The sequence below is a fragment of the Dermacentor variabilis genome, chromosome 7 (assembly GCF_050947875.1).
Source record: "Dermacentor variabilis isolate Ectoservices chromosome 7, ASM5094787v1, whole genome shotgun sequence".
NCBI classification, from domain to species: domain Eukaryota; kingdom Metazoa; phylum Arthropoda; class Arachnida; order Ixodida; family Ixodidae; genus Dermacentor; species Dermacentor variabilis.
In genome coordinates this window covers 138,732,313-138,804,401 of record NC_134574.1, presented here as the reverse complement: position 1 = coordinate 138,804,401, position 72,089 = coordinate 138,732,313, and the positions used below count along the sequence as shown (strand labels likewise).

Here is a 72,089-nt window from a genome sequence, read left to right as displayed (position 1 = left end):
CATCACAATTAATCAAATTAATCTATGACGCTGTCATTCCTCCTTTATTCTGTTGCTTCAAGATGTCAAATATTTTAGCTTTTTCGGTTAAAAAAATTTACAATACTTCTCGGTCCATGCGTTTCTTCAAAGTTTCGTTTTTGTTTTCTTCGTTCTTTCCAAACTAACCGGACAGATAACAGTAGACAGGAATTCAAGGAAGTACGCGTTTCTTTCAATGAGTATTTTTTTGCCGATTGGCCCTTCAGTTTGAGCAGACACATAAATTTCCTGGTGGCTATGTGGCAAAGAGCGCCCTCATACTCGTACTGCTAGAACGTTGACACCTCGACATTCGAGCCTTTCGCAGTCTCTCAGCTGCTTGCAGTGCTAACCAGTATTCCCTGTTCTCGACCTAAATTTATTCCGATCCAATCGTTTTTCTTTGCAGTTGAGAGTGGCAGCTTTTAAGCATCGCTCGAGCTGTGCACTGTCACACTTTCTTGGCAACGTCCAGCGTACATTTTATTGCGTGTACCACAAACACACGCGCATCCGACAGTCGTTACCCCCTCCCCCCTCGCCCCTCCCCCGCTTCGGTACTTCTAAAAACCATATCTGTGGTTTCGTTGGGCACACAGAAGCATCATTTCAAGAACGACTGAGGGAAACAAAAGGTAAATTATTGCTCAAAGTACAACTGAAAGATCCGCCAAACTACCCAGAAAGGTCGAGGTGTTAACGCAAACGTACAGTCAAAAAGTGTATCCGCGCGAATTTCTCCTAACAACTACAACAAAAAATAAAGAAGTATGCATTCCCACTAAGTAAGCCAGTTTGAAAGCTGTTGCTTCAATGACGCCAATAATCTTATTCGGTTGTTCTGTGGCCATTTTTCGTTATGGTACAGATATTTGTCTGACTGAGCTCACGTTTTGACTGTACTTAAGGTAGCGATCAGTGGTATATCTAGCGCATAGCCGCACGTGACGTGACATTCGTTTAACCACCTCCTGTCTTTTGGTGTATCTTGCACGTTAAGATTCTTTCTTGTGCTCCCTGTTGTCGAAACGCTTCGGGATCTTGTACAACTACGCGAGTTTTGCTTAGCAATGTGCCAAAACAGACTATTCGTGTGAGTCTATGTCTCTCTGCGCACGCTCTCACTCTCTCCCTATCTATCACCGCGTTTATAGTTTGATCTGTGGACGTCACGTGAGTCTGCTCATAGTCAACGCGCGCTGAGGTCGTGACGTCACACATGGAGTCATTGTAGCGACGGGCGCAGTAGGTGGCGCAGGTCACGTGTTGTTATCTGAACGTTTATGTTGTGGCCTTCGGCAATCGCGTTCGCGAAGAAACGTAAACGAAAAACAATGTCAAGTCAAGATAAGTTGATGGGTTACGCAATTATGGAATTGCGACAAAGCCATGTCCTTACCGCCAGAGGGCCGGGTATTGCTGTGGCAAAAATTGCGCGAGAGAGAAGGACTGGCGGCGACTCCACCTTCAACTTGCAGCACCACCCCTTCATGACGTCACAGATTTCGACAGCGTCCGCTTTGAGCCAGTTAACTGTGTGCGAACCAAAACATTGGGACTACATAGCATTGATTGGTGAAAGCACAGCCTGCCAACAATTATGTAGTTTTCCCAGACAAAAACGAATCAAAAACGCGAAACTAGCGCGAAGTATGTGACGTCGAAATGGCGTCACTGAAATATGTATATATGTATATATATATATATATATATATATATATATATATATATATATATATATGTATGTATATTTTATGGGAGGGGGGTTACAGCGCCGAAATTCAGCGTGCACTTTCTCTGTAAATGCTCAACCGTTAGACACTTAAATATATAGATAGGGCTTTCGAAGAAATAAACTTTATTTATTTCATTTCATTTATTGTTTTTCTTCAGTGTCCAGTTAAGTACGATTGCAACGTCGTGTAGGAACAAGTAGTAGCGACAGACGCAGAAGAAGGGAAACTGACGTGTTAATCAGATGCTGTGATGTGTCTGCTGGTCACAACGTCTTTCCTTGTGCATAAAAATTGGATGGCACGTCGGCCCACTAGTCCCTAATGAGGTTGGATAGACAATGTGCCGAAATAAAGATGTGGTATGACATTACCTGCTGTGACATCTGATGTGAACATAAATGTTTAACTCGACAATTCGCTAAAAATTGCAAACTAGAATCACACCTTGCTGAACGAGACAAAAGGATCAGTCTAAATCCGTATACCAGTTGGACATTGACTGCCCATGCCATTTTGTCCTTAACGTCAGCAATGTAATCGAATCCGAAAAAATAGCAACAAATTGCTCGGCAATTTTCTCGAGCGGAGCTTGTGTTGGCTCACTAGTTTCGGTGGCAGTCTGGTCACGCAAGAAACCCAGTTGCTGCCAGAGCAGAGCAGCTGTGGGAAAAGGCGATTTGATGAGTTGAAAACTGCGCCGGCGCCGAGCGTGAGTCATTGACAAGGATTCCAGCTGCATGGGCGCGCGCTCACACCACGCGCGCAACCAATCAGAGCCGTTTCGCTTCCGCCGCGGAGGCAAAGAGCGGGAAAGGGTGTCGCGCGCGTGGCGCCGGATTCGTTTCCGTTCTGTTCAATCTCGGAAAATTTTGGCACGTAAAACCCCATAATTTAATTTTTATTAATCTCGGAAAACGGATCCCACGGCCACGCGTTGTGCGTTCCCCCGAGGAACTGGCAGCGTTCGACGAGTGGCGGCGAGAACTCGCCCGTGAAAGCGCTCGCCGTCGGCGCACCGATCCAGCCATTAAGGCCTAAATGTAGTCGTATGCGGGCGTGAACGCCCGCACACGTTACATTACGTTGACGAGAACAACAGCGTCTGTATTTCGGTCGATGGTTCGACCCACTGGCGCCGCCGACGTAACCGGACGCGAGCAACGCGCTCTGACGCTCTGACGCTCGGCCGCGCGCCGATAATGTCGGACTATAAACGCGCCTTTAGAGTCGCCCGAGCCCAGACAATCCGACAGCAATGAGATGATCCCAAGCTGACGGAGCACGAGGCCGAAGCAGTCCGGCACCGTTACCTGTGAGTTACTTAATCGCGACGAAGGTCAGGTGCACGCAGGACAAGTCGTAGCTCACGATCGTGGATCGACAATGACGCTTGGTGTCTGTTCGTTGGCTTCTGATGATATATATCCTCTTCAGACATCTTTCAATGTATAAAACGACGTTTTATTAATTAAGGAAGTGGAACGGCAATGCATTTCACCGCAAAGTTCGGGAGTAATTGTCTCGAAACTGGTGTCATCCTGAGAATTCGTTCCAAGTGGATCCGTCTTTAGAACTGCACGGCTAGAATTTGTAAATTGCAATATGGGCCATAAGGTCGTTAGTTACTGAAATTAATTAGTGGTTTTATGTTAATTAGTCGAATGTGCATTTAATTGTTTTTTGCACGCAATGTCCGCCTCTTCGAGTAGGCCAGATCATGAACAAGAATCGTGCTATCCGCCACAGGCAAGCCATAAAAATATTTGAAAATGTTCGCTGGAACACCGTGTATATAGCAAGCAACCTAGTGGCACTTTGGGATAGATTGCTGGCGTTAAGTCTGATCAAGCGAAGCTGCATTGAAGCTTGTTTTCTTTTCTAATTTCTTTTATTTTCTTCTTTTCTTTCTTTTGTAGCCGTGCTGTCAGATCGATCTTAAGTTTGCAAATAGTGAAATTTATCCGTTACAACTTCTTGCTCGGGTAATTTTCTTTTTTTTTTTCTTTCTTTAATTTCCGTAAGGAAACAGCTCTTGTGTTCGCACACGGATCATTCTCTGTAAAGATAATACGTTGGCAGAGGCTGCGGATGCGACTGAGAATAGACGATGCCATCAATATAGTAGCAAAGAAGCTACAGATTTGTGTACGGGTTTCTTCAATTTACAACACGCTGTATAAACGAACATCTTTTTTTTCCTTCGTATGGTCAAGTAGTTTCGGCGTTATTTACGAAAATTTTGCATGATAGTTGTTTAATCGCATTGTTTGCCGCCTGTCAGTGAAAGTTTAAACCTAAGCACGCCCCAGAGCATTGGTGGTGGACTCGGAATAAGGGAAAGCAAAGGATTACCAGCAGAGCTGTCGTCGATCGCCAAGCTTAGAGTTATCGTCATCGATAACGTCTGATAGCTGGGGGGGATGACATCGCCGCCAATCACGGTCTTGTGTCCAGGAACTGCTCCAACTAGCGACCGACGATGCCCAAGACGCGAATTCAATAGTAGATAGTATTATGATACCAGTGTTTATGGAATGCCGGAATGCCGATGACGCAGGCGCGGACAACAGCACTGGTGGCGCCGTCTGACGACAACGACGTCAACTATGAAACAAACAGAACTTTAATTGCAAAGGGTCATGGTTCTATCTGTCGGCGCGAAAATGTCGGCACCGACTTTCATTGGAATACGGCGGAATTGTTTAGCTTTTATTCTTCTTTTGTTTATGCGCATGGGAACAACGATGCGACACAAGAACGTTTCTCCCGCGCCGTGTTCGAAGGAGGACTCACAAGATGGCGCCACCAGCACTGCTTTTTTACCGCCTGAAGCCTTGCGTGTCGGGTATTCTACGAACGTCCACTCGCCACGGACAGGCTGCGAGCAATATTTACCCTGCGGAATGAAAACTCGAAGTCGACGTCCAGTAATGACCGACAGCATACTAACGATCAGTGCTCCGAATTCCGTATTTGCAACCAACGTGGAGAGCACACATCTTCAGTGCGCGCGTGTGTAAACTTTGCGCTGCTATCAAAAAAAAATTATCGCACTCATCGAAGGTCGAGCCGTCATGCCACCATTGATCAGCGTCGCTCATTAACGAAGCGTTGTTTCCCCGAAAGCCTCGCGAAAATATTGGAAATCGATCGCAATCAAGCTTTCGCTGGCGCATAATTTTTTTTTATTTCTCTCTCATTAGCACGACACGTCAACATTCAAAATTTGCATTTTTTTTATTAAGTTGCCAGGTTTTGGGCCGGCTTGCGCTGAAGCTGCAGCTTGTCTGGCATGATTTCGTGACGTGGCGGGAATATCAACTGGCGTTTCTTTTTGAGCTTGCATCGCATGCAGTAAGCACAGCGAAAGTTAACTTAGTATAGCAGAACTTGCTTATATTGACAATTGGCTGTTTGCGATGGAACTACAACGTTATAGTCCTTGTCTAATGCTTGCACGTCGGTGTCAAAAATAGAGCATCTTCCGACAAAGCAATATAAGGCACGTCGTAAAACTTTTCTTCGGATCTCTTTAAGGACCGCATAAACTGGGGCATTGATATCTTTATGAGAGTGCGAAGCTGGGCTAGTTCGTTGAGGAACATTTAGAGAAAGTAGGGGAAAAAACAGTGCACTACACAAAGGGCGAGTGCATAAACAAAATGCACAGAAGTCTGAAGTCGTCCGTTGTCTAACGTGCTGTGATTTACCTATTATGCAAGACCAACCATAATCCGAATTTCTGTTTTAGTGGAGATTCCGAGAAAAAAAAGAAGAACTGTGCAAGAACAAAATCACTGAAACCCGCGACTGTGTTTGTTTCGACTTTTAGTGGTCCTGTAGTTGCGCTGTTTTTCTCGGCAAGCAATATCTTGTTAGTTTCTCTCTCTACCTGTCTCTCTCTTTAAACGTGGCTGCATTCTGTGCGACGTTACACTTTTCGTGACACTTTTCGTCGTAACACTAAATATACTCGGGTCTGCAGAAGGCAGGGCTGCAAATTTGGGTTACCGCAAAATGCGAATTATTAGATGCGAGCCTCCCCCCCCCTCCCCCCCCCCATAATTTTTTTCGCGATCACCCCCTAGTTCGCAAGTAACGTGTACCGTGAAAAAAAAAGAACAAAAGGGGCTCCATACGTCACGTTTGGCTCGAGGACACATTTGTGCTTCCGCACAGTGCACTCTATTTGAAATTTAACCTCACGCTAAGATTCAAATGACCGAATATAAGGGCGAGAGAATACCATAGAGCCGTTTACATTACGAGTTTAATAAAAAAAACAAGTTTACGGGATTCAGCGTCGATCCATGCAGTTCCACATTGTATTAAAAAAATGCATAAACAGCCGATTCATACAGGAAGACGCGCGCGGGTACTTACACAAAGATAAAAAAAAAGTTACTGTACCTTTACTTGAATTTGACTACTTATTTGTCCTTTGTGGAGCGGAGGAGCGAGATCAGGAACTAAAGGATACGTAACCTCAAAAAGAGGCCACTACTTCTATTGCAGTGTGGAAAGCAATGGAATGAACACGATTGCATAACGCAACATTGCACCTTTAAGCATTTGCAAGAAAACACGGTATCGTTGACAAAGCGCATACAAAAGAAGGACTCAGAATCAAATCGTGGTACCATAACGAACATTCAGGCAACTACGTGAAAACAGAAAAAAAAAAGGAAAGACAGACGGGTAGTAGATGAGAACTTGAATGCCCGACTGAAGATTATTGTGCTGCGAATGTTGGAAGCATGCGTTTCAATCAGAACTTTTTAAAGATACGCACACTCCCGTAAAAAAAGAACAAGAAAGAAGAAAGCTTTATTTCGAGCCTGTTCTTTCGAACCACAAGACGCAGGCTTTTTCGAGCACGCGGGCAGCCTATAATCGAAACGCAGTCTTCGCTGAATTTTGCAAGCGAGTAAATTGCATCCCTGGAACTGCCTCAGGGTTTGCGAAGGGTCGCAGCCGGTGCCCTTGCAAGAACTGGCGTGCAGGGGCCTTAAAAATATGATGACCCTCCTTAACGACGCGCACCGTTGCATATCTAACGGCACAGGAGCAACTTACTACGATGGCGGCCGGATGATTGCCGGCGCTTTCTCGGAGGCTTTGTTCGGCTTGGTCTTCGGGAACGCCAGTTACACAAGGTTCGCTTGTATGTAGAATGACGAAGGGAGCTGGGCACATCCATGCTCTATAATTCATGGCTCGAGGTCCCTACCCTCGCACGATATCTCCACCGATTCACCAATAATGCGTTGCAGTAACCCCAAAAGAGTATACCGAAATCATCGTGTATGAAGAGTGGGACTTAAACGGTGTTCACGTCGAAAGGAAATGGAAACGATGGGAGAGAGGGTTTATATACTTTGGCGCAGTTTTTACGTGTCGCGTTGAATCGAGGGAATGTGCAAAAACTGCCCCGACAAATATATATATATATATATATATATATATATATATATATATATATATATATATATATATATATATATATATATATATATATATATATATATATATATACATACATATATGCAATTTTTTTTTACCTGAAATGGACGAACACAACGTTAGGCAGCAGTACGCCCCTGCCAGTTGCACGAACGCGACGCCGTGTGGTCGTTTTTTTGTCACAAATCGCTTACTTATAGATCGCTGCGTCAGTTTTGTGTCAGCAGTGTCAGGGCACTTTGTCAGGCATTCGCTTTCGTTTATGTCAGGGCCCTCGGCAACTATGTCCTCTTGTCTTTCTTTCTTTTTCTTCCTTTTACGTCGTTCGAGTAAAACTTCAAACTTCGCGCAAAAGAGAAAGCGGCTCGGGCTTCAAGCTTGCTACGTTTGCAACCGGAACTTCCGAACTGTGGTTCGCATCTTGCCCGAATTCGGCTCGCCCGCACGCTGAGACCGACACCACTGAGATAAATTAGAGCCAGCGAACTTTGAGCTGCGACTTCACACACGGAGGAGGAGAACAGGAGAACAGGAGGAGGAGGAGCGCACGAAGTGCTGAGAAGCTTTCTTTTTTAAAGCAATAATTTCAGGCGATGCATTTCTTTAAAAAAAAACACGAGTTATCGTTATAGTATTGGCAAAACCACGAGACGTGCTGGTCTATACAAATGCACAGTGACTAGCGCTGACTGCGCCCCTTAAGGGGTGCCGTCAGAGCCCCTTAGATAATATAAGAGGCGCTTATTTATTAAAGAAAAACACCAATCCCGGTACTCTCAAACGATCCTCGACTCGAAGCTCTTCCTCCACTCCACCTCAAGACTCTCAAGAACTGCCGTGAAGAGTCTGCGAAGTGCAGCGACCACTTCAGTCGAGCGGTGGCGCTGCCGTCCGACCTCTTGAGTCAAGGTGCAGTGTCGAGTAGAGAAACGCTTATAGAATGCGGCGGTAAATCAGTCTAGAAGTATTCCTTAAAACTATAGAACTGACAACCGGAATAGTTGGTAACGCTTCGGATACGAGGACAGTATAACGCAAGTCTAAGAGGACAAGGAAGAAAACGGAAAGGATGATAACTCACAACTGCACCCAGCTATACACACAGCGCAGCTGTGTCCTTGCAACGCACATGCCCGCGCGGAGGGCGGAAATAACGCAAAGCGGGAAAGAGGCACGTGATCGAGAGTCACTCGAAGCTCATGTACTCGTCATATGCGTCATCTCGTAAACGCTAATCCACCCTGTGCACACGTACATAACTTGCGTGAACAGGCACATTCGATGCGTGCATCACATAAATGCAAATATACCCGTCATTACGCTCACTCCTGTTTTCCTCTTTCTTCTTTCTTTCTCTCTTTTCTTTCTGCTTCCCTTTCTTCTTCTGTGAGCAGAACTTGCGGCCTTCCTGTATGCCCTGGCACATACACAGAAAGAACTGAGCTGCTTTATCACTGAGGGTGAAGGAAGGTTGACTGACTCATAACTGTCCCCCTTTCTTAATATTACAGCCCTCGAGTGTGATTGTATTCTTTATGTCTGTGATCTTCTAGCACAGTAGTTCTGTCATCTCATGTACCCCAATGCACGAGGAACACGTACTGTGCCAGATAAGTAGACAGTTGTTAAAGCAGCTGATTACTTGTGGAGAACTAAACATAAACATAGAATAGTTGATTACACGGGAAGGCAACGAAGACCCAACTCGATGTGATTTCTTTAATCAGGCGCCGCAACAGATACGTCGGTACGTCGGTGTGCCGTCACTAATTTCGAAGCGCTTTCACGTAATTGGTCCGTTCTCAGCACAGAAAAAAAATATTTTGTTCCTTTAGAGCGCAATGTCATCCTTTATTACCGATAAGCGATTACCGGATTAGAGCGGACGCTGTCGAAATCTATGACGTCATTGCGAGCTGGTGCGCAAATATCCCCGGGGCGTCGCCACTGGTCTACCACGTTCGCGTCTTTTTTTCTTGCGAACCATGCCACCTTTTGAGACGAGATTGGCCTGCTTTGCTGTTGCAGAAGTGTACTTGCTGATGCAGGCCTCAGTTACCATTCCTCCTTGCGGTCCCTTTGAAGTAGTGAGCGTATATCCGTGTCCTAACAGGGCGACACCTTGTGGCGCGTAGTCGAGGCTGCATATTTCGTCGTCGGACGATGCATCTTATCGTAAACGTGCTTTGCTGTTGTCCACGCGCCTTTGTTTGCGTGTTGTCTGTGAATTTTTTTTGTAGAAACCTCTTCCGGCGAATTTTGTTTATTGTTATTTCTGTACGGCGAAGTTCTTGCGCCGTGTCTGCTGTCCATGTTCAGGTGATGAGTAGAAGTGTGTTCAAGAAAGAAAAAAAAAGAGGGGAGAGGTTGTTGTACATTACTATGTGTAACTATACGTGAGTGTTTTGTGGTTATTCATCACTTCCATGTAAAGACTGTGTTTAGGAGGATCGTTTCGACGTTGTTCTATGGCGGTTTCTGTGGCGTCGTGACATCAGCGTCTTTTTTTGTACGAGGGAGCAAGCTGTGAGCGCACGGTGACGGGCGTACATGAACATCAGGTTGACTGTTGAATAAATATTTATTTCGAGACGCGCGGAGTCTGTTCATGCCGGCAGCCTTACCCGTGCCAGTGTGGCATGGGTAAGCTTCACTGCGGAACAGCTTGGCACTGCCAAAACGCCCTCTCGGCCATGCAGAACTTCACAAGCAAGCTTCACCGCAGCGCAGCCGGGCACTGCCAAAGTGTGGGCCCGTCTCGTAAGTAGCGCACACGTAATCCCTGCTGGAATTCAGTGAACTTCACAAACTGTACAATATACGTGTACATATAACGTGCTTCGCGTGTTTTATGCCGCATGGCTCACTTTCGGACTCAAAAGAAAAAAAAGAAAAAGCTACGATAGACGTTTTTTTTTTCCCTGCAATATGCTGCGAACGCTGTGCGCACGTTGGTTTCCCCACCACCATCGTGAAGGATAGTAAAACGCCTTTATAAGGAAGTGCATCGGACCTCCTACAGTATTCGTAACGTAGAACACTTGGTCGTAAATGTCGCGCACCGCACAGCTCGCAGTAGAAGCGTCACAAAGGTATTCATTCGTTATACAGATAATTTAGTTGTAGAAGCGTTCGTTGTAGAGGGACTCAACTTATAACCCTGCAGGAGACCGCAGGGCGCCCGTATAGAGCGTTTGTGCGGCGTGCTCGCTCCACCACAGGTGTCATCCAGTTTGCCGCGGTGTTCTGAAATACACGTAGCGTGTTTGCCGCATAACACGACGCTGCGAACCAGAGGCTCCGGCCTTGAGTGCCTGGGCTTTCGTAGTTCGTCGAGTCTTGCGGCATTCCGGATGCCATCAGCGCAACAACCTACCCGAAACGGAGAAGCAAACCGAGTAACTGCGCCACGCTATACGATGTCTTGAGAGTGGCTCGTTCGGCCGAGTCGGCCTTCCCGCTTGCTGGGGTTCCATTGCGCAATACATCGTATTGCGCAATGGAACGCCAGCAAGCGGGAAGGAAACCAGCAAAAAAAGAAATATATTACAAAGAATCCAACTAAGAAAAAACGAAGCGCCCTTCTCGCTTTTTTTTTTTTTGTTTTAGAACGCGAGTTATTTGAATCGTAGTTCTATGAAAAATGCATTTTAGCCGTTATTATTTCTATTTTTTAACAAGACGCTTGTGACGGTCATTGCGTGCGATTGAATTTACCGAACAATCGGGAAACCAATGAAAGAGCAAGTGCACGAAGAAACATGCGCGCAGGAGCAGCGCCGGTTGCTTATGTCGTGGAATTCTGGGTATTCGTAGATACGCGAGGGAGAGTTATAATGCACATTCTCTCCATCACCCCCCCCCCCCACCCCCATCCCGTCAGTCATGTTTCCCCAAATCCAATACCTGGCTTCGCGTGCACAGTTCTTTACACGCTGTTTCGGCCGTCTGAAACATGCATTGGACGTCTGCCAGATGGTTCAATGGAAAAACTTTATTGAGGTGCATCTGCCTGATGGATGAATGGAAAAATTTTATTGAGGTGCGTCTGCCTGATGGATGAATTGAAAAACTTGATTTAGGTGCGTCTTCCTGATGGATTAATGGAAAAACTTTATTGAAGTGTGTCTGCCTGATGGATGAATGCAAAAACTTTATTGAGGTGCGTCTGCCTGATGCATGAATGGAAAAACTTTATTGAGGTGCGTCTGCCTGATGGATGAATGGAAAAACTTTATTGAGGTGCGTCTGCCTGATGTATGAATGGAAAAACCTCATTGAGGTGCGTCTGCCTAATGGATTAATGGACAAACTTTATTGAGGTGCGTCTGCCTGATGAATAAACGGAACAATTTTATCGAGGTGCGTCTGCCTGATGTTCAGATGAAAGTAAAGAACAGCACCTAAAACACCGCGAAGTTTCGCCCTTTTGCACCATTCTCTTGAATCACCCGTGCTTGGTACCGGAACCATATTAAAAGAAATTAAAAAAAATGATATTTGAGGAAGGGTGCTTCTACGATGCGCTGTCTATGAAACGAAAAAACAAAAAGATTTGTACATAATCACATTTTCATAAAGACCACAGAGGAAACTGTCGATATTGTTCCCATAGACTTTTGACGTCTGCATAATGTCACAGTCGCGAGATATGCTGACATTGTGATTGATCCGTGCGAACGCTGGTGTACAACTGCACCTCTGCACCAGCTTGAGTGGCAGATCTCTGAACACCACCCAGGTCTATCCGCAACGTGGGTATTCCTTCGTCAAGGATTTAGTTGGTGTTAACGACGACCGCCATCAACATCCTTTCGAGGGCTAAGGGAACGTGGCTTTAGCTGCTGCGAAATTGGAGCTTTGTATCCCTTTTCCTTCCATTCACAGGCTGCATACTGTGCGGAAGATTTAAAACCTGCGAAAAAGCAGGGACAAGTGTTTCGGATGGTTTCCGGAATTCTAAAGAAAGCATTACAGCCGCGCCCCTGGCGACGGGGTGACGCTGCACTTCCCAAATTCGAAACAGACTCGGAAAGCGATACTTCAAACCAGCAAGTGCCGAGCACCTTCGAGCCAAAAAACAGACGCTAAGCAGCAGAGAATTTTTTTAAAGAGAACCTAAGCAGTCACGCGGACATCGGAGTGATTAGATGACTCTCTGAGCCGCGTACTTCGAGACGCCGCCGCGCAGTTCTTTTTGTAACCCCTTTTTCTTTCTTTTCTCCGAGGCAAAGAACCGGTGCGAGGTGCTGAAAACAAAGCCTCCGGTATGTTTGCTTTCCCTAGGCAGCTCAACTTCCGGATTCAACACGCGTAGCTGCAGTCTGCGCCTCGCTTGCACCTCCCTGTAGCATCTCTTGCTTGTTTCCTATCTGTTTATTTCACCGCTTTTCTTTCCTGTTCTCTTTCAACGAATTCCTTCTCCACGCGATGTTTCCTTTCCTAAGCAGCTTGTGCGTTCAGGCCCGAGAGGCGCACAGGCACAGCTCGCGCAGCGCCACGCGTAACAAGCGGAAGCGTAAGAAAATGTCGACATGAGATCCGAGAGTTGCGGAGCTGCATTAACAGCAAAGCAAAAGCACTGTCTTGTTTGCAACGAAATGCGTGCGGCGCTGGATGAACTGGAGAACTGCCGACGGCGAATCAGGTGGAGGAGGGGGGGGGGAGAGGAAACGCACGGTAAGTTAGATTAGTAAACAAGCGGAACGAGGAGGATGGGCTCGGTTCATGTTTGGTGCTGGGTAACCTCCCAGGTTCTGACGCTAACCTCCCGCGTCCGATGTGAAAGAACTGGTGACAATAAGTCATGAAAGCAGACAACCATCGGCGCCGCTGCTTGATTGATTGATTGATTGATTGATTGATTGATTGATTGATTGATTGATTGATTGATTGATTGATTGATTGATTGATTGATTGATTGATTTACTTGGTCGACGCCAGCGAGCTTCACATCCACACCTCTTTTGATCTCTAAGAACTACCACATTGCTGCGATGATCCTGTGTTTTTGTATTTCCATGCGAAGCATTCTTCTCAGAGTGCAGCCATTTGGTGTGGCCTATATATCGTCGTTTTCGTGGGTCGATCCCGACGATGGTGCAGTTTAATATAATGTGCCACCGGGGAGACTGTGTGCCTCTTCGTATCTACATTGCCGCACGCGACAGTTAACTACGCAGCAGTTACCTCATTCTCACAAAACCGCTCTGTACAAACCGCGAACGATTCGCATTATGTAGACGTCAACTACCAGTTGAGTGTGCCAATGCCATTTTTTGTTATAGCTAAGCTTTGTTAGTGTCTCCCCCACACCCCCGTCTTCCGTACGCACATTATGGTTGCTGCGTGTTGCCTTGCCGCGAAGAAGCGGCGGGATATCTCACACAAGCTATTGCAGTAAAACACGTTGTGGGGCTAGTTGGTGCATGGCTTTCAATAGGTAAAGCGCCAATAGTGATGACACACAAGAAGGAATACAGGCAGGACAAAGCGCCTTGTCCTGTCTGTATTCCTTCTTGTGTGTCGTCACTATTGGTGCTTTCCCTATTGAAAGCTATCGCCCAATAACAGAAAATCACCTGTCCGATGCCGAGATTTGAACCAGGCTTCAATTAGATACTAGATAGCCAGGCACACAAGGGAGCAAAATGCAACGCATACCACTAATTTACTCAGTTAGCAGAGTTTGCATAGTTCTTTTTTCTATGGAGGTGTTACGTGCAGCGCCTGTATGGCTGTAGAAAAAGAAGGCTGCACAGAAGAAATGGTGTTCTCCTCTGTACTTTTTTTCCTAACGTCGTCGGTGCGCTGCAGTGAAACACCTTCATGGACAATTATCAACTTGTTCAAGCTTCTGCGTTTATTGCGATAGCAATTGTATGGACACTTCAAGCGAATTTCTTTCCGTCGCCGTCGCCGTCGCCGTGACGTTCCGTATATATATATATATATTTAGGTGTATGTATGCTAGATGCTGTGCTATGCTATATGACGTGTGGTATGTGCGGGTAATATTGCCACACCATTCTATCCCTAAACTTGCTCGCACCTGGTCTTAAACTCTTGACAAAAGTATGCCTCACAATTTTGAGAATGACAGCCCGCAAACGAATATCACGAAAAAAAAAGACCGACAGCGCATGCCTTTTATCTTAAATCTTCGCAGACTCACGTATAAAAATTGCTAAACGATAACAGAGCTAAAACCTGAAAATTGTGTAATTTTTTGGCGCGGCTGTGCACTGCCTCCGGGATCGGCACAGAAAAGAGTCACGGCAGCCGGTGCGTGCAAATCTCGGAGGCCATGGTCACCACGGGATGGTGCGAAAAGTTCCAAAGAGGCGGCGCCACCACCCGTTAGTTTTTGTGTCTTTTTTAGTTTGCTGAACCTCTTTTTAGGGCCTGTCTGGCTCACTGGTTTAGTGGAAGCGTAATTTACTTTAACAGCTCGAATAATGCCTATGTTTAGCTCCCTTTTATACACTGCTCGACCTAGCAAAGGAAAAAGAAAGAAAGGACAGTAACGCGAAACTATGATTTATTCAGGAAAACGTGCTAACATGTGTCTAGACGAGCTGCCATTCTGCCACTTCCCAGAAACCAACGAACAATGGAGGTGAGCGAAGCCTCCAAGATGAGCAGTTTAAAAGAACCGTGCTTCACGCCAGACTTTTTCTTATCTCAGATTATTTATATCAACAAGAATAAATGGAAATTCCCTGGAAGTTGGCGCGCGAGATCGGCATGATGTGCCATATTAGCGTGCCCCCTTTTTAGCGCGCGCTTCCGGATCAATCATATTGCTACGCGCGAAGCGTTTACTTAAAAATGCAAGGCAGATCAATTGAAACGGTTGGCGTTTTTCGGGACCGACCCAAAGGCAGCCCGCCGAACGTCGTCCTACTTCTCCATTCTGAGTGTTCTTTTTTTGTTTTATTTTTGTCTTTCGCGCTCCTTCAGCCCTTTGTTACGGCAACTCGTGACAATACTTCATTTCATTCTTTTATTTTTATTTTTATTCGTCAAGTTCTAGTGGTATACGTAACTATTCGGTGATCAATATAAACTGACAGTTGTGAGAATAGTGCATATATGTGCCCCGTGGTTCTGTCGTCGCTGTCCTCGTTTCGCCGCGCTATTCGAAATGCCAGCTACGAACCCACTCCAACTCCACCCATCTTTCTGTCCTTTAAACCCGCCTCAGTGGCGCCAAGGCTTCGGCGGGTGACTATTTGTCACCGCCCGGTGTCAAAGGGGATGCCAATAAATCATCATCATCACCACGACCACCACCACCACCATCATCATCATCATCATCATCATCATCATCATCATCATCTCCCGACCTCGTACTCAGTACGAGTTCGCGGGCTCGACTCCGGGCCGCAGCATTTCGACGGAGTAGAAATGTAAAAAAACGCTTAGATTTTGGTACACGTATATATAGAACCCAAAGGAGGACAACATTAATCCGGATCCCCCCGCCACCCATCACGGCCCGTCTCTCCCCATGCACTGTAAAAAAATGTGTGCCCTTAACGGTGTCCTGAACCATCCTTTGTTGAATTCGAGAAATGCACTTGACGCTGAAATACGCTATTTCAGAAATACGTTGCATCAAAAAAAAAAAAAAGTACTTCCATGCGTACAGCACAGGCTGAGTTATTGGCAGTCGAATATCGCCTTGGATACCCTCTGCAGTGCTCACAGTCATTCACTGCGACGGGTACGTATAAGTGGGGTCGTGCGCACAACGTTCCGCCTACTGAAAGCCACCGTGGCGCGCCGTTCAAATCTGATTTTGGGTGTTCACATAGACGCCACTACTTTCAATTTTGGCACCTAAGGCGCGCCAAACTAGGAGGCTATCCCTAAGCTTACGATTGAGTTCACGACCTCTAATTAGAGTGTACTAGACAGCGGTCTAGTACACTCTACTCTGATCTTTCTGCTGTGCTGCAGTGTATTATAGATAGCTACGCGCGGCTATTCTCGCGCGGACTGACACGGGCAGCATATCTTGTGACGCACTTACCTCTATGACAATCACACAATTTCAGAGTCGAACGAACTTCGTCTTCGTGCTCGCTCGTGCCAGTATGTACGTTGGCAGTGCTCACACCGGCTAGGTGATGAATGTCGCACTCCAAACTCGCGTCGAAAGGATTCCTTACGTAACGAGCTTCAACCATGACGGCGACACACCTCGGGGGTGCGCGAATCGGGAAGCAGACGACCTGTTCGTGTGGTTCTTGGCCCTTGAGTCACGTCACTGACACATACAAATCACGGGGTCCTCCTCAGCGAGCCACCCAACGAGCTCAGTGATCGGGCTCATCGTGGCATCCCGCGGCGGCCGCGGTATCTTTGCTACGTTGCAGACGCGGCTACACGCAACTGTAGTGACTGACTACGCGTGCTCAACAGGGCTGGCGTGCGTGCTTGCGCTCACGTGACCCAGTTTGGCCGCGCTACTTCGTGGTGCGGAGCAGCTTTGTCATGCACCAGCTTCACCGACGGTACTATGGCCGCATCCAAATTGCGCGTTTTTAAAGCAAAAGCTTTACTGGCCGCGAACTTGCGATTTCGCCGTGGCGGTGCTCCGAGGATGCACATGACGTCACACCGCGTTCCTCCTCACACCGCATTCCTCGTCGTTGCGCTCGCCTCTCCAGCTGCGTGGCATGCCTGATAACATGTCGGAGGATTGAAAAGGAGAGCTCGCATGCGCCGCAACCATAGTTGAGGCGGCAGTATGGACGGCGACAATTCTGATAAGCAGGAGGAGGCCTGAATCGACGTCGGAACGAGATGAAGAGGAAGCGAATCGCCCAGGAAACAGATGAACAGCGCGCCGAACGACTGGCTAAACGCCGTAACATAGCTAGACAACCAGACTAACCTGGACTTGCAATCAAGATTAACCAAGGCTAACCTTGCTATGCCTTAGATTTCGCTACGTATATCCTGGCATAGCCGAGCTAAGCCACTGCCATTTTTTTTTTTTTCGCTATGGCTCAACCGGAAGCGAACTCTGCCAAGGCGTCTGGCCATGGAGCGACCAGCAGTGAGAGCGCGCTGGCAAGCATACGTGTGACATGACCTTCAGTTACGCCTGGTTCGAGGCTAGTTGAGTGTCCAAAACTAATCGAAATTGGCGACATCCGAAGACTACGACACCGACAAGCAGTGTGGCCAAAGTTTCATTCCTATGCGGGCGTCCGTGGCCGAGTGTTAAAAGACGATAGTCGGCGATGGTAGGTTAGTTGTGCTTCCGGAAGTACGTGATTCTTGTCGAAATTCGAAGCGCACATTTTCGCTTCCTTCAGCCTGTTTATTAAACTGAGTCAATAAATGCACACAGTAACAGTGGGAAGAAGTGCCCTCATCCAACAGCCTTCTTGACTGGTGTGTCAGCTATTGGCCTATAGCAGCCGCGTATGGGAATCTGCTATATTACGAAATGAGGCGTTCAGAAAACAGCGAGGGGCAGGCCTGTGTTGAACAGCAAAGAGCGTTGGAGAAAAAGGTGACTTCGCGTTCCATTTGCGAGCTCCACGCATCGCACACGACGGCAAAGTTTGGCTGAGATGTCCGCAGCAGAGTATACGCTATCCGCGAACTCGGTTCTCTTATTTTTTTTTTTTTTCATTAAGCTCGAAGGGTGGTTCAGGGCCCCTTTAAACATGAGCGATCGTATAAATCGGTTTATAACTCACCCTTACGCACTTTTGGGTGTAACGGATGAGTTATCGATCGATTTACACCCTCAATCATTCCCTGTTAAGGGTGTAAAAGATTTTGCGGTGTAGACCCACTAACCCAATATGCTGCTTGTGGCGCTGAACCCAATGAATCATTCAATCCGTTCCCTTAGAACCCCCACAGGATCCAATCTGCTGACGCCAGCTGCACAGCTCGAGCGTCAATGCATCGTTGTAGCAAGAAGGAACCGTGTTCGGGGCAAGAAGCTGTTTACTCGGCAAATTCCGCGGAGCCATTTGACCGGGAAAGCTTTTGCCAAGCGCTCGAACGCCCCGCACCGCGGCTTTTGTCTCCGTCTGCGCGGCTCGGATCTGCAAGAATTCCTTTTTTTTTTTTTTCACAACTGGAACCCAGCCTTCTCCATCTCTGCTCTGCGGCTATTGCTTTTGTTCGCGTCTTTGTTGCTCTTTTATTTGCTTCCGAGATGTGACCGTTGATTCATTATCGCACCTTTTTTTTCTTTTCTTTATGCTGTAGCGTGAAAGCCGTAGGATTCGCATTCTAACAACTAGTAAAGGAGGTTCTTAAAGAGAACAGATGTGGCGGGAGTAGGTTTCTTTGTTTGTTTTTTGTTTTGCGCTTTCGTCCCATTCTTCAGCTTGTTTCTGAAAGTTATTCTTCGACTTTTCTTGGAAGTGAACAAGCTTAAAGCTCGTTGGCCACCGGAGGCGATCACTTTTGTTTTGAGTGTCGTTGACCACAGTTACACTAGAGTACCGTTTGGGATTATCAGAACACTTGAGCCGACGGAAAGGCGAACTTTAAGACAGCGAATTTCTTTTCTTTTCCATGCGCTAACCTGAACCTATAAACTACGACACGGTTTTGACGCTGTTTATAACTGTCTCTCTGTCCGTCTGTCTGTATCTGTCTGTCTGTGTGTGCGTGTATGTGCGTGTGGACAAGTTTCGAAAAACCTGCAACGATACATGTTTGAAAATGGCGCCATTATCTGGGTCGTGAAACGCTGGCGCCGCTCTCGACGATTTTGACAACTACGTTTAAATTAAAAGGGCCTTTAAGACCACCACAGCACGCTATTAATCTCTGAGGAAAGAACTAAAATGGTGCGCTAAATTCCAATGCCTGTGACGTATTTTCGTCTCTCAATATTGTTTCTACCGCATTCAGCCACGATGAACATAGCCTTGAAGATTTCCATTTTAAATTCGCAGGCGTCACCCATGTAGTGAGAAGCTCTATGCCCAAAGGCATGGAATTTGGAGACCGCTTAACAAAAGAAAACAAAAATTATCAAGGTATAAACGCACAATAAAAACGTATCAGCTGTATACAATGTAAGAAGCAGTGCTTTTTTCTTTATTTATTTTTGTATTTGCCTCTAAATCATTAAAATGCGCAATGAAGATAAATCTTGCTAGCCACAACGGCGCCCCAGCGTCGATAGCCACTGAGCCATCCGTAGACAAGTTTATTGACCGCCGCTGCCGCCGCCGCGAGAATTACGTGCGAAGTTCAGTGTGAGCGTCTCAATTCTCAACTCTATTTAATTGATTGTGCTTGCTTTGCGTCTACTGTCTCAAGGTAAGGCCAAGTTTCGCTATTTACTCGCTATCGTGTTGCAATTGCTAGCAGCATATTTCCGTCGTTTCTATTGGCAGATCGTTTCTTCAGGCACCTGTCAGCCGCCAAACGTGTGTCGCCCACGCCCAATGCGATGCGTAGTCGAGGAGAAAAGTTGAAAATTATGCCCTTATTTGTCCCGATGGTTGCGGTGCACGCGTGTATGATTGTTCGCTTGTTAATTGAGCGGTAGGTCGCAAGTCCGACCCGTGTCTGTTTACTGAAACAAGTACGGTCTCAAATATATGCGTTTTTTTTTTTTTTCCCAGTACTATTAAATATGTCCCCGTGCATCCTCGTAGACAGCGTCTCATTAATACGTTAGCTCCAGCTTCAGGTATAACTTTCATAACGGTTGCTTTGTGGTTCTGTCTGGGAACTCCTTCCAGCGTGATGTTTATAATGCAGCAAACTAAACGTGATCGAGCCCCACGGGAATGAATTTCTCAAGCGCGATTGGCCCCTTTGCGCTCGGTGAGGGAGAGAGCCAATCGTCATCGAAAAAATTGACCCGTATCGGGCTCGAACGCGATCGAAGGTGTCCCCCTGTGACACCGGTATGGGTAAAGCCGTTGCAGTGATCGCACGTCTGGCGAGCATTGCCTGTGCCAATTTCTTTCGTTGTGGTTGACATCGTCGTTGCTTTTCATGCGTCGGTAACGCCGCGCACTGCCTCAGGGGAGAGCACTCTGTCCATATCTCGCTGCTAAAAACAGAACATTTTCTAGCAGCAGTTGTGGTTATTTGTTGTTTACCTGGTCGCCGGCTGCATGCTGACATTCTTGTGTTTGCTTTGTTCGTAGTTGTGTGCAGCTAGTATCACTCCAAAGTGAGGATGGTGTGCCCTGTCAAGCGTCTGCCGTGTGACGCAAATGTTGTAATGTCTACCTCGAGATAACAGCTAAAGCAGGTCGATGTCTGATGTCTCTTTTCTTTTTCTTTCTACCTCTGTTTTGTTTGCTTACGATTATTATCGTTATTATTTAGTTTGCATTATCCTTGGCCCAGTTTCTATTGTGCCCATGTCAATCACTGAAGAATGATAACATGCGCCAATTTTGTGCACTTGATGGGGCACAGATGTGTCGGAGGAGAACTAGAAGTGTTTTGAAGTCGTGCTGTATCACTTCGGGTTCCCGCTGCGAGAACACGTGCACACCCTTGACGTTCTTGTTCCTCTTACTGTCCACAGATGGCTGTCAACATCCAGGCGGCTGTGGCCAGGAATGTCTTGGAGGTATCCAAAGTGATTGAAGAGCAAATAGATGCGGAGATTGAGAAACTCGACAAAATGGCCGATGAGGACCTTGAAGGTGCGTAGCATATCACAGCATCGTTTCAGTGGTTTCCCACTCTCTAGTTGCTAAGAGTGAGACATGGGCACCTCACAGTCATTTCCCGCACAAGTGGTAGACGTCGCAAGGACGCCCGAGATCCCGAAGCTCCGTTTTCGCGGCTGCATTAAAATCTGGCATTTAATAAGTTGATGACCTAGAACCTTTTACTTAGAACTTGCAGGGATTGAAATGGCCTGCCGGCAACAGTAGTTTAAGTAATACCGCTTTATTTAAGCCTGTGTTAGTTGACTGCACCGATTTTAGAACAGCGTTGTTGAATGATGCATTCTGTAACTGTTAGTGCTGTGCTATAGTTTCAGATAATTCATGTGTTGATAAAGAAATTTAATTAGTGAGCTAATGCTGTGCGTAACTGATATTGATAATGTGCTTGTGTGCATATTTCTTAACATCATCTGCTTCATCTGTGTAGCTCTTTCCCTCTAGGATGTTTACCTTTACTACAATAGTACCAGAAATAACTAAGAATAAGTTTATTTGCTGCAAAGCCTTCAAGGTGCTGTGGCAGGCCTTTTCAGTTTCTGTCTGAGAATTAGTTTGTACCTAACACTGGCGTCTGCAAGGAAGAAAACACAACAGCTTGTCATATGGTCGTTGAGCATTCTAGTCAGTTACGAAAGTTATGCTGCTTTTTAGATTTGGCATGTTATACAGCAATGCTTAGTGGTGTGCACCAGCCTAGCCTGATACAGCTGTCAATGCTGCCTAATGGAACACTGAGAATGACACACCCAACTGAACTGGCCATACTAGTGATGCTACAATCTGTGGCTGCCTTATTACAAGGCATTCATTGTTCTGAAGCCTACTGTTCGGAAAGAACAGTTATTTAGTGTCCCAGCTTTCACTTGCACAGGGGACACATTCACAAATTCTGTCACAAGAAGGTGCATCACTAGTTGTTTCAGGTTATAAGCAATTGCAGCATTTGTCGTGCATTAAGCTTCTAGTGGACACACCTTTCCTTTTAAAGATATGTGTGCTATCACTCCGTAAACTTCAGTTGTAAACTTAAGGATCGCACCAGAGTGCATTGGAACTCGTGCGAGGTCATCCTTGCGAGCAAGTTCATGCCTTCCTCTATGCACACAGGTGGCCCAGTGGGCATTCTTCACTTCGCTGTTGCTCCGCAATCGAGCTTTAGACATACGCTGGCTCATCTGGTGCAGAATCTGCTTCAGGAGCCGTATTCTGTAGCGGTTTGCTTTGGAACCAGTTCGGTCTGGCTGTTACGTCTGGATTACGTCGCTCAGAGAAAGAGTGGAACGGGGCGGCATGAGGGGAACCAATCAACGAGCGGCGGTTTGCTGGAAGATCACGTCGTCATTTTTGTTTGTACTTAGGGGACGGTATAGCAATTGAAGGATGTTGCTGGTTTGATAAAAAAATATTGGTTTGTATAGAACACTTGCAAATATAATTTTCAGTAATAAATGTGAGCTTGCGGTGCAGACAGCTACTGGGAGTTGTAATTTTATTTGTGTCGTTTTCTTATTTAGTCGCTAGGCGGTGTGCCATACGTTATGCAAACAACTTGCCTCGCTTTGTTTACGTTTTGGACTTGTTCGCGCGCCGAAACTGAAACTATGTCGTCGCACATGGACAGGCGGCTGGGTCCTCATGTTTCAGCGAGGCAGCGCGAAATACTCGTTTCATTTGTCGAGGAGCACCCCTACCTAGCAAAGGCGTCGTGTGTGTTGGGCCAGCAACCGACGGCAGCTTTCTGTTGCGCCGTGGGTGGGAATCTAACCCATCCTTTTTCTTTGCCCACAGCCGTAATGGCCTTGGCGACGGCTGTAATGATCCGGCTGACCGAAGGCTGCGACAGTGCAATCGCTTCTTCATTCCCGACGCACTGTTGAAAGCTCCCGGTGGCAAAAAAACACAGCGCGCACAGCACTTCCATCGTAGTGTCGACACCATGAAATCTTTGAGGTCCGAGATGTTCTTCCAGCTCATCGCAAAGACGTCTCACTATGTCTTTGGAGAGCCTAAAATGCCTTCGAAACTCTTCTTCAGCCATGCTGAACGCGTCGCGTTGTTGTCTCTCGTCGCGTCGTTGTCTTTCGGCGCTCGCCAGCAGCACAACCAAAGCAGCTGCCATTGCCGTCTCTGTCTCGTCTCGTCTAGGTGCCGGCTCGTCAGCTGGCGCGAGATTAGCCGGCAGCCATGGTTGCCCTAGCAACCCTCGACATCATGCTCACCACTGCGCGCGACCCTCGAGCGAACCACTTCTCTGCAGTTCCTCTCTTAGCAGGGAACCGGTCCCTTTCCAGATGATTGACAACCTGTCTGACGTCAACAAAATTTGTCGTCCCGCCCACCAGGGATGACGACAACGAAGCGCCGACCAATGGCAACAGCCAGACCGAACCGGTCCAAAAGCGAACCGCTACAGCATACGGCCCCAGTTCACAGTTCTCAGCCATTCCCACAACTTTCTGCTCTGAAATGCACTTACTCTACTGCATACAACTTTTTTTTTATTTTGCTTCTGTCTTAACAGTAAAGCCCCTGCATCCACATGCCACCACCACTTTTGCTAAGTAGCACCGACCTTTGATGTGCACCACCGTCCCCTGGTTCATTGCTCAAACTAGTTAAGCTTCCTCAATTCTCTCTGGCAGAGTCTTCCTTTCCGATACTTCTGCGTCCACAATTTCCCTTGAAGTGCAGTTGCACACTTACACCCCTCTTCAGCTTTAACAAATGGCCAATGACATCGCTTCCACTCAGGACCAAAAACTGGGATGACGTAAGTTCTGCCTGATGCCGGAAGCTCAAGGGACAAGCGAGAGAGGCACGCAAAGGAGGAGTGTAGGTTGGCGGCGCTTAAGCTGATCGGCGGAAATGTGTATGGAGGGGCTTTAGGTAACAGTGGCAGCAATGTTGCAACGTGCAGTGCAATCACATCTCAGAGAGAGAATCTCATCTAAGAAGACAGGATCTAAATAATTGAGACAGTCGAACTCCGTGACAATGAAAGCCTGAGACAATGTGAAATGCTATTTTTGTTCCCCCCCCCCCATTTGATTCAACGCATTTGATCGCTCGACAACGAAACATCTCTAAACTGCAGTCCCGCAATAATGAAGTTTGTCCGAACGTTAGTCCCCATGTTAGCTACCCATGTAACACTAACAGAGTCGAAGAAATTTCCAAATGCTTTTTCCGCACAATCTAAGTTGTGTAAATTGTCACCGTAGCATGCTTCAATGGCCGCCACCATTCTTGTTTACAAAAACAGCCAAGTGCTGGAAGTGATTGCAAATGCTGAAACCACATCGTGGTTGCCATCTTGTTTGTTGACTGCCCGTTACAAATGGCACGGCCAAACCGCCATCTACCTACGCTGACAAGTGAGGACAATTTGCATACTGCGTGTAATGCCTCTAGCGTTTGTATAGTGTAGTGCATGCATAATCTGTTGCTCAGCATGCATTGGAGTTTACGTGTGGTGTGCGGAGAAAAAAAGAATTCCGGTAGGACCCATCTCGTGATCAATGCCAATGTTAATGCAATTAGCAATGTGGCAACACGCACCGTATGGTCAAATTCTTCACTTCTGCATAGCCGAACTCTTCGATTTGCTGTGGCCAACATCTTCTCATCTTCATTTAGACCAGCCCTCTTCTTCCAATGCATGCTCTGATCTCATTCTGTTCACTTCTTTCCCCACACTCCGCTGTTTTGTTGCTGACTCTATCGCTTCTCTGTAACAGACTCCTTTGATTTAAATTCTTCACTTCTTGCCTCTTGTGCTTCTCCATCTGGCCATCCACCCAGTTGCACCTATCCGGTGGTCCAACTTGGCGTGAAAGAGGCTAGATGCGGACGTGCGTCATACATTCCACAAGCAAATGAAGTTCCCAAAGAATGCTAATGACATTAATAAGTGCAGCGAACACAAAAAAGTCCACAGGCTGCCAAGCTTCTAGCCGTGATTGAGAACCGAAAGTCGGAGGCCGAGAATATAGCCCCTGATTCAAGCATGCTGGTTTTGGTACCGCCCAGCAAACACAGCATAACAATTTGGCTTTGCCAGGGAATTTGCTGGAAGATGCCCCTGTCCGTCGTTGATCACTTTCTGAGATACGATCACTCTTCTGAGATTTTGCTCGGTACCAGACATGTGAGCATCTATGGGTGACAGTGTGCCACGTGCGCTGGCAGCAATGTTCCTGGTGCCTTGCCAAGACAATGTGCACGAATGATATTGCTCGTAAACGCCAGTGTTCAGTGGCGAGTCGCGTGAACTCGAAAAAATTGTATCCCTGTGAATGGTTGAGAATGCCGCTGCTTGCCTGTGCTGCCATAGCCGACCAACGCAGTTTGTCGTGTTGGCAATCAAGGTTCTTGATAAACCTCGGGCAGGGCTTGCCAAGGTAGGCTTTATGGAATTCTGACAGTAACCTCTTGTTTTTCAGCGCAATCTTTGTTTGTGCTTTCCCATTTTACAAAAGTGAAATTCTCACAAAGGCGTTTTTTAAATTTCTTTTTGCCTGACCCCACGATTGTGTTATTACGTGGTGAAACTGCAACTAAGCTCATCTCTCCCATAATGTGTGCTGTGAAGTGATACCTAACCCAATCGGAATAAAAGGTCATGTGGACAGACTCCGATCATTGTGCAGTAGTACCAGGAGTACATAGTCATGGTGAGCTTTCTGGTAAGATTTCATGCCTATTGTCTGTTCTCTACAAAAGCCACCTTCAATGCAATTTTGGACCACTTAATGATCCCAGTTTCAGATAGTGTAATATGTATAGAGCAGCCTCCATACAAAATTTAATGTTTGAAATATCAGCAAATGCATCACAAGAAGAGCACAGAAGTGGGTATGTTTGATATAGAAACTGGAAAAAATAGCAGCATTACCACTCGCTTGAAATTATGCAGAACGCAAAAATTTCAAACCAGAGCAGTTCCTCGGCAGGACATCTGACATTAGGCAATGCTCGCAGCACGCTGAAAACTTTGGAGGTTGTGGTCTGGGATTTGTGTTGTATCTGCTAAATGCTAAGGCCATGCACCGCCTGCTTAGGGGTGCTCTTAATATGAAAATTAAACAATTGCTAGCACTGCAATATTGTATGCTGGGTGGGGATCAGGGAATGACCACTTGGTAAGCCAATGGAAAAGCCTGCAGTGCACCACTGATGGACCATAAAAGTTTGCTTTCTGTGATGTCTTTGTCAGCAAGATGACATGTTCTCCCTAATGCTTTTGACGCTTATCTATTTTCACCGCTGCACCATGGTGCAGCAGGTCTTATCAGCATTTCATGAGCATGCCGGCAGAACGTTGAAACCTTCTGATTTCATAGAATGCATGCTGCTTTTATGAGTGGAATCTTCTCAACAGCAGTAAAATGAAACTGTCCATTATTCAGCAGTGAACATTGCACGAAATCACAGGCTGGCAGCACTCTGCTGGCACATTCATCGAACACTCATTCATAGAACAAAACACGTGTGCAGTGGCTTGTTATGTTTTATGGAAGCATAGCAGAATTGTTATCCTGTGACAGTTGCCCATTGTTGATAGGGTATTACCGTAGTATGTCGGGTTTAGTGTATATTTGTCATGGGACAGTGCCAAGTGATTCCTTCTATACAGGAACATGTTTTTGTTCATGCATTCAGTGATAAATAGTGTCATACGTTGCCAAAAGTGAGAAGATGACACTTTAAAAATGTGGTGCTTTCGAAAGAAAAAAAGAATTTCTGTTGTATAGTACAGCGCTGGTCCTTTGTGTGTCTTTGTCCTCGTCACTTCGCTCGGTTTAAAGGGGCACTAACATGATATTTTTTACTATTTTCTTGCTCTAAATGAAGGTTCTAGGCTTCTAAACCTTAGAAAAACAATTGCAAGCCTCAGAATGGCATAACTAATTTAATATATTAGATTTCTAGAGCCAATTTTGCCTTTTCTTCCCAGGAGGACACAGTTGTGACATCACAACACAGTATGTGGTCAAATGAGAGCAGGAGAATGACACGTTTGGCACTTGCTCTGGCTTGCTCGGTCTCCTCATACAGTGCTACTCATTGTGAGGGTCAATGTAGCAGCATAGCGGACACCAAAACGAGCCGGAGCGAGTGCCAGAACATCACAGTGTCTTGCTGCCGCAAACTGTGTTAGGACGTCACCACACACTATTGCTTCTGGGAACAAAACCGAAAGTGACTGTGGAAAAGGTTTTATAATAAATTATTAGCGTCGCTGCGACACTTGTCGCTGTGTTTTCTATGGTTTAGAGGTCTAGGACCTTCATTTATTGCCAGAAATAAATAGTCGAAAGTGTCATGTCAGTACCCTTTTAAGCTTGCAATTTGTCATTCTTCTCCTTCGTCTACATTGGCATCTTCATTCCTCTTGTATCTGTTTTCCACGCCTGCCATTTCAAACTGAAATCAAGCCATTGTAGGAAGCACTAACGGAAGTGGTTTGCACGCATTGGTTGCAGGTCTGCGCCAAAAGCGCCTGGACGCCATGAAAAAGTACGAGAAGAAGAAGCGGGAGTGGCTCGAGAAGGGCCACGGCGAGTACACAGAACTGACATCCGAGCCCGAGTTCTTTGAGGCGTGCAAGGGCAGCGAAGACGTGGTGGTCCACTTCTTTCGTGAGAGCACCTTCCGCTGCAAGATAGTCGACAAGCACCTGGCCATCCTCGCTCAGAAACACGTCGAGACACGGTTCTGCAAAATCAGCGTTGACCGGGTGCGTAAAGTTGGCGATAAAGCGAAATGTCGAAGATCTGAAAAAAATGTCCTAAAGGGAATGTGACATGGTTGTTCAACTAGTCTCAGCTCATCAATGTAAGGAGACTTGAGGGGCCAGTGTGGCTATATACACATGCACAAAGAAAGAAACTGGGCTCTCGGTGCATATTTTAACTAGAAACTTCAATCTGAAATCACTGCCTCTTAAGCTTCTTCCACTGACAGCAACCATCACTTAATCATAGATAGGGAACTTCAGGGTCACCTCTGGGTCGTCTGCTTGGAAGCAACGTGAAGCCATATCGGATGTCTTGTTCTGCAAACTCTGGCAACTTACATGGAATCGTGCACGCGATTCATTCGCTCGAGCGAGAAAAGCATCACAAACCAGAGAGTGCCTGCAGAAACTATCTTGCGCTGCTAAGACACGCACGTGAAAACAAAAATATGCCTTATGACCATGACGTACTTCTGGCACCGGCCAATCTTCTCCAGTGCTTGAGTAATCAAAAGCATGGCCTTCGAGATTGCCTTTTGTGATTTTGCTTTTCGAGATTGCCCCCAAGAGAACTGGTAATTGTCAACAGAGAAGCCTTGTTGTAAAAATCGTGTATGCAACGTTTTTTACTGCACCACCCTACTTCTGGGCTAGTACTCTGCAAGAAAGATTGTTTACAGTGATCTTCACTTTCTCGTATCGTATCCACTCAAACCCGCCTATATCGAACTTGCAAAAAAGCACCTATCAGTTCGATATAGGGCATAATTCGATATAAGCCTGCTAAAGAATTGGACGTCACAAAAGCGCATACCATATATAACATCACTTTACTGATGAAACTAGCTTAGTTTTGCGTGAAATAGTCCTGCATTTTCTTCTCCCGCGTCAGTAGGGAGCACATCAGAAGGCAACAAATCCTAGGCCTCCCGGCACCCGCTTGCTGGCGTTCCCCAGCGCAGTCTGCGTGGACACTGTCAGCGCCATTAGACACTTGACGCAATGCTTCCGTATGCTGCGTTGCATCACCGCAACCTCGACACAGCACACAAAGCAAACATCATCACGCTGTCACGCTGACACCAGTTGCACAAACGAAAAACATGGCCTACTCGCAGCGTCGTACACGAAGAAACAAATCAGGTGCTGGATTGTCTTGACATGGCGTACTAAGCTTAGACCGGAACTGCTGTAGCTACGAACCAGGCAGAAACGATGATGATGAGCGGGGATTTGCAGTAGCGCCATTTCGTGGGGCAGCAAGGAGGCTCCGTTCAAAACAAAAATGGCATTCAGAAAGTCGAACCATGCACCGGTCACAGTCGGTGCGTGGTGCTCTCGATCGAGTTGGCTCAAGGAGTGTCCGAAAAATCCGACGAGAGGTTGCAAGGTGTCCGAACTTTTGGCAGTTGTTATACATTATGGTCTACGGGGAGAATGGCGGTGCCGCGAAGCAGACCGAATAATTGAGTACAGTCAACGACCGATTTTTCGGACCCTCTAGGGAAAGTAAAAGCGTTCGAAAATTCGGGCAGTCCGAAAAAATTAATGCATGCAAAGAAAACACACCTTTTTTCTTTTTTTCTTGGATATAGAGGTAAAGGGCGAAGTACCAGGCTTCACAAACCCTGCCAAAGCATCAATGAAGGCACTATAAAAAGAGGCGTTCAAAAACTCTGTATGCAGCCGACTGCCGGTTTATTATGTACATGTGCATCGTCGGGCAGCCAGTGTTATTGCTGCAGTGGCTTGAAGAACTTGTTGATTGTTGTTTGGACGGCGTTCCGGTTGCATGCGATTATATTCGCCTCGATCTGAGCAAGGGTCATGTCAGCACTGTACACCGATGAAAAAGTCAACAATGCTCGCGTCAACTCGGCGCTTGTAGGCGGCGCAGGCATTGGCTCCTCATTTTCAACATCGGAGCATTCTGAATCCCCCACAACCTGATGGACTATTCCCTCATCAGTCAGTTCTGCGCAGAAGTTGAGCTCGTTGTCAGCATCAGCAAACTGTTCAAAAGTTATTTCCGTGGGCACGGTACTGCTTTCCGCGCTTCGATGCCACCGGCGAGGATGACGAAGACGGAGTGGGGGCCATCGAAGGCAAGCGAAATCCTCAAGTTGCGAACAGTGGAGTTCACTGACGAGCGTCGAAGCACCTAGGCCTAGCATCGCAGAGCACACATGACACAACAGCACAACCACACACCACGCTAGCCAAAATGTGGCCTGCGTAAACAAACGAAATAGCGCCGCTCCGGAAACTCCGCCGGAGGCGGAAGTGCGGCCATTTGCGGCGATGAACATAACCAGCGTGGCCAGACCAAATCGGTGTGTGACAGCTAGATTCGGCTAGTTGTGGTTCAAAGCGGCGATATGCTTCGGCTGTGTGTCGATTTGCTTCGCAAGGGCGCTGCGCGAGGAGCCAAAGGACCTTCCGTCACGTCAAAAAGTCTGGAAAATTGGACGGCGGGGGGTTCGAGCGTCCGAACCTGCAGATGTCCTTACACGTTGATTCTATAGGGCTCGTGGCGGTGCCACGAAGACGTCCGAAATATCAGGCATGTCCGAAAAATCAGTCGGTGACTGTACATTATATAACATACTGCACAAATAAAATCAGATTTTACGCGATAATATTTGAGTATAGCTTCGTTTACTGCGCCGTAAGCAAACGTCACTAGTCTATAAAGATTGAAGTCAATCTGAGGCCTGTACCTCCCATCATTCCCATGTAGGTCGAGGCAATGCTCATGAGAGCCCCCGTAGACACTAGCGCCACATTTTCCTCTAGGGTAGTTATTTAGAAACTCTATGAATACGACGAACAATTTTGGAAGCATGAATAGACTTCCTTTGTGCTCGCAAAACCTGTAGAAGATAATTGACATGGCACGCGTGAGCACCTCGTCTATTGCGACGGCAAATGGTGGCTGCCACACTCCTGCTTTTGCTGCTGCTAGATGGTGCCCATGTCAGTTATTCGGTATCTTGTGAATTCGCGAGACACGTTTTAAAGCGTTTACCAAGGATGACCTAGCGAAAGTGTCTGCATTCCTCTCAGTGCACAAAGTTTGGGTGAAAGTGAGTGTTCAGTAAATAATTTCAAAGCGCACAGCTAACCCGCACAATTGAAACTTTTGGTTTGTGTCACCTGTAAAGTGGCCATCATTTTCTGGAAACATGGAATCTCTGCTTTTCTTACTCTTCGATGTAGATGAAATGCAAAAATGGCTGTTCTGCATATTTCCCTTATTGTCCGCCATATTTTCTCATAATGTAACCTTTGTGAGTTATGCAGTTTCTTAAGGAAACCTTGCAAACTGACATCTAAAGTTTTCAACAACTTCTGTAGTCCGATTAACAGCTTCACTGTAAAAATGCTCATGACTAGAACAAACATGGTCAAAACATAATGCTCAGGTAGCTGGTTTGTCATGACTCTCAAATGACTCCAGAGAACACGAAAGACAAATGATTGTCTGGATGTCTCCCTATTTGTTGTTTGGGCTTTGTGGCACCATTTGTATGCTATTGGCGGCGAGGAGCTACGGAGCCTCCATCTATCGGAAGTGCCTCGCTGGCGTAGTATGAGGGATCACGCGGCACACTCCTCATAGGTTTTGCTGTCAGCGCTCACTGAAAACACCACGCGAGAGCTCTCCCGGACATTTATGTAAGTACTTTCGAAATGAGAGAAGTTTTTTACTGTCCAAATAATAATCTTGGGCAAACTGAAAGCACAGAATCGTTTACAGATGCAATCTCTTTACCGAATACATACGGGGAACGCCACTGTACGCGGTCGCCGCAATGAATTCTCCCGAACTGGTTTCTTACGTGAAAGGTAGGTAAACGCTGAGAGCAAACTATCTGAAATATGTTCTTATAGTGTTTGTATAACTAAATGGAGCGTAATAGCATGAAGCCTCAATGCAGCGATTGCACAGATTCGCAGCGACCGACTGCGCATCTGCACGCTTGTCCTCGCACTGTTTCGCTTTCGCCGCGTGAGCATTTTCGCACCGTGCCATGAGCTTTAGGCCGCAGAATATGAGCATTTGACAGTATACAAGCAACCATTGTTTCGTGGGCACTATCAGAGCTGTTAAAAAATAATCTCATTGTAGAGACTTTGACGCCTACGGGGACCGTGATGTGCCATCGCAATGATTCAATCTTTTTTTTCTTCTAAATTCTTGAACGTTTCAATATTATTTCTCGAGTTGCGTGTACTCTATGTTTATCGGTGTTCCCAGCGTGCGATTTCCCGTTGCTTCTTTTTTTGTAATCCAGTGCATTAATTCATAACACAAACATGACCATATGCCATGCTTTCTTTTAATGTGCTTCTTACCACTCCCTTTCCACTGCAGTGAACTTGCCAGTATCTATAGCATCGACAAGTTCATAGACCAAACCGTCATGACATTAGTCGGGCTGCGGACTTGGGCGAGCGTCTCAGTGCGTGTTTTCCTAACATCGCAGACCCGGCACCGTAACAGAAATCTTCCTCGCGTCTGTGCTTGCTGCATACCCGAGTTGTAGCCGATGGCTGTTTGCCGGTTTTGTTTCGCGAGCCAAGCTTCACACAGCTTCTTGTTCTGCGGCTACATGTGAATAAGGCTTACACTGGGCTACATTGCGTACGTCCGGCACTGCGGCACCGAGCAATAGCCTGCCATGTTGCGCGCCTTCAAAGGCAGCCACTACCTATTGTAGTGCTTTCAAGCGTTCTAAAGTAGACACTAGAAGCGGGAAAATCTCGCCACTAAATGAGGACTGCAGCGTACGAGGGAATTTAAGCTCTTGTTTTCAGCTGGCTTCGGCACTCCCGCAGCAGCCGACGCAGCCGCTACGTCCACGTGATCCCTCATAGCACGTCACGCCGACGGTGGCGCCAGCTTTTCCAGTGCTGGTGCTCGAGGCCAATAGCAAAAACAGTGCCTATCAACGCAATGATAAGTGTCATTCACGTGAAACCCTTCATTATTTTTAATTCTTGACGACATTCAGTTGGACGTCCGATATATTGCCATATTTAAGTTAAGCTCCCCTCTCTTTTTCTTTTCCTTTTTGTTCATTTATTAATCATTATTGCATGCATCTGAAATAAGTGGTCCAGATCAGGACGACTGACCTGTATTCAGTCTGCGGCATGCACGGTGGTAAGCAAGTGGCTTTGCATTCAGTCACATTTAGGCTTCGGTATTGGCTTTTGCTGCTAGCTAGCTCTGGATTTGCCTGCTGGTCAACTTTCTAGCTAAACGTGTAGGAGCACCCTACAGTGACCTGCATTTTCTTCCTGGGGACATTTTAAAAAGGTTTTGCACTTATTTCTGCTTTTATGGTCCGTATCGTATAACATAGCACTTGGCACTCTTAGTACTTGCGTGGTTTTTCCCAGAAAAAAAAATACCATCAGTTTGCCTTCATGTGCACTTTTCCACATTTCACTGCCCAGCAATAAACAAAAACTAATCTTGAAGCAGGGTGTCTACCAACTGGGAAAACCTGGAACTGTCAGGTATTTTGAGTAGTCTGGAAATACTCAGGGAAAACTCGGGGAATTTGTGCTTCTATCAGGGGAAAATTTGCAGTAATTTTATTGAAAGGGAATGAAAGTGGTGGCAATGCTGGCTCGAGTAACAGGGAGGAATCATAACGAATTATCTTTGTGACGCCGTGTCGTCGGCTGAAGGAGTTGCCACTGTACAGTCAAGACCGTGTTTCTGGACGCCCTATGATTTGTACGGCTTCGCGGTACCACCACATACCCCCGTCGGGCCAATGTATAAGAATGTGTGAAATTTTGGATGCGAGAACACTTTGCCGCCCAATTTTGCGGACTTTTTGCTGTGACCGTAGGTCCGAAACGGCATTAATCAAAGCCAACACCTCCGCCATTTTAACTATCTCGCCGCCTTGAACCGGCACACTTGCACACGGAACCGCTGGCAGCCGTAGCCACCACTGCGACAACACTAAACCTGGCTGCTTCAACGTTCGCTGTTGAGCAACTTGGTATTCTGTGCCGTGTTTTTCACTGAAAGAATTCACCGCTGTCAGCACTGGCACCGACTCCACCTTTGTGTTCCTCGTGATTGGCTTCGAAGCTCGGAAAGCATGATGCGTTACATAATGCCAGTTTCTTAAGGTCATCATCATCATCAGCTGCAGCCTATTTTATGTCCACTGCAGGACGAAGGCCACTCCCTGCGATCTCCGATTACCCCTGTCCTGCACCAACGGATTCTAACTAGCACCCGCAAGTCTCCTAATTTTGTCGCGCCACCTAGTCTTCTGCCATCCTCTACTGCGCTTTCCTTCTCTTGGTATCCATTCTGTCACCCTCATGATCCAACGGTTATCTAATGTGCACATTACATGACCTGCCAAGCACCATTTTTTCTCTTAATATCTATTAGAATATCGTCTATACCCATTTGCTCTTTGATCCAAATCGCTCTCTTTCTGTCTTAAAATTATGCCTAGCATTCTTCGTTCCATCGCTCTTTGTGCGGTCCTTAACTTATTCTCAAGCTTCTTTGCCAGTCTCCAAGTCTCTGCCCCATATGTCAGCACCAGTAAAATGCACCGATTGTATACCTTCCTTTTCAATGATAACGGTAAGCTCCCAGTCAGGAGCTCACAATGTCTGCCGTATGCGATCCGACCCATTTTTATTCTTCTGTGAATTTCCTTCTCATGGTCAGGGTTCCCTGTGATTAGTTGACTAAGGTAAACATACTCCTTCAAAGACTCTAGAGGCTGACTTGCGATCGTGAACTCTTGTTCCCTTGCCCAGTTATTTGTCGTTATCTTTGTCTTCTGCATATTAATCTTCAACCCCACTCTTACACTCTCCCTGTTAATGTCCTCAATCATTTGTTGTAACTCGTCCGCAGTGTTGCTGAATAGAACAATGTCGTTGGCAAACCGAAGGTTGCTGCAGTATTCGCGGTCGATCCTTATTCCTAAACCTTCCCAAATTAATAGCTTGAATACTTCTTCCAAGCAAGAGTGAATAGCACTGGGGAGATTGTGTCTCCTTGTCTGACCCCTTTCTTTATAGGTATCTTCCTACTTTTTTTTGTGTAGCATTAAGGTGGCTGTGGAATCTCTATAGATATTTTCCAAGGTATTTACGTATGTGGCCTGTACTCCTTTATTACGCAATGCCTCTTTGATTGCCGGCATCTCTACTGAATCAAATGCTTTTTCATAATCTATGAAAGCCACATAAAGAGGCTTACTGTACACTGCGGATTTCTCTATAACCTGATTGATGACATCAATGTGATCCATTGTACAGTCAAACCCGACCATATCGAACCCGTTTAAATCGAATTATTCTATATATCGAACAATTTCTGGACACGGTATAGTTACAATGAGTATATATATAAAAAACTACGCTTACATCGAACAAAAGAAGCAGCGACTCCCAATATATCGAACGTCAAGCGGCAGAAAGTGCCCCTGGAAGTTGGCTTTTCTTCGCGGTGGCGGGAAAACCCGGCGGCACGGCTCCATCCAACCGTTCTCCCTACCGTGACCACCCTGCCTCAGACGAGCCGTCGACACCCCCCTGCAAAAAATGATCCTCGCCCGCCCGCAGCGCTTGCTCAGACAGCTGATCAGAGGCTCTTGTGCCTTCGTCGTGCAAGATGGCGGAAGTGCGAGCTGTCTCGCTACTTTTCTGGTTCAGTGTGTGTGCCTTGTAGGCCTTCTCCCACAGTGTTGCCGTGATGAAGCGGTAGAATTCACCTTTCGTCGTGAAGCTCGAAATCATAAATAGGATCGAACGTGGGGAGAAGTCGGATGTCCCCGCAGCGTACAAGATTCCGAGGAGCACTCTCAGAACAATCTTGAAGGGGGAGATTACGGCTAAAGCCGCCAAACTCGAGACCCGGTGCCCGTGGCGCCCGATGCATACGCACAGTCGTGTGCGAGTGGTTCATCCGTAATTGCTTCAGCCGTGCCGGCTTTTGCATGCTCGGCGATGACTAAATTCTGATGAATGCGACGAAGCCGTTGCCGATGTTGCGTAAGTTCGGAGCGAGCTGTCAGAATTTCCGGAAGCTGTTGACGAATCAATGGCGGACGAGTTTGTGAGCGCAAAGATGGTGTCGCGACCACAGGAGAGCCCGAAAACTACATTGCCGACATTGTACCGAGCACAAGTGAAAGTGAGCACAATGAGGAAAGCAACGACGGTCCTTGGCCCACATCCTCCGAAGTGATTAGTGCGCTTGCACTAGGCTGTGCTTCTGCGCGAATGCGGATGGTTGCGGCCTCAGCTGCTCCGACGCTTTAGACAATGTGGAAAAGTGTGTGCATCGCAGGCAGCGAAATTGCCCAAGCAGAAGAAAATGCAGGACTACTTCGTGCGAAACTAAGCTAGTTTCACCAATAAAGTGATTTTATAAATGGTATGTGTTTTTATGACATCTAATTATTTAGCAGGCATATATCGAATTATGCTCTATATTGAACTGATAGGCGTTTTTTTGTGAGTTCGATATAGCCAGGTTCGACTGTAGAGTATCCCTTCCTGAAGCCAGCCTGTACCCTTAGTTGACTAAGTCAATTTAGCCTAAGTGCAGGAGTGTTACGCTGTGAAGCATACACAAAAGTATTTACGGTGAAGCATAACAATCATGGGAAGGGGCAATTATCACGGTACACAGTATGTATTCCTTAATTATACACGCATGCACCCGCTGTCTCCTGTCACAGTATGAACACCAATATGCCTAACAAGTGTACTGGCAGGCCTTCAGAGCTTTTTCAGATGTGCCTGTGGTGAATTGAGTCCTTAAGGACACTAAAAGACATGCATTCATTTTTTCGAAATGCCCAATTTTTGGACGTGTTCATGGCCCCTAGGGAGCCTGAAAAATCGGACGTTAACTGTACAACTGTACAAGAGAATGCTTCAAATGGTCCATGTTGGGAACTCGTAGCAGATGAAGGACAAGAACACAAATAACCTACACGTTGAGGAATAAATGGGAAAGGAAGCATGCTGCTGCTTCTTTGAAGGAGCGTGAGCACAAAAATCAAAGTGTTGGCTGATGCCGAGGTGTAGCTGTCCCTCATCCAAACCAAAATAAACTCTTTGTAGCAGCAAAACGCTACACTGAAGCATTGCACGCAGGCTGAGAATATATCAGGACAGTTGAGGTTGTCTTACTGGCTGTTGCAAGAGAATCTCACTTATGATTTAAGTTCGGGCTCCATACTAGTGAGCATGCTATGAGTTGATAGGAATAGCTCATATTCAAATATATTTGCTTCTGTATGCATCCAGAAGGTACGATTGCTGCAATGCCCTTGTGGCGCTGCAGGTATTCACTTAAATAAATAACGATCTCCTTCTTTTTATTCATATTTGACAATGTTTGACTCGATTTGCAATGGGTTTTACCATATTTTTCAAAAATATTTTATTCACTGTGCATTTTACTAACCAGTCCCTTCTGTTTTCTTTTGTAATAAAATAAACACTACTCTGTGCTATTCAAATTGGATTAACTTGTTTTTTATTTTTTTTTTTAACATGCTTACTAGAGAGTGACAGTGAAAGTTCCGTGTCACTCAGGAAATTTTGCGAAGGCACTCTGGGAAAGCCTGAAAAACTCGAGGAATTCGGAAATCTCAGCTTGGTAGACACCCTGTGAAGGGCCATGGTTTTCTATACTGAAGACACCCGAAGCAGCAAGGTAACATCCTAGCTGTAATAAACCTCTGCTTTAAGGAGCACTTACGGCATTCTTATGTTTCCACAAGTATCCTGTCAAAGGAATGCAGTTACTGAGTACTGAGGGGTGCAGCGCACGAAGACCAAACGCAAGAAGACACAACTGTTGCACTCACAACTAATATTTATTTTTAAAAACACACTCTTAAAAAAGGTAAACCAGCACACAATCACATGACAGAAGAAGCACTTCATATCACTGAAAAAAGAAAGCTACCATATTTGCACAATTCTACTGCACCCCCAATTGCAATGCGCAGTTACGTTACCGCCCACATATCCCAAAAATTTACCTGGTGCCAAATTAACCTGGTGCCAGTTGTACCGCATACATCAAGTAACGAAAGCCGAGTCGACGCGTGTACCATGTTGAAACAACTTTATGAAACATACAGAGGTGCGCAGACAGGTGCACAGCTGAACTTAGCAAATTACCGTTGTTACTCGCATAATGATTGCACTCGCGTAATGATTGCACCTCTGAATTTTGTCGTCAAAATTTGATTTCTTTCTTTCCCCTGTAATGGTCGCACCCCAAACTTGTCGCAGCAATATGTCGTGTGCCAAGTCTAGGTGGTCATGTGCCCCAGGCGGTCGAAATTTCCGGAGTCCTCCACTACGGCGTGCCTCATAATCAGAAAGTGGTTTTGGCACGTAAAACCCCATAATTTAATTTTTTAGCTAATGATGATCGTGCTTACCATCTGTCGAATGCCATGTGAACGACTCTTGAAGAAATACCAAGCGGTCTGCACGCACCAAACATTTTTAAGCAGATTCCCCATTTCATTCCTTACATCACTTTCCGCACTGCCATAAAAAAAAAAAAAAAAACTGCAACCAAACTTGCCTTGGCTTTATTACTTGTAGGCTTCATAATGGTTTTGGCGAACAACAACAAAAAAGGCGCCTTTTGTTTCTTCTCATCTGCACTCTTGGGCACGCAACAAATCGCGAGCGGCAAATATAGTGGCCATGTTTAGACTGATACGTCAGAGGTGTACCCTATTCATAAGCCGATGCTTGTAACACAGCTAAAATATTCGCCCACCCTTAGTGGAAACATGGCATATTAGGGTAGCAGTGAAGACAAATGCCGCAGTTTCCGCAGCATGCCCGCCATGTCTTTTTATGTCACTGGCAGCTATGCGCGCTCATCTCTGTTTCCGTCCTCTCAAAGTGCACATGGCTGCGTTATAGTTGCAAATTTGCCAATATTATTCATTACTGATGCGGAAGAAACTGTTTCAATGAGCATAATATACTCACAAGAAAAAAAAGAAAGATGGCGTTCGGCGCGTTTGGCTGGCTCTGACAGCTGCCATATTTGTTTTGGTGTGCCGCACTGTTACAGCGGCAGCAGCCCGCTTGTTGACCTGTTGTAATCCTGTAGCAAACGCGGCATGAAAAAAATTTAACCCGTATATTGATCGCACCCCTGAATTTGTGTCAATTTTTTTGGCAAAAAAGTGCGATCATTATGCGAGTAAATACAGTATTCACTATCTGAGTCCGACGACACCTCCTTTTTGCTGCCTACTGTCGTTATAAGTTCCATCTAATGCATTAGAAATGCCACACATACAGCCAACTGGAAAATAGGGACCGTAAACTAAGACATAAAAGAAAAATCTCCGTACGATGGCAGTTGGGTAAGCTGCTTTGCATTGAGCTTTTTTTTTTTTATGGTAAGAATTGGTTTGTTTTTGATATTGAGTAGCATTGGTTAAGATTGTAACATGCGAAAAAGTGCACTTAGAATCATGCAAATACACACAAAACATACTCTTGTTTTTCAGTTCAAGTTACACGTCAGCGTTTATGCAACCCTTCCAGTAAAGCTAATTCTTTATCGTGCAGCATCACTGAAGGCTGGCTAATGCAGGTGTCATTACGTTTGGCGATGTGAAAGGTCTCAATAATCTCCCTAGTTTGCTGATGCCTGCGGCATGAAAATGTTATGGTGTCATGGAATAAATGGCCCCCCTCAGTATTCAATATGAACACATACCAACTTGTTCAACTATCCACTTTACTGCTGAACACAGTGAGATTCCACAGAGGCGTCCTGGAACGCTTTTTCAAGCGAAGCTTGTATACACTCGCCTGCGCCGGCGATGTAATGCTAAAGAAACCGGCTGCTTTCAGAGCTGCACACATGCAAGAATTGCTATTAAAAAAAAAAGACAAGCTATGGACCCGTTGAACGGAGAATCCTGTTGTGCTACTGACATCATTCTCTCCGCCAGTAGGAGTCTTCTGTCTCGGTAATGTGAGAGGAATGAGTGTTTCTCGCGTCAGAACGCTATCAGAGCTGTGATGCGTGGGCTACATGTCTTGCGTTTGGCCAAAGAACAGGCAGCGTTTGATGAACGCCCCAGGGAACTCACTCGAAATAGGGCTCGTCGTCGATGTGCTGACCTCGCCGTCAGGGAGTGCGAAGCCGAGGTGTTACGACAACGAAGAGCTGCGGATCCCAAGCTTGCACCCCTCTTCACAGTAGTGGAAGGGCAGTCAATTCTTGAACATACCTAGTAAGAAAACATTTCCAGTCTGTCGTAGAGGCTGGTGCGAACACGTGAGCCAAATATTACTGTGCTTCATGCAGCAGGGAACTTAAAATCTTCTGTCAAATGCGGCAAAATTGCTTGCTCTCGCTTCCGCATTGCTGTCACACAGCATCATCGAAAGCTGGGCCCACCAACGTAATCGGCTGATTTTGTGATCATGAGAACATTCTCAGTAATACATAATTGCTAATTTTGGGTTAAATAAATGAAAAATATTATATGTCTGTGTTTTCAAAAAGACTGACAAATTTTTTCGTCTTTGAACTGCACATAGCTGTGTCTGCTCTGCGTAGCCTCCAAGATGGCAGCGGCATGCTGCATAGCGTAGTCTACTGCAGCCACCACGGGGTGGCGTGGCAAGGCCCTTTCGCTGCCGCAGAACTCTACTTGTGGCAGGGGCTTTACCCTCTTGGTTTCTCCCCTATGTAGCTACCAGCGCGCTAGCGGAGACGAAAAGAATGAGAAAGCCAAGTATCGGCTCGATAACTCTGCTTATAGTTGGAGGACTCAAAAAAAAAAAATTTTCTGGCATGACATTCGTGAGACAGCATCCTTTAAATAGTGAGGCCATTCTGTGATCAGCTAGAACATATTTGCAGATCCCAGTTAAATGCAGTGCTTTATAAAAAATTAAGCTACAGAAAGTTTTTAAGCAGTCATACATGGGGCACTGACGGCAGTTTTTCTCGCGTTTACCGGAAGCATGTGTGCACCACTGCTAAATCTGTGTGTGAGAAAACACAGAAAAAGAGACAAAGCTGAACACTGCAGCACTCTTACAACCACACACCACGTCTCTCGAGTGTGATGTCTTCAGTACTTCCACCTCCTGGCTGCTTGCACAGAGACCAGCTAGCTGGCTATCGGCACTAAATTTGAGCTTGTTTGCTAAAGGTTTGGCCAACGTGGGACTCCAAATTTCTTTACTCCAAGGTGATGCAATGCTGTGGTTCACTTTTCAGTGAAACTTTATCTGGAGAATGAAATGCTATGTGGATAGTGTGTAAATTCGCCTTGAAAGCGGCCTTGCATTTTTCTGTACAGTAGATGTCCAATAATTCGACTCCTGTTAATACAATTTTACAGCTACTTCAATCGCGATAAAGGTCCTGGCCAGCCGGCATACATTTCCATAAAGCAGAACATTTACTTCGATCTTGAAAATGGCTTTCGACAGATAATTTGAACTTTTCTGGTAAGCACCCCAACGTGACCCTAATAGCTGTAGTACATGTATATCTTAGTGGTGCTAAAGGATTGAATGCATTTTAGAAATGTTGCCTTTTACTGGAAACACAATTTCTGTCATGCCTTTGTAGATTTTGAAGTAAAAGCAGCAGCTCACAATGAAGGATTAGCGCATTAAGGATTAGCGCATTGGCCGAATTCTAATGTGCACCTTTCTCCCATGAACAATGGTTCGACAATTGTCTGCACATTACAGTGATATATGAAACGGAAACCATCTTTATATTGCCATCATTACACAGATGGCAGAAGAAGTTCTTGCATAGCATAGCGAGGACACATGCCTCTTTCAGGATTTCTTTATTTATTTATTCAAGAATATCTTGAGCTCAAGCAGGAGGTAGAGTAAGGGTGGCAATACATGAAAGGTATACATAGCAATCATGAGGGAAAACACCAAATGGAAACAACTGTAAGTGCAGTATCATCAATTAATGTAAAAGAAAACAATTAAAATAAAAAGCAAGAACACCGAAATATAGGGCTAACATTAGTACAGTCAGCATACGATGAAGATACTTTTAATGCTACAAGCAAGCGCACCATTTCAATGCACACACACACACACATGCACACAGAGAGGTGTTGCGATTCGCCTGCGACACGTGGTTTTGCCGGCGCGGCTGCGGCGGGGCGGCAGACATTTTTGGCCCGATCGTCGTCGCCGCAACGCTCATCGCCAGGTGTTTCCAAGCGCGACTGCGGCGATGCGACCGCATAGGGATCATCCTCGCATTCCAGTCATTGTGCCCGAAACAGGCGATGCCAAAGCAGGGACCATCCTCTCATTACAGTCATTGTGCCCGACCGGCAGCGCTACAACAGGGTGCTACGAGATCGTGCTCGACAGGGTGCTACGAGATCGTGCTCGTCATGGTGCTACGGCATCGCTACGACAGTGTGCGTCACCATTAGCCCATTGTACATTCACGTGCTCGTCTTTTGAGGGGTTCCTTCTTGCCCTCAACTGCGAGAGTATAAAAACAGCTGCCCCCGGACGCAAAAGGGAGGGCTCCGATTTCTTCTGTTGAGTGAAGTGCTCTCCCGTCTCTCTACTTCGGTCAAACCTGACCGCCAACTCTTTGCGATGTTAAAATAAACAAGTTGTTTCGTTGTTACCAGTCGACTCATGCTTTGCCGGGACCTTCGGATGCTTCCAGTTGTACCCCAGGCCGCCAGGCCAACGCTACCCTTGGGGCTTGCGACCCAGGTACAACCACGGGCGTCAGCGCCGAGTTCCCAACAGATCGTACCAGCAGTCCGATCCAAACATCTGGTTGGCAGCGGTGAGATCGCCTACGACTTCAAACAACTGTCTGCCAGCGGTGAGATCGCGACAACGGAGGCCAGCAGCGAAGAGATGCAGTTGACTGTATGCTGAGCAGCTCAACGACGATCCGGGAGCAGTGCAACGAGCCCTGTGTGATGACTGGTTGCCTGCAGCGGAACGACTGCGCTGGACTCTTGCCTGCGAGGTTTGGTGAGTGCAGGACTTTCTTCTTCTGAGCTTTGCCAGGCTTTTGTTAGTGTCAGAAACAGAGCTGGTAATTGTGGTTGTCGTTGCTGCCGGGTTAGTTGCGGCAAGACAATAGTAAGCAGTAGAGAAAGCAGCATTCAGAGCAGCCATGGATTTGAAGTCGTTGCGCAAACCGAAATTGTTGGAGCTTGCAAGAGAGTTGGGTCTGGATGTCTCAGACAAACTAAGAAAACCTGAACTGCTAAAGGCTATTCTTGAGTTAGAGGCTGAGGATGACGAGCTGTCGGAATGCCTTGAGACTATTGAGGAGAGGTCAAAAAGACAGGAGCGCGAACTTAAAGAGCAAAAAGAGAAACAGGAGCGCGAACTTAAAGAGCAAAAAGAGAAACAGGAGCGCGAACTTAAAGAGCAGAAAGAAAAAGAAGAGCGTGACCGTCAACACGCTTTGGAAATGAAGCGTCTTGAGGTAGAGATGGAACGCGCTCGTAATGGAAGTCAGGCACACGGTGCAGGAGAACGCGTATTGTTCAAAATGACAGACCTGATGCGGCCGTTTAAGCTTGGAGAGGACATTGGTTTGTTCCTGGTTAACTTTGAGCGAACGTGCGAGAAGCAGGGGTTCTCTCGGGAAACGTGGCCACAGCGCTTGCTCACTTTGTTACCCGGCGAGGCGGCCGACGTAGTCGCTCGCTTGGATAGAGAGGAAGCAGAGGATTTCGACACAGTGAAATCGAGTCTTCTAAAAAAGTACCGGCTGTCTGCGGAGGCGTTCCGTCGGAAGTTTCGGGAAAATGAGAAAGGCAGAAGTGAGTCATATACAGAGTTTGCGTATAGGCTTATGTCGAACATGCAGGAGTGGCTCAAAGAAGAGAAAGCGTTTGGTGACCACGATAAAGTTCTGCAGTGTTTCGGGCTAGAACAGTTTTATAGTCGGTTACCGGAGAACGTGCGGTACTGGGTCTTGGATAGGCCAGACGTTTGTACGGTGGCTAGAGCCGCTGAGCTAGCCGAGGAGTTTGTGACGCGTCGAGCTCGCGGAGCTAAGGACGGTCAAAAGGGTGAATTTGGCTCGAAGTTTGAGAGGCCGAAGTTCACACCCATGAGAGCAAAGGGGAACACGCGTAGTGAGGATGCAAGTGAAAGCAGTCCGACCAAACGTAAAGAGACGGCGGCAGCCGAAGCCGAACGCAGAAAGCGGTTCGAGATGAGGCGAGCGGGAGTTTGTTATACGTGCCAGAAGCCGGGTCACTTTTCGGCGCAGTGTCCGGAAACAACACCAAAAGTTGTGTTTTTTTCATTAGGCAGCACTGACGAGAACATGAAGCTTCTCGAGCCTTACATGCGAGACCTCCTCGTGAACGGGAAAGAGTGCCGAGTGCTTCGCGATTCCGCAGCTACGATGGATGTAGTTCACCCGTCTTACGTAGAACCCCATATGTTCACGGGCGAGTGCGCATGGATCAAGCAAGCCGTGGAAGCTCATAGCGTGTGTCTGCCAGTAGCAAAGGTGCTTATTGAAGGACCTTTCGGAGCGCTTGAGACGGAGGCGGCAGTGTCATCTATGCTGCCACCCCAGTACCCGTACCTATTTTCAAACAGGTCCGATCACCTCCTGCGCGAGAAGGGGCTTTTGTTTGGTGAAGCTAGTGTTCAGGCCTTAACCAGATCGAAGGTTCGGGAGCTCGCTGCAAAGGCGGTAGTTGCGGGGCCGACGTTATCAAACAACGAAAAAGGGTCAGAGGCGCAGCAAGCTGATATTCAGAGCACGCCCGAACTGAATAAAATTGAGTCTGTAGCGTTGAAGGCGCCAGATACTGGAGAGGAAAATCCCGATTCGGGAAAGTTAGAAGAGCTATCTACTGATTTGCTCATCGCGCCTACGTCAGACGGACTTGATCGGTTGCTAAAAGTCAGCCGGTCGGCTTTGATAGCCGAGCAAAAAAAGGATGGCAGCCTGGAAAACGTGCGCTGCAATGTCAAAGAAGGTATCGCCAGGAAAACTGCGCGTTTTGTGGAAAGAGGTGGAGTCCTGTACCGGAAGTATCTAGACCGCAGAGGAGTGGAGTTCGATCAGCTGGTCGTGCCTCAATGCTATCGTCAGGATCTGTTGCGCTTGTCACACGGGGGTTCGTGGTCCGGACACCTAGGAGTTAAGAAAACTAAGGACCGTCTCTTGCAAGAGTACTATTGGCCAGGGTGTTTTCGGGACGCAGACCATTTCGTGAGGACATGTGACACTTGTCAGCGGGTGGGCAAACCAGGGGACAAATCAAGGGCGCCGTTGAAATTGGTACCTATCATAACGGAGCCTTTTAGACGGCTCGTTATTGATACAGTGGGACCTCTGCCGGTAACAGCCACGGGGTACAGACACATTTTGACTGTGATCTGCCCAGCGACAAAGTTCCCTGAAGCAGTGCCGCTTAAAGAACTCAGCTCAGTTGAGATAGTTAATGCACTACTGTCCATATTTGCGCGAGTTGGTTTCCCTGCGGAAATCCAATCAGATCAGGGCACCGTGTTTACTAGCGCTTTGACGACAACTTTTCTCGAAAGGTGTGGGGTAAAGCTGTTACACAGCTCAGTGTACCACCCACAGTCGAATTCCGTTGAGAAGCTCCACTCCGTCATGAAGCGCGTGTTGAGAGCCTTGTGTTTTGAACATCGAACTGACTGGGAGCTGTGTCTGCCTGGGGTGATGTTTGCTTTAAGGACCGCGCCGCATGCGGCTACGGGGTTTTCGCCAGCTGAACTGGTGTACGGTCGCTCGCTTCGGTCTCCGCTTCGCATGCTTCGAGAATCATGGGAAGGTAGGGGCGACGACCCAGTCGTGGTGGAGTACGTACTTAAGCTCCTCGAACGCTTAAGAAGGGCACAGGAGTTGTCAGGTGAAGCAATGACAAAGGCCCAGCAGAGGGCCAAGGTTTATTATGATCGGACAGCCAGGGCCCGTCGTTTTGAGGTTGGCGATGAGGTCATGATATTGCGCACATCGCTAAACAACAAACTAGACGTGCAGTGGGAGGGCCCAGCACGAATTGTTCAGAAACTGTCGGACGTTAACTACGTGGTAAGTCTGCCAGGAAAGCGGAAAGCACAGCAAGTTTACCACTGTAATCTGCTCAAACCTTATAGACAAAGGGAAGCAGTGGTGTGCATGATGGTAAACGTTCCTGAAGAGCTTCCGGTCGAGCTTCCGGGACTAGGCTCAGTGACGAACAGGGAAGACACCGGTCAAGTCATTAGTGACCTTATCAGTAAAGCACCGCTGTCGCCCGAGCAGAAAACCGAACTACACCAGCTATTACAAGAGTTTCAAGGTCTATTCTCTGAGAGGCCTGGTAGGACTTCTGTACTTACTCATGATATAGAACTTACCTCCACAGAGCCAGTACGATCCAAGGCGTATCGGGTGTCACCCCGCCAGAGCGATATTATGGAGGCTGAGGTAAAGAAAATGCTACAGCTCGGTGTTATTGAGGCAGGTGAGAGTGATTATACCTCCCCTTTGATTTTAGTTGAGGTACCGGGCAAGGAACCTCGTCCTTGCGTCGACTACCGCAGGCTTAATTCCATCACTAAGGATCAAATTTATCCGATCCCTAACATCGAGGAGCGCCTTGAGAAAGTTAGTAGCGCTCAGTTTATTTCCACCCTAGATCTTGTCAGGGGTTATTGGCAGGTTCCACTTACAGAAGAGGCTAGTAGGTATGCGGCGTTCATTTCACCAATGGGAACATTCCGTCCTAAAGTGTTGAGTTTTGGTTTGAAGAACGCGCCATACTGTTTTTCAAGTCTCATGGATAAAGTGTTGCGGGGACAGCAAGAATTCGCTTTACCGTATCTAGACGACGTAGCGATATTCTCCGCATCCTGGTCTGAGCATATGACACACTTGCGGGCAGTGCTAACCCGCCTGCGCGAAGCGGGCTTGACAGTAAAGGCTCCTAAGTGCCAGTTAGCACAGGCCGAGGTTGTCTACCTCGGTCACGTGATTGGTCAGGGTCGTCGCCGCCCCTCTGAAATAAAAGTGGCCGCTGTGCGAGACTTTCCGCAACCGCGCACCAAGACCGATATTCGGTCGTTCTTGGGTGTCGCCGGCTACTATCAGAGGTACATCCCTAGGTACTCTGATATCGCGGCTCCCCTGACGGATGCTCTAAGAAAGACAGAGCCTCAAACAGTCGTCTGGGACGAGACAAAGGAAAGAGCTTTTAGCGCCCTAAAGAGTGCCCTAACAAGCCAGCCTGTGCTACGATCGCCAGACTATACAAAAGGGTTCGTTGTTCAGTGCGATGCTAGTGAGCGAGGCATGGGCGTTGTACTGTGCCAACGGGGAAATGGAGAAGTAGAACACCCCGTCCTGTATGCTAGTCGTAAGCTGACCAGTCGTGAGCAGGCGTATAGCGCCACCGAGAAAGAGTGTGCGTGTCTCGTGTGGGCCGTTCAGAAATTGTCATGCTATCTAGCCGGCTCGAGGTTTATCATTGAGACGGATCACTGCCCTCTCCAATGGCTGCAGACCATCTCTCCCAAAAATGGCCGCCTCCTGCGCTGGAGCCTCGCTTTACAACAATATTCCTTTGAGGTGCGTTACAAAAAGGGGAGTCTCAACGGTAACGCCGATGGCTTAAGTCGAAGCCCCTAACGTAGGAATCAGCCTCAAAATTGTTTGTTACTGATGTTTTTCTTCCTGAGGCAGGATTTTTTTTAACATATTGCTTTTGTTTAGTGTTTCAAAGTGATGATATGCTTTCTAGTGCAATTTTTCAATTTGTGGACGCGTTCTGAGTGATGCTAGACTACTGTAAGGAACTAGGCAGTGGTATAAAAAGGGGAAAGAGCCTGGCAGGGCTTAGTGAGGGTTGTGCCGTGCTTGCTGACTGAGCGGTTGAGTTTCAGCGTAGTTCTAACGCTTGCCGGGAACGAGAACAAAAATGTGAACTCTCTCGAAGTCACTTTGCAGTGTCCCGTGCGAACCTGAACGAGAGAACGAGGCCTTCTCTGTGCGCTGCGCTCAAGAAACGTCGAGGGACGCCCGACTTCGGTTATGTGCATCATCGAGCGACATCCCTCCGGACAGCGGATGCAGTCCCCTGTCCATCGGGATCTCCTTCCCCCGGCGGGGCGGTCTGTTGCGATTCGCCTGCGACACGTGGTTTTGCCGGCGCGACGGCGGCGGGGCGGCAGACATTTTTGGCCCGATCGTCGTCGCCGCAACGCTCATCGCCAGGTGTTTCCAAGCGCGACTGCGGCGATGCGACCGCATAGGGATCATCCTCGCATTCCAGTCATTGTGCCCGAAACAGGCGATGCCAAAGCAGGGACCATCCTCTCATTACAGTCATTGTGCCCGACCGGCAGCGCTACAACAGGGTGCTACGAGATCGTGCTCGACAGGGTGCTACGAGATCGTGCTCGTCATGGTGCTACGGCATCGCTACGACAGTGTGCGTCACCATTAGCCCATTGTACATTCACGTGCTCGTCTTTTGAGGGGTTCCTTCTTGCCCTCAACTGCGAGAGTATAAAAACAGCTGCCCCCGGACGCAAAAGGGAGGGCTCCGATTTCTTCTGTTGAGTGAAGTGCTCTCCCGTCTCTCTACTTCGGTCAAACCTGACCGCCAACTCTTTGCGATGTTAAAATAAACAAGTTGTTTCGTTGTTACCAGTCGACTCATGCTTTGCCGGGACCTTCGGATGCTTCCAGTTGTACCCCAGGCCGCCAGGCCAACGCTACCCTTGGGGCTTGCGACCCAGGTACAACCACGGGCGTCAGCGCCGAGTTCCCAACAGATCGTACCAGCAGTCCGATCCAAACAGAGGACAGACAGACACACAGACACGCTCAGACAGACAAACAAAAGATAAAAGACTCACTTGGCACGAAATACAGCAAGGCATCAATAAGAGAGTAAGCATGTAGAAACACTGGCAAGCATCCATAAAGAAAAACAATTCATCAGTGATTTAATAATGAAAGTTTATTGAAAAGATATAAGCTAGCAGCAACAGAGTTGTCACATTTTTGGCTTTCTGGAGAATTGAATGCATAGCACGACGAAGTGTCAAAGTAGTTAATCTAGTTTTGTTTTCGATTCAGGCAGAGTTGTTTGAAAAATGCAGAATACCACAGAATGGGCCATAAGGAAAGCTACATGTGGTTTGCTGACAGTGATAACAAACTAGGCCAGAAATCAGCACCATTGTCTTTCTAAGTGTGCAATAGCATACTTAGATTGGTGATGACTGCGACATGTTGACAGCTGCATGCATTGCAGGTGACTTTGCACACTGTCGTTTATCAGAGTGACAGTTTTACACGCCATATCTCTTGTAGACTTGCGATTTTGTGCACATTGTGATGTGCTATCGCATGCACTCAACACATAAGATGTTTTCTGTTAGATACTCCCAATGTGGTCGACGTCCCCCTGTAGCGCTATAAAGAAATGTGTGATCGATGGCGCAATCCATCCAACTTCGGTATCCCGTCGCAGCAGCACAGTGCTCTATTCATTAAGCCACGATCATACGCACACTTCTTTCTTGCCAATGTCGCTCTTTGACACGTCTCGCACATGCATTATGTGCCAGTTTCTCACGTTCTTCCTTTGTGACAGCTAGGGCTTTGAGAGGCTGTCAGCCTGCCCTGCCTTCAGGATCGGACATATCTTCTATTATGTGCCTTCAAAGTAGGTGAAATTTGCCTGTAATGCTATTGCATTAAAAGCTGTCTGAGATTGACAGCGATGAACATTATGTGTAAATAAACTTTCATTACGTGAAGCTAAACTAGCGCGGGTTTCATCTTCATTCCGATTGCCAGATTCAGAGGCATGCTACCTATTTGGTTTTATAGACTCAAATGTGCATTAGATTTGAGGGTGTGTTATATTTGGGGCTAGAAACGAAGCAGTGATGTGTTTGGAAATGTTTTTCTCCCTTTCAATTTGACCCGCTGGGAAATTCTGTCAATTCCATTTTTCCTGTCGAGGTCAGATTAACAAAGGTCGTCTGTATTTTCTTAGTTTCTTGGTCAAAGAAGTTCCTGTTGTGTGCACCTGTTCTCATAGTTATTTTTGTGGTTGGTTCTCTCTGACTTGACCAACAACTGCAGAGAAAAAGCTGTAGCTTAAGGAGGCTGTTGCAACACCACTTAAAAGGACACTAGAGCAAAACACTATGTCACTTTAGACTAATAAATTATTGTTTGAGTGCTCTGTTATCGTTAATTTCACAACAATAGGTTGATTATTAGAAGAGAAAATGAAGGTCAACATTCAATCTTCTGAATTTCACGCCGAAACTGCAATGCCAGTGCGACGTCACAGAGTTAGCATTCTTTGCCTTTGAATGAACTATTTCTCAATTGTTAAGGTTGGCAGGCCTGTGTCTAACTAGTGAACAGAAGTATGGATGTTCAATTTCATGTATTTACTGTGCATTAAAGAAACCCAGGTGGTCAAAATAAATCTGGAGTCATCCGCTATGGTGTTCCGCATAGTCATATTGTGGTTTTAGCTCGTAAATCCCCAGAATGTAATTTTATATCTTTTGCATTCAACTTATGGATGACTGCCTTCTGATAATGGCATTATACTGAGTGTGGATTGGGATACAGAACAAAGAAAAATGAAAGAGACAGGGACCTCTCTGCTGACATTCCTCCACTTTTTGTTTGCAGGCTCCATTCCTGTGCGATCGCATGAAGATTCGGGTGCTCCCCACCATTGTGCTTTTCAAGGACTTCAAGTCGAAGGACTTCATTGTCGGCTTTGACGACCTCGGCGGCGTCGACGACTTCAGCACCGACATGCTGGAGTGGCGCATAGCTCGTGCCCGGGTCATCCGATACTCTGGGGACCTGAGCGTTCCGCCAACAGAGGCCACAAAGGAACGCAGGCCAATGTTTACTGTTGAGCGGAAGACTATCCGCGGAACAGCCGAAGACAACAGTGATGATGATGACTGACACATTCACAATGGTCCTTGGCATACAAGAAAAAAAAGAAAGGGAGAAACATGGGCTGGGCTCATGGTTTTGTAGGTCAGGCTTTCTCATGCATTAGGTTATTTATGTGAACTTCACAAGAACAAGGGTTGGCTGAGGGGCAACAGCAGTTCCGTACATTTTTTTATCCAATTCGTATTTATAATTTCTGCTCGAATGAGCCCTTTGCATCACATCTTGAAATGTTATGAACACTGGAGCTTTCTCAGAAGCACCGGGTCTTGCCAGTTGTAATTTACATTGAAGCGTGCTTGAAACACCATATTGCTTGTTTGCACAGCTTAGTATACATTGCAGAATAGTGAAGCGTTAGCCATTTGTCATATAGATTGAAGTCGTGACAATGTGTGGGAATTTGCGCTCGCTTTGCATTTTTGTGGCTGAACATGTGCGCCATTCATTGCGGAGCCTCTTGACATATTCCAGAACTTCGTTCTTCACAAGAGGGAACTTGCCATGTTGTGGCCCTTGAGATGTGCGGTGATCCTTATTGTGGCGCGAAGCTCATCCTCTTGTTTTCACCAGTAGCATACACACACCGGATCGGATCGACGCTAAAATGCTGTCCAGCCACCCAGTTCCCATGCTCGCGACGCATGCTCAAGGACCTTGAGTTTAAAACCACCCGTATTGCTAGCGTACCAGCCCATCTTATCTTGCGCAGCAGGTGCTCTAGAGAGGTCTCTGGAAAACACAAACAGAAGCAGTGGTGGAATGGTGGCGAAATTACATTGTTAGTTGCTTTGTTCGTGCACCGCCGCACTTGCAATGCGCTATAACCAAGGTTTCTTATGCATTTGACAGATCGCACTGGACCACAAAAAGGCGAAATTTTTAAGTTGTTACCAGTGTTGTTCGCGCTCGCGTTGCTGGCGACTGTTTAGCATGGTTCTTAAATTGTTTTTAGACGTTTTTGCATTGTTTGAGGTATAATGTCGTGATTTTATGTTATTGCGATCGTCGACAACACCGGCAATCGCACCGAAATAAAGTGAATGGATATTACGAACCAGCTTTTGATGTGGGGTGCTTCCCATACACACACACACCTGAAAAAAAAAAGTATTTTCTCAAGGACAAAAGTGTGAGAAGAAGGGGGGACCATTATATGTGCGGGTAAATACAGTAACAAGTCTAGGCTGCAACAAAGGCCCATTACAAATTTGCCATGCCGTCCAAGCACTACATCATGTTCATTATGTTTCAGTTATGATGTCTTCTGTAACATGTGGTGCCCAACCAAAGTGAACATTATATATTAATATTCTTTAACCTCGTTATGACGAAGTCACATCCTACACAAAAATACCATTGTTATATTCAATATTCATTTAGGCATACACAACAATACTGGTAAAAAAACAGCATGACTACATGAAAGAAACACAAGTCTGATGCCTCTGACGAGCTAGCAAACATGTTCCTGTAGATATTGATGGACCGTTGGTGCCTTGCTGCACCAATATGCGGCAGATGGACGATGCTGAATTATGTGGACCGATAATATGGAACTATGCGATCGGTGTGCTCATGCAGGATTGGCACATTGCCTTGCCAGCTGTGGGCCAACCATGCCAAGTTAAACCGTTTGACAAGATTCGCATGGACGTCCACAATATGCTGTTTTAAGTTGCTCTTGCTGAGAATCGGTCATTTTTGCTACCAAAATGGACATTTTAATCCGCTGAGTGACCAAATATTCGCTTTACTGTAACTGATGTCTTGGATCTTGGGCTTTAGGTTTTGTTACAATAGTAGGATAACCAGTGAAATAAAACATGGCCAACCAAATTTCAGATTTACCTCGTTATGTCTGTGTTAATAATATCAAGGTTCGACTGCATATCCTATATATATCTGTGAGGAATAGTTGGCAGTTGCATCATGTGTCACAGCTGATATCCTTGTGAAAATTCTCGAACGAACTTCCTCTGATGTTGTTCTAGAATGCAGAAATGCAGTGTCCATCTTCTGCTGCATACGAGCAGATGGCGGAATACCATTACCGTCATTTACTTATCTCGCTATCTATTTCAACAGTGTTTTCACACTTCCTTTGTAATTGTACAACCTATTTCTGCAGTGTAGATGTGCTTCTCTGTTTCTTGTTCCTTTTTTTTTTGTACCAAAATAAAGCTGCCTTCATGGGGAGCATACTATATACATTTGTAATTCTGACTACTTGTGTAAAGTGCATGTGTAGATTAATGTTCTGCATACTATAGGCTTTTCTCTCTCTAGAGGAAGGTGATGCTTTCGGTGGCGTACCGCACGTTTTCTCAGGCAAAACGCGAATTTGAAACTATAATCACTTTTACACTGCTACTCTGTGATCAGCTGTCAGAAATGCAACTGGGCAATGGGTAACTTCTGTGCTTCATTCATGCTGTAAAATGTGGAACGGTAGAGGGAAGGCATGTGCAGTAGGTGGCTGCAAAAGTAGCGACTGTCGTTTAAGGAACGGAATTGGATCTGTGTTGCCAAGTTCAGAAACTGCTGCTGCGCAAAGGACTGCCTGTGTGGCCTCTTCCTTTGTGATGCACGGCTTTCCTCTAGGATGAAATGTTCACTCATCCGCCAGTGTTGTATCGCTAACTGCGAACTTCTGCCGCTTGCATCATCCATTGCTTGGTCGTTTAATCTAACCATCTCTGAAAAGACAAAATCGGCGTTGCTTTCTATAAGTTAAGGGTCTGTAATCATTATGTAGATTTTGTAGCTTAATGTAGGGACGCATCTTTCTGTTATTTAGCGACTGACGACTTTTTAGCCACTTGAGTGAACAATCTGCGATATTTTAGCGACCTCAAAGGTAGGTAATTTGCTTCAAAAGTGGCCTTCCAGAGCTGTTTATTATATTTAGAAGCTACATGTAAGCGGCTGACTTGCTGTGCTACCCATAGGCTCCCTAACCGTTAAGAAGCAATTGTTCCCTTCATATCTGTTCTCTTCACATTGTGATTGTGCTTTAGAACACAGTGGTGATTGCAGATTTCACTTTGTGCTCTCAAACCTTACGTTTTTTGGCTCTCTACAAAACCGACTTTAGTTAGTTGAAACGCTGTGTGTTCTGCAGCGCCACTAAATGCATTCAACTGGTGGACATTCGAAAGCGAGGTAGTTAATTTACCAAATCCAACTAGAATAAATTCTATATGGCACGAGGGTTGGCAGTCCAATAATGGGGATAGGCTGTGTAAAAGGGCATGGGTATCGTTGCGGCTGATCTCTCGCACAAATCTGAGCAAATGACTTCTGTTTCTCATGGCTTTCACACCAATCTGTACTTCATGGCACCTTTCGGGTAGGTCAAGGGTGAGAGCGTTGTATCTGACTGGTACGAAGTTTGGTTAACTGTCATTGCCATGCTAACAACAAGCAGCCAGCAGATTTAGTTTTATTGCGAATGTCGATAACCAGAAAGATTGATGGATAATGTAGGCTAAGGGACCTTTTGTGCTAGGAAAACAGTCATTTGTGTTCTTTTTAATCGTGCTGTATTTGCTGCCCTACAATCTGAAGGTAAACTTGGAATTTAAGCTGTCATCATCTGTTGTATAAATATTTGAGTTAGGTAAATGTCCCCTACGCCCTGCTATGAATTCATTGTCTATATCCATCACCTGCATGTAGAGTAAAGAAAGATGGAATGTCTAGGTAGATAATTTAGGTCACATTAGCTTATGAAGCAGTGTTCCAAAATGCCTACTTTATTTAAGATTCAGTTACCTGTGTTAGCAACCTATTTTCTCACTGCTTAAAATATCTTAATATATCTAAAAAGTTCCAAGCAGCACGAAAAGACACTGGCAAAGGGCAGAAAAAGACCGGACAGGCCCCTTCGCAAGCCCATGAGGAAAATACTAACTAGGGCTTCGCACCATAAGTGAAATACTCGAGATGTACACTAAGTGAAAATCCTATAAGTGAAAGGTATGTGCTGCTCGACAATGGCGAAACGGTCATTTAAATCTTTTCCGCTGCTGGACGGAAGCGATTCCTCGCCATAAGAGTTACTCAAGGGCAGCAGCCCTACGCTTTAGCTGGCTGCACCACAAATGCTCTGCGCATGTGCCGCTCTTCAATGAACGTCTTTCACGCCAACGCTTGGGTGAGCTGCGCTATCAATGCAATTGGTATGTGCTGCTCTTCAACGAATCATTCGCCAACGTTCATCGCCGAGTATGTGCCACGTGGGTGTGCGGAAAGCGATCGAACAATTCTCGGCATTTGCAGGCACCGGCGCGCCACGCCGCTCGTCTCGGGGGCCACGGGCGAACTTCTCGACAGCGCCACCAGATGGGGCACTGTGTCCAGTAAGAATAATAATAATAATAATCTTTATTTCACTCATGAAGTGAGGGAGTGCGGGAAAAAAATCTGACAAGTGAGCTTGACTAGTTCCCAGCTCCCCGGAGTACAAAAATAGAAGAAACACAACACTTTTCGCATAGCAAAATAAAAGCCACAAACAAATAGTAATGCAGCAATAACTTGCTGATAACAGTGAGAATAAGTAACTGTAGAAATAAAAAGTTTCATTATGCAAAATAGAAGTGAGGCGTGCAGACAGGACACAAGAGTAGAGAAGTAGACAACACGAACGCCAACTATCAACTCGTTCGTGTTGTCTACTTCTCTACTCTTGTGTCCTGTCTGCACGCCTCACTTCTATTTTGCATAATGAATCCTTACCAACTAGCTCAGCTTTCTGTCGTTCTAAGCTTCATAAAAAGTTTGTTAATTGCGTGATAGACCAATGTTAAAGGAAACGTACAAACATGAAAAAACTGCAAGTAAAAAGCGCTACATAATGAAGGAAAAGACGAAAAATAAAACGGCACACATTTGTGTAGTATGACACAGTACATTGCAATGCGTATAGCGTACATGCGCAGAGATGAAAAAACCACATGAAATTCTGTCATGGGAAAGGAGCTTTGCCACAGAAGAACAATTTCAGTTTCTGGTTCGATGCTATTTCGGGAGTGAAGCCGTTGTTATGGCAGAAATTTAGCAAATGCGGTAGCGTTCTGTTTACCATTTGTTGTCCGTATGTGGTTCTGCACGTTTTGATTAGCCATAACTGTGTGTTTTGATTCTCATAAGGTGTGGTCCTTTTAGAAAGTGATGCCAACTGTAGTAGGGATTAGCTGTTATTTTTTACTTCAAGCTCATAGCGTGAACACAGGCAATGCGGATATAGCTTGTCTATTTTCATTATACAGTACTTCAAGAACAGAGGGTGGGAAGGGTGACTCATGGGGACGTTTTCAATATTTTGTAGCATTTTTTTCTGTAATATGATTCTTTGCAAATTACCTCTTGTTGTGTTCTCCCAAACTAATTGGCAATATTTAATATATGAGTAGAATAGTGCATTGTACAATAGAAGCTTAACCTTTGATGGTAGAATGTATCTGTTGGCGTATGTCAATCCAACAATGCGAGACAGTTTTGACACAACGTTTCAAAACTTAAACCCCTTAAACTTGAAGCCCTTAAAGCCCCTTATACTTCGTAAGGTAGTGCCACGCTTTGAAGAATGCCGCCTCCTCCTCGCGCGCTCTGGCCGGGGCCGACGCCGCTATTGGCCTAATAGCATCACGTGGGCCCTCGCGCCGTGCATAAGCGCCATTTTTGCTCGAGTAGCGTCTACGGAGTAGCGAGGAGCGCATGTTGGCGCCTTTGCTACGCCCGAGCAGTGTAGGCGACGCCACGGTCGAGGATGGAGCGTGAAAGAGAGGAGAAACGAGGAGGAGTGAAGGCGCAGGAGGAGAGTGTCACTACTTCACGAAGTTTAAGGGGTTTCAAGTAAGAATAGGGTGCCTCGATGTAGCGCGCCGCCGTACAGGGTGGTGACACCTTTTGGCTTGCGCCGCGCCGCCGTTTCGCTCCGCGGTCGCCGCATTAGGGCGAGTCGCTCGCTGCGCCCGTTCGTTCCAGCGTTGGTAAAGCAGCACTGTTGGGGAGTTTGCGAAGCTGCTGTGTTGTGCGCCATGTGCTGGGCCATTGAACTGTGTTCAGCCGCAAAGGCCAGCATGCCAGGGTGTTGTGTATGGCTGTGCGCCTGCTCGACAACGAAAGGCATGCGCTGTTTTCGCTTTCGACGGGATAACAAACGGAGAAAAGTGTGGGAGGCAAAAGTGAGGCGTAAAGACTGGAATGCGAATGATAACTCGAAGACCTGCGAGGTAAGCCATGACACCTATGCTGCTGCTTTAAGAGTATTGCACCTGGTACGAGAATTGTGTGGTTAGAATAATATGCTTGCTTTTGTTTGTTTGATCGTTTTTAAAGCGGCCAGCACGCCGTATTATCAGTTTTTCTGTGACGCGAGATGCGACCAGATTTATCTCGATCGATCCGAGCCACGCGCGACTATGGCGGGTTCCAGAATTTTGTCGTCTTTAACATGTTATCTCGAATTTTCCTTACCGGCTTTAAGCTGAGCTCGGCCGAGAGCGGCGGGCATCCTGTTCATCGATGACAGCCGAGCACGTTTGCTGCTGATTTGTAGCAAGAGACACAAATGAAGCCCACTGCGTGTTATGCACCTTATAAACCCTCATGCCCGACAGCACGGAAAGGCGTTCCTGTGTAAAGCAGTCAATCTAGTCAAGTAATTCATCGGTTTGAGCATCCCAGTTGGCCAACGCGGTCCTAGCTGCACAGTAGTCATTTCCTCTGAGATATATGCATGAACGCATACGCTATCTTAATTCTGCGTGCAAGAAGCGCTTATGATTGCGAGTAAGTGTGCAAGACCTTTATGCACCTGAATTTGCTGGTCCAATCACATGCTGAACAAGAATATCGGCCGACGCTCCATTGCCCTCCGTATCTGCGCTCTCCCCAATATGGTGGTCACGAAGACAGTGTCTCCACCCTGTACGGCGGCGCGATACATCGAGGCACCGCAAAGCCCAGACCACACGTACGCTTGCGGACGGGCGCAAGCTCGCGTTCGCACGCATGCGCAGACGGTGCGGCACGGCTCGTACGCGTCGGAACGCGGCGTGATCTCGGGGAACAGCTCCTCCCTGTTATCGCGCGCTTGGGTCGCCTCGCGTCGGCGCGCCTGGCTACGCAGCTACGGCGCGGAACGTTCAACTCTCAGTGAAGCAGACTGATATCATGCAAGAAAGTGCTTCTTCTTTCCTTCTTGAGCTAATCTAACAGCTATAAAAATATAATTACGTTTATAGATATCGAAGCTTGTTGAACAAAAAGTACGAAGTGGCATCTGCCAAGGCGTCTGTGATTGAGCCTATAGTGAGCGCGCCCAGTCGCGCGTCTTTGTGAATGCAAATCGCCATTCCTCGCGAGGCGTGGCAGGCGCGCGTCTGCAAGCGTACGTGTGGTCTCGGATTGAGAAAGAAGCGCGAGAGAGGAGCCCGGTGCCGCATGACGCGTTTCTAAGCGTACGCACGCAACGGCGCGCCGCGCGTTTCGGAGGCCACGCGCAGGCTTCGCGGCGGCGGCGCTAGATGGCGCCGAGTGTTCTTAGGGAAGCGTGCAGTACACGCCCCCACACATAACTCGTTTCGATGGTGGCAATGTGTTGTGCTGCTATATTGATTGAATGATAAACGCATTACTGTCGACAGTCGTCGTCAGATCGGTTCTGCAGATTTTCTTTTTTTGTACCAAGAACAGCCACTCCTATCGTGAGAGGAGTCATAGTAAGCCAGTAAAAAAGGGCACACATGGGAAGGTTTTTTTTCCCTTCCTTTCAGAATTATAATCAGTTTATTCATGACGACAATGGGGATAATTACATGATAAGTATATACAGAAGGACATCGGCACCGACTACGCGGGAGCTCCGGGGTTCGAGTCCCCTCCGGAGTTTTCTGGAGGGGGCAAAGCCCCCCACCCCACCGGCAATGCTGAAGCCTACACCGCCCCCCGAACACAAACACACATACACATAAAATGGCACTACCAGAGCTTTGTCACCAACATCATTAGATGTTTTTTTTTACTTGCCTCGGCCTTTCATTTAAAATTTTGTCGTGGCTGATAGCTTACTGCGCCATTGTTGGCGCGGGCGTGCATGACTTTTAATTCATACTTTCGCTTAATTTCTGCAAATATTCACAACAGGAGGACAAGCGCATTAGAAGCACTAGCGGGGGCTGCCTCACCCGTATTTTCACGCTTAAGCATTGTTTTAATTTCCACTCTAAACACTATGCACATATATACAATATATTTAAATATACACACAGCACAAAGTTTATTATATTTTTGAAAGAGAAGGAGGCAGGGAATTAAAAATTATTTCCAAAAGTATGGATAGCCTATGCCTAGAGAATGAATATCTTTCTGTATGTTCACCTCGCTTCGAATTGCTTTGCGCGCTTTTTTGATTCTGAAGAAACCCTGCAGACTTTAGTGACCCCTTCGGCAGAAACTTTTATCAACGGCACGCGATAAGCACGTGAATGATATGTTTGACTATTGCTTCTCTTTCCAGCAAGCAATGCTAACTGCTCATGAAAAAAAAAAACTTCTAATAATTTACATTTATTAGGGTTGGAAACATCGTCACATGCACGCAGAAGTCAAAATATATACAGGGTGTCCTAATTAACTATCATGCACCCAGATGTAAAAAAAAGAGCAATGCATTACTCGAAGAAAACCTAGCAAGCAGCAGAAAGGGCCCGCAAAGTGGTGAGAAGATGCATTGTGCTAATCCAATGCACATCTTGGTATTTACGAGAGGCGAAGCGATCGTGAAGCGGGTAAATACTTGATATATAACCTGTTTCGATTACGTAAGAGTGTCTCTGTATTAATGCAATGCAGCCTGCAAATTCCAAGCAATATTTACGCGCCGCATATAGGTTCCAACTTCAATGTCCATTACGTGATGTATAAATTAACACACTATACACAAGCTATGCCGAAATGCAAACGTCAGCTTGTGTGGACGTACTGCAATATAAGACGTCTACGCGGAAACGTCAAGAAGACGAAGGCGATGTTTGATGTCTGTCAAGGGGGAAGAATGGTGGTGGCGCGTATGCAGAGTGTGCGACAGATATACCGGAGCACGCTTAAGGCTTCTATAGCCCTTATATCCCTGTTCGCCCAGAACGGGGTAGAAACGAGAGGAAAGAGGGTTGACCGAGGGGCCCGATTTTTATTGATCATATCATGAGAAGCCAACAAATAAATACGCCAAGGACAACATAGGGGAAATTACTTGTACTAGCCTACTAATTGAATTAATGAAATGATCATTTAATGGCAATGAAAATAGTTGAAAAAACAACTTGCCGCAGGTGGGGAACGATCCCACGTCTTCGCATTACCCGCGCGATGCTCTAACCAATTGAGCTACCGCGGCGCTCTTTCCTCATCTACTTTCGTGGGTATTCGTGGGTTACTACTAGATCCAACCTTGGGAGTGTCAGCTAGTGCCACCCCTCACAAACCTTGGCGGCGGATGTGGAACATCACGCACTCGTGACGCCTGCGGCAGAAAGGACGTTCCACATCCGCCGCCAAGGTTTGTGAGTGGTGGCGCTGGTTAACACTCCCAAGGTTAGTTCTAGTAGTAACACATAAATACCCAAGAAAGTGGATGGGGAAATGGCGCCGCGGTAGATAAACTAGTTAGAGCATCGCGCGCGTAATGCGAAGACGTGGGATCGTTCCCCACCAGGGGCAAGTTGTTTTTTCATCCGCTTTCATTGCCATTAATTTATCGTTTCTTTAATTCAACGCGTAAGTACAAGCAATTTCCACTATGTTGCCCTTGGTGTCTTTATCTGTTGGCTTCTCGTGATAATAACGGAGTAGGCCCGATATGAGAAGCATAAAAAATATTCAGTGGTGATTTAAGTGCGAAAGAAATACGTAAGCGTTACGTCGCACCTCTCTTTGAGGTCCCGGATGCGTGATTTAAACCGCGTTGGCCGTATTGCAATCTGTTGTTCAGGAGCTTACTCGACACATACCATGCCGTCTGGAGGAGCGCTGTCGACTGCGCCCAATTAGACATAAAAAAGGGAGCAAACGTACGCTAAATTTTTCACGCTGCGGGCACACGGTATAGGCATGTCAGATTAGAACTTTAGTAGTGTTGCCGGCTACGCCGCTTGGGTAGCGCTTCCTTCACAGGCTACCCAGTCGCACTCTCTGAAGAGTCATGTGCATCAAAAAAAAAAAAAAAAACTACTTGCCTGCTCCTAATGTGCTTTTAATAAAGAACGTTTTATGACATAAGATGTAATGACAGACACTTGTAGCTTTAGGAATGTTATAGGTTGCGAACAATTATAAAAATAATCGCAAACTAGTTCAGCGGAGTCCCGCAAGGTGGATGCATTATCACGAAAGGGGAAAAAAATTGTCGCCTACCGAAGTGTACCACGAAGCTACAGAGGAAACCCATGGGGGTTTCTCAGAAAGAACGCTTCGCAGTTAATGAAAAATTTGGCCTGGTATAACATCCCGGACTCTGTAAGCCGGACATAATATATAATATAGTTATATAAGGGATATTATTTATAATAATTGTGATAAATGCTGTTCATTATTCGAAAACTATTCGGACATTCGATTCGTATTTGATTCAATCTCAAAAATCAATAGTCGCACACCCCTGGTAGGCTTTGCAGTTTGTGGAAAGAGGGATAGAGAGAGAAAGAGGGAGAACAACATATTTAAGGAATGGCTCAATGCCTATTTGGGGAAGGGCTAAGGGAGCTAGGTATATGGCTCATCGTGGAAGCTTCGCCCATGTTGGCTAAAAAAAATAAAAGCAAAATTTTTCGCAAACAATAACTTTTATAAATTAGAATGCTGGTACTCTAGTTCACTGTACACCAAATAGAGATTCGCCTAATCCGATCCCCGTAGCACATGGAATCAGCATCTCCTTTTAGTGCTCGGCCAACTAGGACAAGTTGTATAATGTATAGTGCCAGTTTTCTTTTACCACGTGTTGTAAGCAGCAGTCATTAGTTCATTTTAAGTTTGCAAATAAAATCAATACCTTCTGAAAATGTGTTCTTTTTCTCTGGATTTATTGAGTGCGTCCCTATCCAAAGTGACCAACCTGCAATATACACATTGTACAAGAGCATCTTGAACGTGAGTTAATACTGAACCAACTGATGGAGAATGAGAGATGCTACAACGATAACGTGCAGTTCGTCAGCTCTTAATTACCTCTGCCAGACAGCTTAGGAAGCTTTTCACTAATATGTATTCGCATGCTTCCGATCGTGAAATTACAGGATGCCTCTTACGCTGTTCCATTTTTCGGCTTGGAGGAGTTATTGCTGGAGACATATGAAGGGGTTTATGAAGTGTCTACGGGGCGTCTTGACCTACACGTTATGTTCTGAATTTGGCGGTATATTAAGTGGGCTTCACACCCACCACCAAATTCACGTCCGACAAGGCTGCGACAGTAGGGGCGGAAAAAAAGAAGATAAGAAACCATGTGTAAATGTTTGGACAACGTTATGACAGGATCGCCGAGATGTCTTGCTCATTTGGTCAAGATCTCTCTTAGGCCGCAAATAGATGCAATTGTTTTCAGTGGGGAAACAGTACAGCAACAACAGAAAATAAAAAGAAATAGATAGAGAGAGAGAGAGAGAAAGAAGAAAAGAAAGAAATAAGAAAAAAAAACAGCGTTAGCGCTCCCGTCCCCCCTCCACTCTCACAGAGCGCAACGAACTGAAAACGCTGAAGTATCATTGGCCGACAGACCCCTTTTTGTAGAGATAAACAAGCCGTCTTCGAGCTCATAAAATAGCTAGACCTTGTTGAATGAAGAGTCTGGACGCCTGGAGAGGAGTTGTTGCAAAATAATCGCGTTTATTACCGCTCCGTTGATCCACCCGTTCAACCGTTGAAAGTTTTCTTCATATCTTCAAGCAGGTAGAACGGGTTTTTGTAGCCGCACCTATTTGATATATCGGCCATGTGTACGTTGTAGACAAGCCACGCGAAGCGAGGCCATCTTTGAAGATTCATTACGTACTTCACCTGCACATAAGCGCGTGCAAGAGTCAGAGAGTAGCAAAAGAAAGTTTGAAGACGATTCAAGCTCTAGCTCACGTCAATGAGATACAATGCCTTCCTCCGCTAATAGGAGTTGAGGAGGGGGAGCGGGAGACACAGAACTTGTGCTGGGGCCCACAGCGTCTCAAGCGACAGCGTGTGCGGTGTTGACCAGAGCCGCAGTGACTCAGCGAAGTCGTGTCAAGGGCGTTAGCTGTCAGGAGGGAGGAATGCGAACAGTCTTCTCATCAGTTGTACCGCCGTTATTGATACCGACGGGAACTGCTTTACTGTGTCTCTCTCTGACATCAGCGCACATTTTTTTTTTTTTAGACTGCACTATCTCCGGGGTCGGCCCCCGAACGCGGCTGGAGACATACAAAGGGGAGGTGTGCGGGAGGCGGGTGAGGGTTTGATGCGCAGCTCCCGAGTAATGGCACTATGTTATAGAAGCGATCATTCATTTGGACGCTAGACCGTTACAAATGCCTAAAGTTCCTTTGCTTAGCCCTGCGCTTTGTCGGTGGTAGCCGACGATTTCTAATCGCATCGCCTTTGAATACTGGTTGCGAAAGAGAGTGGCCTAGTCACCTAGAGTCATCTTCAATGCGATATTTCAGCACTGAATTATCATCGCATATCCCAATACAGCGTGTGTGTGTGTGTGTGTGTGTGTGTGTGTGTGTGTGTGTGTGTGTGTGTGTGTGTGTGTGTGTGTGTGTGTGTGTGTGTGTGTGTGTGTGTGTGTGTGTGTGTGTGTGTGTGTGTGTGTGTGTGTGTGTGTGTGTGTGTGTGTGTGTGTGTGTGTGTGTGTACATGTGTGTGTGCGTGCGCGTGCGCGCTTTCTCCACCTGTGCCCTGGTCGTGATGCGGGGACTCGTATCTGTGGGGACTCGTGTCCGTGATCGCCTTCTTGTTGTCCAGGGTGAGCTGACGTGGTATACCCTGGACTCTGGTCTGGAGCTTCGGTTGTTTTGTACGCGTTGTGTCGGTGGTCCGGCGTTTGCACTGACGTTCGCCTGCTTACCAGGTCGACAGCCCGGATGTACTGCCTGCTGTCATAGCAAAGGTCGGTACTGATCTAGTATCGGCGCGGGAATGAAAACGAAAATGAACCCGGCTGATGACGTGTCAAATCTTCGCAGGGTATTCGAGGGCCTCGGTAAATTCGGCTTCGTATTCGTCGCCGTCGCTCACGATATCCTTCGATTTCGGCGTTCACCTCGCTGAGGCATCGGTGTTTCTTTCGTCTTCTGGCTCGTTTAGGAGCACTTGCCAGTCGGTAGGCATCGGCTGGGTTTCCCGGAATGCTTCTGTTGAGGCGGCGATGACATGGGTAGCGGTGCTTCGAATGACGCTGCACTGACGGCGTGGTCGGTCCGTGGCCATTTGTGAGGACGGCAGTCTTCTTCCTGGGGTTCGGCACGGTAATGTAAAGTACGAACTGACTGTGCGTCTGTCTGTAACGGTAGTTCTGTGCGACTGCCTTGTTTGAACCCAGTGCGCGTGGTGATTGTGCGCTTCATCCTCTTCTGTTCTCCACACTGCATTTGCCTGACACAAAGGTATGTTTTAGTCTGCATTCGTACTTAAACTAGGGAGTAACTGTTGCTCGCCGGAGCTATATACGTAAATCTGTTTTTCAGAGACGCTGGCATTTAGCCTCGTATGTCGTGTGTAATGCGCGAACGTTTAACACCGAGACAGGGACACAAAGACACGACGACGAGCGCTTTGTGCCAACCGATGTTGTTTATGTTCAAGCTAAACCTACTCAACGTGAACTTTGAGAAGACCGCGCTTTATTACATTAATATTTACGGACCAACTGGCGCAATCAGTCAGGCTATTAAGTTTCATTTCGACTCGCATGTTCAAAAAAAATTTCTGTGTACTCAAGCTGAAAAAAAAATGGATGTATTGTGGACATTATTGGCTTCATCACGTGTTAAGCTGGTACTTTTGGTTCCTTGGCATTGTTCTCACCTAATCACCAGCCTGTAAGGGCGCACCAAATAACACCTCAAATATTGTTTCTATAGTACAGGCCTCGCAGGTTTCCACGTCGTCGTCGACGTTGGCAGAATCATTTATATTCGAAGAAACGTCATTTGTTTGTTGTTTAGCTAGCTCGGTGTTGTGTAGCTCGCTGATGTACAGTCGTCCCATTCGATTCTGCTAATCTAGACCTCTCGCTGGTGCTGTGGACTTCTCGCGGCTGTCGAAGGCCAGCCTAGCCGAATGTGCGCTTCGCGTTGTTAATCGGATTCACTTTGCCTTGAGTCTGTACGAATCCTACCGAATACTCACGCAGGGTTCCTTATATCCGAAGTTCCGGCTTAACCGAGTTCGTCTTAACGGCAGTCTTCTCTCTGAGCAGCTCCACGAAACGAGCATAATTATGTATATACCATCGGGCTCGAAAATATCCCGAGTACCCCGCTGTCTACGCTGTCGTAAGCTCCCCTGCTGTCTAGACACTCTATACATATTGATCTCATTAGAACCATTGAAATCGCTGTGCACTGAGTTAGTACGAAGATATTCTCCTCGGTGCGTTGGTCTGTGGTGGCTTACACAAACACTTAATAACGAAAAGAATAACGAAGAACGCGTTCTTAAATTCGTTATTATTTTCGGTATTGAATGTTCGTGCAAGCCGCCCCTTGTCTGAGTCCATTTTATCGTTCTCGCAATATCCCCCCCCCCTTTTCTTTTTTTCAACAGCTCAGCTTTTATGGCTTGCATTGCAATATTATTACGGATGTTATTGTTACTGGCTGCAGAAATACGTCTGCATTTGCATTTATAGATTAGATTCATCATTCAATTGTGGCCCCGAGTAGAACTTGCTTTCTTTTTGTAAAGGGAACGCTCGCTGGCGCTGTATATAGGATCAGATGCAGTACGATTTCACCGGGCCCTACTGCCGTGGGATTAGAGACATTACATTCAGCCTTTTGCCGCTTAAAACTTCCGATGTTGAATTTTGCGCTCCGCAGCAGGATTTGCTAGCGTTGAGACGGCGGCCTGTGTCCATTAACAAATCTATCGCTAATGACTCTCCTCACGTGCCGTAGTGCGGAGGCCCTCTTTTAAACAGTGTGTTGCACTGTTACCGCCTGAAGGAATTTTTTTTCTTCGTCATTTGATGCTCCTTGGCTTCGTGTCGTCGCCTTCAGAAGGGTGTTTGGGGGGCTTAAGCGTCTACATTGCATCCCTATATGGAGTATTCAAGTGACGTCACGTACGCCATACTGTAGTCCTATTCACAGCTTACACTGTGCTGCTGGAGATAAGCGGATTGAGATAACACGCAGGCTCTCACCGTGCTCGCTGTTCTACAATATGGCGACCTTGATGACGTCAGCGCATACCCCGTATAGATAGTTTGCACAGCCGTAATCGCGGCCGCCATCTTTAGGTACAAGCACGTCGAGAAGCAGTGCAATCAAGACACGTGACAGCATGACAGCACCATGGGCCCATCTTGTGTCGAACGACAAAGCGATAACAGTGATAAACCGGTGAAAAACAGTCGCCGTCAATAATTAAAACGATGTTGCGCGTGATAACACAATGCACCGGCGTCATCGTGGCCGCCATGTTTAGGTACTAGCGCAGTGAGAGCTGCGTCCGTGACCTCACTTGAAAAGTATATCACAGACAGGGCCGTTCGACGTGGTAGCGTATTTTTGCGCTGACGTCACGAAAGGCTCACTGAATGTCAGACCAGTTTATGTCTCGATGCTGTATAATCTGCTTGATTAACTATTTCCTTTTTCTCCGTTCTCTCGCTAAACTGAACTGTCTGACTGACACACGACAGGAAGCGCGGAACAATGTGAAAAACAACTTTCCTAACCCGGTAAGCATGTCCTGAGGGCTGCTCCTGAAACAAGTCTGTTTTTTTTGGGGGGGGAGGGGGTATGGAGGCAGGCGCTAACGAGCTTTAAGTTGGGTCGTTTTAGCCTAGAATCTCCTTACTTTGTCAATGAAGGTCTGTGCGTTGTCGTGCATGTAGACGACGTCCTTGGCGCTATCTTGCATAGTGAGCACCGTTGTATGGGCGAACACTTTCGTGTAATTCAACCGCTTACTGCAGGCCTGCAATGAACAAAACCGAGTCCACAGTTTCGACACGTCGCCTTGCTCTCGACGTGCGCCTATGTTTAGTCGTTGGCCGACTGTAGTATAGTTATGCGCGCGCAGTGAGACGATTAGACGAATGAATGAAGCGACACGACATGCGCGACAGTGCTGGGTTCGCTGGGACGGAAAAAAAAATGAAGTTGGGCGGTTAGTTGTGATAGCTCAAAATTTTAAATTAAGGTGTTTTTTAAGTGCCAAACCCACTTTCTGATTATGAGGCACGCCGTAGTGGAGGAGTCCGGAAATTTCGACCACCTGGAGTTCTTTAACGTGCACCTAAATCTAAGTACACGGTTGTTTTCGAATTTCGCCCCCATCGAAGTGCGGCCGCCGTGGCCGGGATTCGATCCCACTACCTCGTGCTCCGCAACCCAACACCATGGCCACTAGTGAGCAACCACGGCGGGTGTGATAGCTCAATTGGGCTGAATGAGATTGAAGGAATGGGAGGGATCGGATTGGGTATCTGAGTCGCATTCGTATGCATTGAATGGGTTATAATGGAAGGGAAGGCGAAACTGAGATTCGATGCGACAGATGGTTTAGAAAATCCTCAAATCGTCTGGTGGCGATTACCACAGCGCCCATTCCATTTACATTCTGCTCGATGTGTATGTATAAGGCACGGCGATCATCTCCTTCGAAACAGCTTAGCGGCTGGCTCTCTCAAGTTAGCTTTCTTTTCTTTCCGCTGTGGTTCTCAGCTCGAAAGACCCGTGATGCTTGGTTATGAACATCGAGTCTTGGAAAAAAAAAATTATGCTTCGTGTCATACATAGCTGGCCGCGATGCGGAAGCTAAGCAAATAGTGCGACCTCTAAATCTCTCTCCACGAGTTTCGCAGTGCATAGCTATAACGAAATATTTGTGGCGCAAGGTAAGTGGCAGGAAAAACAAGAATAACAGCATAGGAGGCCGTGGTTTCTTGCGTTTCCTGTCACTTATATTGCGCCACAAAAATTTTGTTATAGCTACGCACCAACTTGCCCAACATTATACTTTGTTGCTTCGCAGTGCAGTTTCTCTTGATCTGCGACGCTTTCAAAAGAGAAATCTGCTTCTTACTTTATAACTACAACTTAAACGCGCAATCTTGTTGAAATAATTAGGCGCAATTTTTTTTGCACACTCGTGTTCACGCATACACACACCCACGCATCCACTCAAGAACATCGTGAATGTGAGAGCGTGAAAAATTTCACTGACGATTACGATACTACCTGATGTGAATTTCGAGCGCAGCTATTTAGGTGTTTTGATTTCGTGATATATTATCGCAAAGAATTATATCCTGAAGGACAAGGTGCTTCTCGTGGGCGGCGGTGAGTCTCTGCTCGAGCAGCTCGTTTAGCAGCAGCAGCGGACGAAGCATTTCCACCGGTTGCATCGCTCATTGTTCAGAAAGAAAGCTCACGCTTTCCTTTTGGACGCGTCGCTCGCGCCGAGGGCCTTCTCTAGCGGCGGCGGCGCCTCAGGCGAAGTAGCGCATGCGCAGTGGATCCGAAGCCCACGCTAGCACTTTGCCTATGCGCTGGCCGCATGGCTGGTCGTGCCGGTACTCCGCTTTCCCCCTCACCGTCTTCGCCATACCCTCCTCCGCTTTCCTCCTCGCGTCTTTCATCCTCGCGCTGCGGTCCGCGTTCGCTCTTTCATGCTTCTATGTTGCGCTCGTTCGCTCGGTTACGCCGACACCTAGTCCGACGCCGACACTCGCCGGAGGAACGCACGCCCCATTGCTTCAACATGACTAGTTACGAACTATCTCAACAGCAAGCTTAACAAAGTTATAGAGGCAAGTTTATGCCAAATGTGTGCACGCTCGTGCTTCCAGTTTGTGGCGTACTGTGTTTTGGTCGTGAGGGCAAATATTTGCTGTGACCGCTGATTGCGCAAATGTGTCGTTCCTCATGTTTGTGGGTAATTAAATTCAGACTTTTGACATCCGCTATCTGCTGAGCGCGCCATATTTTGCGAAGTAAAAGTATGTGAGACTTAATTTTACACCGCGTTACATGACGCGTAGCCATATTTTTCTTTCATATGTGACGCGCTCAGATTTTGGTTGCGGATGGGAGCACTGAGAGAGCTTCGTAGCGTTGCCTGCTGCGTACGAAACGAAGTATGGTTAAATCGTAAAAACTTTGCACGTTTGTTTCATTCTGTATGTTCCCCACGTTACGTTCCTTTCGTAGCTTATTAGTTCGCAGGTGCGAAACTGAAAGTGCGACATCGCAAGCCAAGTCACACCGTGTGAAACAGGATTGGGCCTCACGACTCCGCCATCATGCGGTATAAAATTAAACCTAGGCGTATAAGAAGTATTCAGCCATGCTGAATGTTACTGCCTAAACGTGCCTGACAATTTCTTCACTAATAATGAGCCTTTCTTCCGCCAAATTGAATAGATACCATTGCTAGTCTAAACTCACTCACTGTTGCACTTTGGTGTCCGTCTGCGAAGGGTATACTGCCGACTCCGGTCGTCTCGCAGGAAGGGGGCGAAATGCAGGGAAATTTTATTGGGACAAAACAATTATGCGAAACACTCGAGACGCGATTCCGCCGTCGGCGCCGCCGCCGTCGTGCTGTCAAGGTATCGCTGGCGCACGTGCCACCCGCACATGGAGTGTTTCCAGAGATGCAAGAGACACGCAGTGCACGCGCTTGCACCTTTGCAACCGCACTACCCACACGCGTTACCCTCTTATTGTTGCGCACATCAAGGAAGCCATTACTCGGTCATGCATTTGTCGCGTGCGCAGATGACGCCCTTGTCGCGCCATGCATGACACAGTCGGAGCTAAGTTAACCCCTCCTTCCGCGTTCAGAGGACCATAACGCGGCAGCACGTTTGTCGATCCTAGCGGTAGTGCTAGCGCTTGAGGGAGCTCGTTCAGCCGTAGTAGCGTATAATTCATCGAACTCAAATCACCGCTCGTCAGGAGATACATAAGGGCTATACAATTGTGCAATGTCTCTTTCGAAATTTCACGCTTGCGCGATGTAGCCGTCATTAAAACTTCTTTCTGGGCGAGTTGGTGCATACTTGACATGAAAACTGTTTACAGCGCAAACACATGCAACCACAAAGTATAAGGGACAGGACACAAGCGCTTGTGTCCTGTCCCTTATACTTTGTGGTTGCATGTGTTTGCGCTGTAAACAGTTTTCATGTCAAGCGATGTAGCCGATCGGCTATATCGCACCCCGCGTTCGGCCCGCAGGGTCCAGAAATGGCGTGAAAAAGGCTCTGGCAGCAATACAGGGGCCATTGCTACCCCTTTGACCACGACAGAACGTAGCCGTCTCCACAGAGGGCGCAAGCGCAGGAGCAGTGCCCATCTACGGGTGCGGTAGCATCGAGGTGGGCAGGGCAGTCTCGGGTGCCACCTGTAATTGGGGGTCATTTCGCTCTTCTATAATGTCCAAACACCTTCTGCTAAACAAACAAGTCCACTACGAATTGGAAGCGAGGAGCATGATTGCAAAATAAGACCGTAAGACCCCCACATGCTTTAACGTAAGTTAGGCTTGTAAGGTTGCGTATGTGTGAATAAATGTAACTTTTGTATTTGGTTACGTCATTTCTGCATACCATAGTGAACATGCACCCTCTCTAAGATGCACAAGACGTTTCACGTACCCCGCTGTGACTGCGTCTCTGACACAGCCTGCCCTAATTTATTTTTCAATTGGCCTAGCATGTACATTAGCAGGTCAAAGTGATTTCGGTGTCGGCGGAATCTAGCTGGCGGAACTCTCTTTCAGGGACGAAAATCATGAGCCCTGCCCTTTTGTGTGTGAAGCTTGTGCAAAACTCTCAGGTTTGAACCGACTGTAGTGCTATAGTTTCGGCAAACTTTTACATCGAATTACGAGCCACATTGAAATTGGGATCGATTTCTCGCGCGTTCAGCACAAATTGATTTGACTACTTCGGCGTAAGGTTGACAAACTGCCAGTGAACACACAGTTGGTGATCATTAAAAAAGAAAAAAAAATGACCAGGCTTAGCTTGGTTAAGCCAAGAATGCGTTGCATATTGCGCGGTCAGATGGTGGCTGCGGCCGCGCGCGACCGCGCCAGTTGGGGCCCAGCTTTTCCTCCGTGACGTCACGCGCCGGCGCAGCGCCCCTAGCGGGAGGAGCGGGAATCAGGTGGTGGCTGCGGCCGCGCGCGACCGCGCGAGTTGGGGCCCAGCTTTTCCTCCGGCTGTCGTGACGTCACGTCACGTGGTTGCGCTAAAGGTCAATGGTGGCTGCCCGGCCGCGCCCAAGGGCTGAACTGAGTGATTGCAATATGCAACGCATAGAAAGCCAGAACAGGAAGAGCAGCAGAAACTCTCGGCCCATACCACTGTGATCGATCCGATCGAATGCGAAGTGCAGTCTTCGTACAGATTGACGGTGTCAATTTTTTTCGGCTCATTCTTGAGAGAGTACACATTGGCTGCGAATTCCATCGAGAGGCCGACTTCGGTGAGTTTGTTGCTGTACTGGTACGACGCCTTGACTAGTTCTGAGTACGTTTCCTGCGACCAGAAGATGCACGTTATCCGAGGACCGCCTATCTGAATAAAGGAAAGCGGGTAAATTGTCTTGCACGACATCCAGTGGACTGAATGCAAGGAGGGAGATTTGTGAGAATACAAAAGTTAATAGTACCATTACAGCAACTAGGTTTCTGGTTTAGGCGACCATTTTTTCATAATAGTAATTGGCGATCGCCAGAGTAAAAGCAAATGTAATGCCCCAAGTCGTAAACCTTGTAACAGAAACACGTAGAAAAAGGAATACCACAATTACGTAAACTGCAACTTTTGAGAAATGCAAACCGACTAAATTATTGCATCACTTGCTGAGAATTTCTTAGAAGTGCACGTGCTGTACTCTCGTAAACACTGCAAGATTTTCTTGTAGCCGAATGCTCCAATACACTGCCTTCAGAACTGCGACATCTATTTTTGCGCAGGGTAGAGCATACGTAAACTTCCTGCTTGAGTTCGTGTCTGAACTTGCCAATTTTCTAGAACGTTTCTACAAAAGAGACCGAGGCCCTAAATAAAAAAGGTTTCCTCCCTACCGTCGGATGCAACTGAACTTCTCTCAAACGCAACGAATCTCATTTAAATCGTTTCCCCGATTTCTATTGAGTGCGTTTCCCCGTTTCGTGTG

The 72,089-nt window shown here is 46.7% G+C and overlaps 1 protein-coding gene and 1 non-coding gene across 3 annotated transcripts; one reads left to right on the top strand and one right to left on the bottom strand.

Moving 5' to 3' along the window:
• Positions 1-19,409: 19,409 nt before the first annotated feature.
• On the top strand, positions 19,410-52,891 carry LOC142587985 (thioredoxin domain-containing protein 9). 2 transcript variants are annotated; one of them, XM_075699394.1, is made up of 4 exons: positions 19,410-19,468; positions 20,764-20,884; positions 27,400-27,653; positions 50,404-52,891. In XM_075699394.1, exons 2-4 carry the CDS (start codon positions 20,764-20,766, stop codon positions 50,689-50,691), a joined length of 663 nt encoding a protein of 220 aa, XP_075555509.1. In that variant the 5' UTR covers positions 19,410-19,468; the 3' UTR covers positions 50,692-52,891. The 2 variants fall into 2 exon arrangements, with proteins under 2 accessions (XP_075555509.1, XP_075555508.1); XM_075699393.1 differs by having other exon boundaries at positions 19,419-19,532.
• Positions 52,892-60,018: 7,127 nt separating this feature from the next.
• Positions 60,019-60,091, bottom strand: TRNAT-GGU (transfer RNA threonine (anticodon GGU)). Its single transcript has one exon. It is a non-coding gene; the product is annotated as a tRNA-Thr (tRNA).
• Positions 60,092-72,089: the final 11,998 nt, after the last annotated feature.

Bases quoted from the DNA above. Each gene is read 5' to 3' on its own strand.
- LOC142587985 (XM_075699394.1), top strand. From the start codon at position 20,764: ATGGCTGTCAACATCCAGGCGGCTGTGGCCAGGAATGTCTTGGAGGTA. The intron at 20,885-27,399 runs GTGCGTAGCATA...CATTGGTTGCAG, and splicing joins GGCCGATGAGGACCTTGAAG to GTCTGCGCCAAAAGCGCCTG. The intron at 27,654-50,403 runs GTGCGTAAAGTT...TTTTGTTTGCAG, and splicing joins GCAAAATCAGCGTTGACCGG to GCTCCATTCCTGTGCGATCG.